Source organism: Pinus tabuliformis, chromosome 3_2, assembly GCF_031772625.1.
Source record: "Pinus tabuliformis cultivar Carrire ecotype Pingquan chromosome 3_2, CPIR1, whole genome shotgun sequence".
NCBI classification, from domain to species: domain Eukaryota; kingdom Viridiplantae; phylum Streptophyta; class Pinopsida; order Pinales; family Pinaceae; genus Pinus; species Pinus tabuliformis.
This window is the reverse complement of record NC_142302.1, coordinates 558,553,403-558,625,491: the sequence shown is the minus strand read 5'-3', so window position 1 is coordinate 558,625,491 and position 72,089 is coordinate 558,553,403.

Below are 72,089 nucleotides of genomic sequence, written 5' to 3'. Positions count from 1 at the left end.
TTTTTGTCATAATATTTTCTAGGACTTTATTTGTTGATTCGACTTGCCCATTTGCTTGTGGATGATATGATGTAGATTTCCTATGTTTGATCTTGTATTTCTCCGTTAGATCTCGTACCAGCTTTGATGTAAACTATGTGCCCTGATCTGTTACAATTTGTCTAGGTACTCCATATCTGACAAAGATTTCTTCAAAAAGAAAGGTGACCACTGTGTCTTCTGTTGCTCTGTTTACTGCTTTTGTTTCTGCCCATTTGGTTACATAGTCTGTACATACTAAGATGTACCTCTTCCCATTTGATGGTGGATTGATAGGTCCAACAAAGTCAAGTGCCCACTGCTCAAATGGTTCTATGAGAACCTGTGGCTTCAGTGGCATTTCATCCAATGTTATTGGTCGTCCTGTTCTCTGGCAGCGGTCACATTGCTTGACATATTTCTTAGAATCTCTGAAGATGGATGGCCAGTAATAGCCCAGTTGCAGCACCTTATACGCTGTTCGTTTATCTGCAAAATGGCCACCACATGGTTCATCGTGAAATGCTCTTAAAATGTCTAATATTTCATCTTCTCGTACACATTTTCTAATTATCAAGTCTGAACCAGTATAAAATAAATCACCATTGACCCATGTATATCTAGAGCTTGCTCTAAAAATTTTGTATTTTTGCTTTTTAGTGAATTGAGCTGGAAACCTTCCAGATGATAAATAGTTTGCAATATCTGCAAACCATGGTGTTTTGACTGTGATGGCAAACAGATGTTCATCTGGAAAGTTATTTGCAACTGGATTTGGATCGTGGGGTGAGTGTATGCGGGACAGAAAGTTAGCCACTTGATTTATTTTGCCTGGCCGATCTTGTATTGTGATATTAAATTCTTGCAATAACAGTAACCATCTTGTTATTCGTCCATGGGTGATGGGTTTATTCATCAAGTATTTGATTGCTGAATGATCAGTATGAATGAAAACTTGATATCCTATTATATAGTGCCGGAATTTATTTACTGCATGTATAACGGCTAACATTTCTTTTTCTGTGACTGTGTAGTTCATTTCTGCAGGTGTTAGATTTTTGCTTATAAAGTATATTGCATAAGTGAACAAGTTCTCTTTCTGTCCAAGAGAGGCACCTATCGCGGTATCGGATGCATCAGTTGATATATGAAATGGTAAAGACCAGTTTGGCCCACGAAGAATGGGGGCAACTGACAATTTCTCTTTCAGAATTTGAAATGCATTTTGACAATCATTTGTCCAGTGAAATTCAATATCTTTTGCTAATAGTTTGAACAGAGGTTGGGCTATTTTACTAAAGTTTTCAATGAATCGTCTATAATAGCCTGCATATCCTAAGAAACTTCTTACCTCTTTCTGTGTTGTAGGAGGCATTAAGTTCACTAGGACTTGGATTTTTGCTGGATCCACCTTTATTCCTGAAGCAGAAATGTGGTGTCCCAGAACTATTCCTTCTGTCAACATCATATAGCATTTCTCATTGCTTAATGACAAATTTGTTTCAATGCATCGTTTCAAAACTTTCTCAAGGTTGTTTAAGCAATCATTGTATGTGTTTCCGTAAACTGTGAAGTCATCCATATAGACCTCTACACATTCATGAATTAGATCAGCAAATATTGCAAGTACTGCTCGTTGGAAAGTTGCAGGTGCATTGCATAGACCAAATGGCAAAACATTATATGCATAGGTTCCCCATGGGCAAGTAAATTTTGTCTTGTCTTGGTCTTCTTTTGCTATTCTTATCTGGTTGTATCCGCTAAACCCATATAAGAAGGAGAAAAATTTCTTCCCAGCTAATGAGTCTAACACTTGGTCAATGAATGGTAGAGGAAAATGATCTTTTAGTGTAGCTTTGTTTAATTCCCGATAGTCCACACATACCCTCCACTTTCCATTTTTCTTTGGTACAATAACCAGTGGAGAAACCCATTGACTATCTGAAATAGGATAGATGAATCCAACTTTTAACAATTTTTGCAGTTCTTCTTTCACTATTTCCTTCATCATGGGATTCATTCGTCTTTGAGGTTGTCTTACAGATTTAAGTTGATCATATGTATATATGTGGTGGATACATGTGCTAGGATGGATTCCTTGCATATCAGTATAATCCCAGGCAAAAGCTTTTGAATATTTCTGTAATAGTGCAATTACCTCTTGCTCTTGTGCTGATTGCAATTCATTTCCAATGTTTAGATGTTTTCCAGGATGAACCTCAATTGTTTTGATCGTTGGCTTGGAGATTGTGTTTACAAGAAAGATGTCTATAAAAGATTTCTGCAAGGTTTGAATTGTACATGTTTCCTGAAAACATTGATTCAAAAGGTTACTTGCAGCTGCATATTGAGCTTTCCTAAGCTGCTCTGAAATACTTGGTTCTGAAATGAAAAGATCCATTAAGTCCTCATTCCCTTCTTCTTCTCTAAAATCAAAGAATTGATTTATACTTAAAACTGATTTTGTTTGTTGTTATTCTTGAGTTTCAAGTACTGATTCTAAAGAAGTTGATTGTGCAGGTGAATAAAGAGTGATATGTTTCCTTTCATCTCCATGTGAAATAATCATGCTTCCAGATCTGCATCCTATGAAGGCATCAGTGGTAGCTAACCATGGTCTGCCTAAGATTAGAGGATGTCCTCCCAAGTTTGTCTTTGGTTGCAAGATCAGGAAGTCAACAGGATACTCCCATGAATCCAAGGAGACTATGATATCTTCTAATATTCCTTCAGGAACAACTTTAGATCTATCTGCTAGTTCCAAGATTGTAGAAGTTGATCTAATGTTGTTTAAATGCAAAGTTTTCATTGTCTCCATTGTCATTACGTTTATAGCTGCTCCCAAGTCTATTAATGTATTTGGTACTGAGAAATTATTTATTGATATGGTAACCATTGGGATACTAGGATCAATATATTTTTCTACTATAGTTTGTGTAGACATGAGGCTTGCTAATTTACCAATGACTTGGATTGTGGTAGGATCCTTTTTCTTTTTCTCTGATTTCCGAATGCACAATTCCTTTATTGTTTTAGCATATATTGGTATTTCTTTAATTGCCTTCAACAAAGGAATTTTTACATAAGCATTTTTTAACTCGTCTAAGATATCAAATTCAGGAAGGATTGTTTTGTTTTGTTGTTCCACTAACCTTTCAGGATAAGGTGGTGTTTGTGTTGTAATATTTGTTCCTTTCTGATTTTGTATCTCAGTTTGTGATGTTTCAGGTGATTCTCCTTGTTCAGTTGGTTCTTCTATGATTGGAGGAGAATCCTTTTTAAGCACTTTTCCAGACCTTAGATGGACATCATTAAGAGGAAGAATCGAATATGTAGGAAAACATGCTGCTTCCTCCACAGTGTATGCAGATTTGTCCACCTTATTATTTGGATTGGCCATTGGTTGGGCTGGTAGTTGAGTTGGTCTGGGTTGATTTGTGGGTAGCTGTAACTGTTGTGTCTGGGTCAACAACGATGGTGAATTCTACTGTGGAAATGGGATGGATTGCGGATATGCAAAATGTTGTTGTTGAAAGGGTATGGATTGTGGATATTGTGGATATGCAAATGGTTGTTGGTTTTGTTGCTGGTATTGTTGTTGATACTGTTGAGGTTGCTGGTTTCCATAACCATATCCTCTCCAACCTTGTGTAGGTTGTTGTGAATATTGTTGTGGAGGCCAAGCTTGCCATGGCATTGGAGGGGTCCAAGGATTGTGAGGTGGATAGGGATAATTTTGTTGAGGGAATTGTTGCTGATTTGGTTGAGGCATCCTAGGTTGCCATGGTCTTCGTGGTGCTACATAATAGAAACCTTCTATCCTTGGCACTTCTTCCATTGAGTTCATTTGTAATTCTTTCAATTTTACACAATTCTCTGTGAAATGATTTCCTGTACAAAGACCACAAACCTGAATACTATCCAAAGGACATTCTCTCAAAGGATGTTTCTTTTTACATTTGGAACAAAAGATTGCTAGAGCTTGTTCTTGTTCTTCTTTCTTCTTGTTTGCCTTTAGCACATCTACTTGTGTCCCTAATGTACTCAAGAGATCTGTTTTGAAATTTTCCAATAAACTTCCTATTTCAACTCTTGTTATCCCTCCTGCAGCTGACTTTGCTGCTTTTGAACTTACTTCCCTTCTTCTGGTTTTTGATCTTCCTCTAGAATATTTTTGACATAACTCAACAATTTCATCGAATGGTAGGTTTGAAATGTCTCCTTTACCCATCACATTCAAAATGTCAAGGTATTCATCCCTTACACCTTTGAGAAAGATCGTGCGAACGGTTTCTTGATTTAGAGAATGTTGTTTAGATTTCTGTAGATTATATGCGAATCTTTCCAAATATTCTTCTAAACTTTCATCTTCTTGTTGTGTCATTCTGAAAAAATCTTCCTTTGAATCTCTAGATCTACAATAAGCTTGATATTTCTTAAGGAAGACAGATCGCATATCATCTCAAGAGGCTATTGTTTGTTCTCCTAAACCCATAAACCATTTCAAAGCTGCTGCTTTTAATGTTGCAGGGAAAAGACAAAGTTTATGAACGTCATCAGTATATCTGTATGTTCTACATAGAATATCAAATTCAAACATAAATGCATCAGGATCTTCTGTAGACATTCCATAAAAGTTTGGCAATACAGAAAGTGGAATATTTTTCATTTTTACTTCTTCTCCCAATATTGCACTTGTATCTACTATTGGAAAACCAAAAGTAGTTTCTTGATCAATTCCATCTTCTTGTCTTTTCCGGTCGTTTTCTAGCTTCCTATCATTTTCTTGTTTTGCCTCTTCTTCTCTCTTTCTTCTCCATTCTCTTTGTTGTATTTCATATTCAACCTTTTTTTGTTCAGGAGTGAGAATAACGGATCCATGTCCCTCTTCTGCCATTGATTGATTTATTTCAATTTCAAGTGGAATTTCAAGTTGTTGGAAGATAGGAGGATTTATGGATGGAAAGACAGGTTGTTTTCCTTTTTCTTTTTGTTTTCCGGAAGTGGAGAATTGTTTTTGTTTTGCTTCCCAAGCTAACAAAGTTTGCCTTTCAATTAAGGTTAATCTTTGGCCAGTTCTTTGTTTTTCTACCAACTCCTCAATTATTGGATTACCAGTAACTGGGGTGTGTGATGATCCTATTTCTACTTGTGGGGGGTTTTTGATAAATCTACCTTGAGGATCTCTATATCTAGGCATAAAGAAACATAACTAAAATGGAATGTAACTAATGTTTAAACATCAACTCTTTAGCTGGAACGAGATGGAACGCTGGAGTATAGACAAGACTTGTATTGTCAATAGAGGGACCTGACATAACAAATCATTGCCAAGGGACTTGAAAGACCTGCCAATGTCAACACAACATGTGCATATTTTGTAAGCAGTAAAAGGGACCTGAAACAACGAATCATTACAGAGGGACCTGATTATCAATTCAAGAATAAGAACATGAAGAACAAGGAGCAGCAATAATGTCTACATTTGGATCCATCTACAACATCTGATCAATTGATTTCATCTCACTTGTACAGCCATCATCCAGGGGAGTATATGTAGTCATTTTGTGCTTTAAAAATTCAAATTTTTCTTAGAAATTTTTAGTTTTTGTTAAGTTGAAATTAATACCTGGGGATATTCATTATCATTTATATCCTCTATTCATATAACCCTTATACATCATAACCCTATTCCCTTTCATTTCCATACATATTCCCTATTTTCATTAACCCTATTACCCCTAAGTATTTTTCTTTAAGAGCTTAGAAAGACCAAACTGGGACAACTTTCAACCTGCACATACAACTCAAAGCATTAGTGGTGGTGATAATTTTAAATATGACCCCAATGGTCATTTTAAAATTATAAAGCTATGTTATACAAGTCAAACAAACCCCATGCGCTATATGGAAATCAAAAGTTATTATATATCATACCAACATATACCATAGTTCAAAAATGTGAATGCGCTAAAGTCATATCACCCAACGCGCATATGATATAAGGTTTAAGGTATGCACAACATATGGTATATAATATAGTTATGAGACAACTGCGTGGTATGATATATAACAATGGTATGATATGAGAAGGGTTATATAACAATGCGTATGGTATGATATGGTGGACGACTGCATACAAACCAACATTGCAACATTAACAACCGCATGCAAACCAACATTGAAACATTACGGAGGGTGGTTGAAATATCATTGCATGCAACTCATTGCAACACAAGCAATGGTTATATATCATTGCAAGCGCATGACGGTGGGCATAATGGTAAAACAACCGTAATAAATAAAACAAACCACCACCGGCCAGCACAAAGGTACGATCTTAACACGGTGGCACGATAACTTATGGTCATTGGATAGTATACTGTGCAGGGGGTCATGCGTATGAGAACAATGATTCGGCCATCCTCATGACACAGTCGGGTGACTGGTCAAACAGGACGGCCATGTAAACCACGCATTGCAAACACCAATGGACACAAAGTGTAGTACAGCCCCTGAAACGGTCATGAACCGACTAAGCTCATCGCTGTTTAAACAATAATCCTGTGTTGTTCAAACAATAATCCTCATCGCCGAATAGCTCAGAGAAATGGTGTTTGAAGCCGTAGCCTGGTGAAAAGAAGAGTGAACTAAGTTGGGTGAATTTAAAGAAGAAAATCGTCCCGTGTTTAACGTTCAGAGATAGCAAAGTTTTGGGGATTTGATCAGGTAAGGCATTGTTTAAAGCTCGGCATACAGTGAATCACGGTTATGAACTATCAGTTATTAATGATAACGATTGCTCTGCCTTGCCACCAGTCAATTGCGTAGTTGAACAAAGATTTGGAGCGCCAGATATTCCTCAAAGCGCTCGTTGATCTAAGGTAAGCCGAAACTATAGCCTCCAACCCGTTGATTTGCTGCGTGAATCTTGGTATGAACCCTTAGTGGATCACGCTTCACTTAAATGCGAATGCAGTGCATGGTTAACACGTTAGGATTTGGCATTATTATGAGGAATTGTTATGGTGTGCCGTGTTAACAATGAAATCTATGAACAGAGGAGGCACAAAACTTAAATTGTTATGGCGGTGAATGGTAATGTGAAGTGCTGTAGAATGCGCACCGCGTTTTGTTGTTGTCACACCTTGTTTGATTGTGCGCCATTTTAAACATGAAACGACATGCGTCCATGCCCTTGCTGCGCACTGTTGTTTTCATTTGCACCAAAACAGAGGATTGAAATGCTTGAGGATTGAAACGAATAATGCCATGTGAAATTTCTGATTGCCAAAACAAAAAAAAAAGGATTGATTGCCGAGCCATTTAAAATCTAATTTAAATGCACTGTCATTTGTTTTTATTTGTGTTTTGGGGCCGAGAATTTTAAGTTTTTATGACATAGCCGAGAGCAGTTTTTGCAAATATTTTTGATGAGGCCGAGAGCATGTTGGAAATTTTTTTATTTTATGATAAGACCGAGTGCCATATAAACACTCCTTAAGTTTCTTGGTCGAACACACACATAGTAAAATAATGATTTGAATTTTGGCAATGAAATAAGGCGATGAGCATACATGAACAATGTTTATATATGTATTTTTGTTTTCAAAAACAGAGAGCATCATATTGACAGGGGTATACAGGCATTTGTTTGCATTGAACAGGGAATTAAAACAGTGCTGTTGCTGAGAGCAGAGTCAAACAGAGGTTAACAAAGTTAGAATTAAGTTGATTGAAAGGAGGAAGGTAAGGTTCTTTGCCTTCAACAATTTCATTTTGAAATCAAACAAATAATTATATCTTTTTTTCAAAATGAAATTAGTAACAGTAGAGGAATTCATTCATTGGTTTACAGAAGCAATGTCAGTCAGAGTAGAGCCAAAATTCCAGATAGAGAGTTGGGGGAAGGAAACTATAGAAAAACTTTACCAGACAGGGATGATAAGTTTCCTACAAAAATTTGATGGCCACTCTGAACAAATAACCAGGGATTTTATAAATAATTTCAGTCAAGACCAGAGACGAGTGGGAGATGTCATTATTCCTGTAACCCAGGAATATCTTTCCCAAGCTTTAGATCTACCCATGATAGGTGAGAAGTATTACAAAGGCCTGCACTTCAAGGAGAAAGCTTGGACTTTCTTTCTTGAGAAGAACCGGAAAGGGACATTTGATAGAACAAAAGGGATACCCAGGGAATGGTTTAATGAACCATGGGGTGAGTTGGTTTTGGTTATCCAAAAGTTTTTGACCTGTGATAGAGGGTATAGCGTGGCTCACTTGTATCATGTCAGACTTCTGCAGCATATTAAAGGGGAGGATAGGATTAACTTGCCTTATTTCCTATATAGGAGTCTTTTGAGAATGATTGAAACAGTCAAACATGAACACAGGCCTAAAGCAGGACAGATATACCACCAAGGATTAATCAAAATCCTAGTTGAGTATCAGGTGAGATCACAGGGCATAGTGTGGCGAGAATTCATGTCTAAAAATCAATTCATTGAACAGGTTAATGAGGTACAGGATAAAACAGAGTAGGAAAACAGAGGATTGATGAACTCACCATTGTATCTTAGAACAAGAGCCAAACAACAGAACAACATGGCCATGCAAGAAAATGAAACATCTGTTATGTCTATTCCTAGACGATTTAGGAATAAGAGTCCCATTGATTTAGACAAGGAAGTAGAAACATATTCCCCAAGACAGCAAGTAGAGAATGATATTGCACAAGAGGTATTTGAGAAGGATTCTTCATATGATGATGCAGCAGCAGCATCACTAATGAAAACAACACAATATTTTGAGAGAGAAATCAATTTGGGAAGAATCAGGGATTTAACTGACCAATTGGAAATTAGCAAAATCTTGGAGAAACAATTAAAAGAAGAAAACAAGGAAAATAAGAAAGATAATGCTAAATTGGTTAAGGCAAATGAAAAATTAAATGAAGAATTGGGGAGGCTGAAAAGGAAAAATGATCTACTTTCTAAGCAAGCATTCAAATGGCTAAAGGAAAAGAACATGTGGCAGGCAAAATATGAAAAACAAAAGGTCAAGGCAGCTTTGTTTAGGGAGAGACATGATACAGGTCTGGATTGTTTGGCCAGGGCAGCACAACAGGAAGCATCTACAGGTACAAAATCTACTACAGAAAGACAAAGTTCAAAGAGGAGCAAGCAAGCATGGGGACATGCTTGATGATAAGCAAGGGAGAGATGTTGGGCCTTAGTTTTGGTCTTATTTTTGCTCAAAGAAACTTACTTATCCATCTATTTTCCATCCATTTTCCCTTCATTTATCCCATTTTGATGTATATTTGATATCCATTCAGGTATTTAATTTTAATTTTTCAATTTCTAAAATTTTTATGAAAATTTGGTTTTTAGTGCAAAATTGGCAGATTCAGAAATTCCCGTAATAGCTCTATGGTTGATATGGTTGCAGGACACTTAGGCACGAATGGAATGCATGGATGGACAGCTTGGGAACTAGGACTAAGCCAGCAATGCTTAGTTCGAACAGAACAAGCTTTATTAGGCCCATTTGGTGCTAGTCAACCATGACTAGTCATGCAAAAATCCCATAGAAATAGGGCAGTTTTGAGATTTCATAGGAATGGTCATCTTTCTTGGGATGGGGATAATGAATTCGACTTATATAGGTGGATGAGAGTAGATGGGTTTGTTTGAGTGAATATAGATCATTTTGTTCATGAGACTTCTTATTTAAAGCCAAAACTTTGATGGCTTATGTATTGATTTTGTGATATACTTTTATGTTGTGACATCTTTGGATTAAGGAGTTAATTTGAAGACTTGTGTTATTATTATTTTTCTGTTCAATGCTATGGATGTGTGACTGAATTTATGCTTTTGATATCACCTCTCAAAGTGTGCAAGGCAAGGGTGGAGGGCCCCCATTCCAAGCTAAGTACACTTCCTTGTTAACTAGTTTCATTTCCTTGTAATCTGGTTGATTGTAGCACTAATTTTTCAAAGCTTTATTTCAGTTTGCTTTATGGTTTATGCATAGTGATTGATTTCATTAGTTAAAAGCTTATTCATCACTTTATTGAGTTGGAAAAATAGGTGTTCAAGTTGGGCATCCCTTCTGCTAAAATGATGAATCAAAACTAGTTCTCTTGTTTGCATGCAAGTAGTTTTTTTCATTGAGATTTGGATATTGAGATGAATGAATTATGATGGAATATCTTATGTGTCTCTTAAGTTAAGAGCTTCTTTCATTAGTAATTTATCCATCTTAAGCTTTTGGTTTCAATCTCTGATTCATTAAGTGATAATTGAGGCGAAGGTGGACTTCTTGAGGTCAAGAACCCTTTCAATATTTTTCTCTTTTTAAGCTGATTGAATTAGAGTTATAGAATGTATTACTTTTAGCTTTTGAATAACTTATCTTTCAAGGTTTGATTATATCTTATCTTCACATATAGTGAACTTGCCTCAAAGCATAAACAACCCGGATTGATAAGAAATAATTGTGTTAATTTAGGTCCACAAATTAGCTCAACACTTATGTTGTCCTACAAAAACATATGTTAGAGACAATACTCAAAATTTAAATGTAAGCACTAATCATACATACCTTGTTGTAGGAGACTTACCCTTGACTATTGATGTGTGGTCCTTACTGTAGTGTTCCTTGAATTCATGATTTTTCTTGCCTTCTAGGAGCTTGATATTGAATCTATTTTATCTATGTAATTTTGGATGTCCAGGGCCTAAAATTGTGTTATGTGGTAGCCATCTAAGTCCTCTTTCCAACCCCATAGGTCTGAACAAGATTTGATTCTTCAAGAAAGAGTTATGCCCAATTGCCCACGATGACCTGATTATAGATTTGTTTAGTAGAGTGAACTTGTATGGAGTTACACGTGTCACTGTTGCGACCTTTGGCCCTAAAAATGATAATCAAAAAACTAAAGTCTCTCCTCTTTCTGTCAATATTTCCGAAATTTCAATCCAATGCTCATAGAGAAAGTGATGACGATTTTCGCAACGTCACCTGTTTGACATGGAATTTAGGAGCCTGCAAAAACCCTAACTTCCTCAAATTATATCTCCTAAAATATAGCGAACCAAGATCTAAAATTTGGTCATGATGTTAATAAATCTTTTGGCTAAAACGGGTTTTAATTTCAGCTTTTGAAGCTTTGCAGAAAACAAGTTATAGCAAAAATTCCATGATGATCTGTTTGAAGCCACAAAATCCCTACTAGAGGAGGGTATGAGGGTCACTATTTATATGAATGTATTGAGTTGAGAGGGTCTTCAACAAGTGAACATTGGATGGATTTTAGGAGAAACTTTTTAATTATTAATTATTGACTATTCAATTACCACAACCAATTATGAGTGCCATTCCACAACCCCCTAGGGTTTTAGCCCACTAACTGGGGTTACTAACTTCAAACATGAATATCTCTAAAACCATGAAGAATTACGTGGCATGCCATATATCAATGGAAACATCTTCACAAGTAGAATCCATTTAGAATATCCTTGACTCAGGATATAATAAGTTGTCAAGTCAAAATTCCCATGCAAGATCGGGATAGCCCCTGGTGTTGCTTGGGTTGACATCAATGACAACCAGTGATCAACAATCTCCCCCTTTGGCATTGATGCCAACACAAGTACTCCCCTTACGATCATGACACCTCTTCCTACTACCTTCTCTCCCCCTTTGTCATCAATGCCAAAGGGTAACTCCCTCTGACAAACTTCAACCTACGGACCTATACAGACCTCCACTCTCCCTTTCTACTTAGTTAGATAAGAGAAAGATTCTAATGAGAGCTTGGGAGAATCCCAAGATTTTGGCGAAGATACTCAAATGCTTCATGAGGTAATGGTTTCGTAAGGATGTCAGAAATTTGTTCCTTTATACCAACATATTCACGCTTGATATTCTTTTCGGTGACCTTCTCTTTAATGAAATGATATTTGATCGAAATGAGCTTTGTTTTGGAATGCATCACGGGATTTTTGGAGATACTAATGGCACTGGTGTTATCATAGAATATGGGAATAAGCTCATCAAACTTAACTTGAAGATATTGCAAGGTTTGCTTCATCGAGAGAACTTGAGTACAACAAGTTGTTTCCACGATGTATTATTCTTCCACTATTGATAATGAGATTGAAGACTTCTTTTTACTTTACCATGAGACAAAGAAACCACCTAGGTAGAACACTGCTCCACTGGTACTCTTATGATCATCACACTTCCTGCCCAATCTACATCTGTATAAGCTTGGATGACCAGATCATTTCCTTTGGGATACCAGAGACCATGTTCCGTTGTGCCCTTAAGATATCGAAGAATTCCTTTGATGAAAATGATATGAAATTCTTTTGGTGCTGATTGGAATTGTGCTACTTGTCGAACTACCTGCATCACATCTAGCCGGGAGGATGTCACATATAGGAGACTACCAATCATGGATCTATACAACCTTTGGTCCACATCCTTTGATGAGTCTTCTAAGCTTAACTTGCAACCTGTTACCATGGGGGTAAGGGCTGGCTTGCAATATTCCATATGGAATTTCTTGAGCATTTTCTTGATGTACTTGATTTGATATATGAATATTCCTTTATCCTGTTGAGATATCTCATTAATCATTAGATTGTCTTGATCCACTTTCACATAGAGATTTCTTGTTAGCACTTCCTTTCTTGAATTTGCAATAATTCAACTATTCTTCTCCCCCTGAACATGTAATGAAACCGCCATCTTGTCCAAACTACCTGTTTGTCAATCATAGACTTGTGCCATACACTGTTGCATAGACTCCTCATCTTCAAATTTGTAGGAGTTGATAAGCTGAATTTCTCATAATAGTGTGTCATTTAATGGACCATCTTGACTCAAGTCATTAACTGAAGCAGCTGCAGATTCCTCACAATTTGTTACGAATCGTGAAAGCATGATTGTTGGGACCTTATTTCTTTCTTGCTTTTCTTGGTCATCTTGTACTTGTTCATCATGTACCCGTTTTCCTTTCCAAACCTTCTTATTCTCGTCGTCAAGATTTTCATTCATGGTTGATTCCATCTTGTACCTGTAGTTACAAGCTATGTGTCCATAGTTGTGACATTTGTAACATTCGATGTTATTCATAAAAGATTCTATTTGGTGTCTATCTCGTGATCCTGCAGATTTGCTTCTAGGGTTTTGCTGATAATAGTTGTACCTGTCTGGAACTTCAAAATCCCTAGCCATATGTCCAAAATAGTTACATTTGTAAAATTCGACATCATCTCTCAAATGATCAAATTTGTTGATATTATGCTGAATTCTGGAATATCCATTTCTAAGGGATCTCCTGGAATTATATTCATTCCAAACATACATGCGACACTTTGCAGCTCTATGTCCAAACCTTCCATATGAATAAAAATGACCATAAAAGATAGGTTGGTACTTGGGAGGAAATCTTCTTCGAGGAATTGTCTTCCAAGGTTCTTCCTGCGAGTCTTGATCTCTTGATTTAGTGGATAGATCTATCTTCCTAGTAGGTTTTGCATATCCATCTTATTTAATTGTCATAAAAAGGTCTCAACTTATTTTCGAATTTTTCTTTGTAACCAAGACTAGTCTTGTCGCTATATGATCGTTGGTTGCTGATGAGTTCGTCCAAAGTCTTTGAATTGTTAGCGTAGTTTTGAAAAGATTTTCCATTTTTTACTTCCTTTCGTAGAGAAGCTATTTCAGCTTCCAATGCTTCCCTCTCCTTGTTGATTTCCTTTACCTCTTTCCTGAGTGATTCTTCAATTCATTTGTATTCTTCAACCTTGATTTTAAGATTGAGGACCTGTTCCCTTTCTGTCTTCAATTTGTCTTCAAGAGTGTTAACATGCTTCTTTTCATCCTTGAGCTTTTTGATAACCCTAATTGCTTCATCTTGAAATTCGACTTTAGTCATTTCTTCTTCTTTGTCTCCTTCTTCGTCAGGTGCCTCTTGTTTATTGTGCTTGGCCATAAATAATACTCTTCCATTGAATTCTTCTTTGTTATCACTGTCTTCTTTGGATGAGGAACTATCTTCTTTGGAGAAGAAACTTTTCTTAAACGATTTCTTCTTTTCTTGCTTGTTGAACTTATTAGGACTTTTCTTCCCTTTCATAACACCCTCATTTTTGTGAGGATATTTGGCTGCAAAATGCCCAACCTCACCACAATCAAAACATATGAATGGAAGTTTACCTTTGAATTTTCCTGTACCTGGTCTCATTTTCCACGTGAGGCAGGAAAATTCTTTATTTGAGAATTCTTCTTCATCTTCTTCCTTTTCCTCATCCTTATAATTGCAAGTTTTTGCTTTCGGAGTCTGCTTGCCCTTACTATTCTTATTGGATGTGACAAATGTTGTTTCTAAGTGAGATGTGCCATCCTCTTCTTCAATCCTCATTTCATATGGCATAAGAATTCCATGCAATTCATCTATGTTGAGATTGGTCATATTCAATCTATCTTCCAAGACAGATACCTTAGGGTTAAATCTTACTGGCAAGGTTCTGAGGATCTTTCGGACAACAATTTTTGTTTCAATAGGTTCTCCCAAACCTTCCAATGTATTTGTTGTTTCATCAACATGCTGAAAGTATGCAGCAATATCTTCATCTTCCCTCATTTTGAGTTGCTCAAATTTTGCCCTGAAAATTTGAAGCTTTGCTTCTTTCACCTTTGAGTCACCTGCATATATATTTTCAAGCTTGCCCCATACCTCTTTAGTAGTTTTGCAACTCAATACCTTAAGATAAACATATTCGATAAGCCCACTAATAATAAGAACTTTATCCTTTGCATCATATACCATATTTTTCTCACCTTGTTCACCCTGGGTTGGTGTGAAGCCTTTGTCAACAATTTCCCATACTTCATATCCTTGCACCAACAAATGAACCTGCATTCTTCCACTCCAAAGTGAATAGTTATTTCCATTGAAAAAAGGAACTCTATTCCTAGTATATTCCATGATCTCCTTCTAGTTGTTAGACTGCTATTGAAGGAACCAATCTCTGATACCAATTGTTGGAAATACTGAGAGGGGGGGTGAATTAATATTCCTTAGAAATTAGAACTTTTCAAGCTTTTCAGAGCATTAGTTAATATTCAACTATTATTAATGTTTATGCAATAATAATAGTAAATAAAAGAACATGGTAGCCATAATAATTTTAGGTGGAAAACCCCCTCTAGGCCAAAAACCACCAAATGCTTTTCTAATAAATTGTTTAATCTTCAGCCCCAACTGAAACAAAAGCAACAACTTCCTAGTATTCTAGAAAAGCGTTCTTCTCCAGCTCCCACTAGAAGGACGCCCCAATGCCTTGGTTTCTTTAGTAATCAACTAAATGGATTACCCAACACCCTAGCGAGCCACAACTCGCCCTAGCACCACCCTACCACCCTGAAGTGTTCACAGGCCCCAACCTATAGGTGACTTCATACACCTACCTAGCACCTCCCTGCCACCCTATAATGACTGAAATAAGACAAGACTGTGGATTCCCAAACCAAGGACAACAATCCACAATACAATAAGATGTACAATGATTTTTGTGTACTTGACCAAATACCCAATCACTCTATGACTTGTAACTCAACCATGACATCATCCCAACAGTGACTCCTATACCTCCCAACACCGCCTCTTCGACTCTAGGTAGAATGACTCTTTTACAATCTTTACAATGATGACTCTTTTACAAATGACTCTTCTACAATGATGACTCTTTTATAAATGACTCTTTTACAACTTTATAATGATGACTCTTGGTTTTAACAATACTTCATGATATCTGAATGGTTGTCATGTCTTCAAGGATGTCCTGTTGTAATGCTTCCTTTGATTTGATACTTATGCTCTTGAATTCTTGCTTGATGTTGTAATTGAATCTTCTTCGACCTGCATGAAAAATTTGTTTGGCGAAACCAATCCAAAAACAAAACAAAATACCCTTCAACTTACCTTTGCCTGCAAAACACATGTAAGTGCATAATAATGAATAAATACAAATTAAAATTACAATACGTACCTGAAGTGTGCTTGTCACTTTTGTTGTTGACTTGTTGCAACAATAGACAAAGACTCCCACTCTTGATATAGGTTTGGACTCTATGCAAGACTATATTCAAAACTGACCTAAAGATATATACAATAAAAACTGATGACAGACCCTAGACTTGTGATGGATCAAGTTCTAAGTACAACAACAAAGACCATTCTATCAACTATGACATGACAAGTAACATGAACTTACAACACCATATAGATTTAGCAAACTTGGTGTAGCATCAAGAATATGTAGCATCAAATGTGTAGTATCAAGAATAGGACATCCAAAAAACTAATTGTGACATATAGAGACATACAAATATAACCGAGACACTATATATACTTACATTGTCCTGTAAAAACATATGTCAGAGATGATACTCAAAATTTAAATGTAAACACTAAGCATACATACCTTGTTGTAGGAGACTTACCCTTGAATGTTGATGTGTGGTCCTTATTGTAGTGATCCTTGAATGCATGTTTTTTCTTGCCTTCTAGGAGCTCGATATTGAATCTATTGTATCTATGTAATTTCCAATCTCCAAGGTCTGAAATTTCGTTTGTGGTAGCCCTCTAAGTCCTCTTTCCAACCCCACAAGTCTGATTAAGATTGGATTCTTCAAGAAAGAGTTATGCTCAATCTCCCATGATAACCTCATTATAGACTAGTTCAATAGAGATAACTTGCATGAAGTGCCATGTGTCACTATTGTGACCTTTTGCCCTGAAAATGATACCCAACAAACTATAATCTATCCTCTTTCTGTCACTATTTACGAAATTTGAATCCAATGCTCAGAGAGAGTTATGATGATTTTCCAAACGTCACTTGTTGGACATGGAATTCGGGAGCCTGCAAAAGCCATAACTTCTGTTGATCAGTGGTTGTCATTGATGTCAACCCAAGAAACACCAGGGGCTACCCTGATCTTGCAAGGGAATTTTGACTTGACAACTCATATTATTTTGCGTCAAAGATCTTCTCGGTGGATTCTACTCAATGATATGTTTCCGTTGATAGATAGTATGCCTCCCAGTTCTTCACGGTTTGAGAGTTATTTGCGTTTGAAGTCGGAAACCCCCATTAGTGGGCTAAAACCCGAGGGGTTGAGACATCACCTTATCCACCAATGGTTGTCAATATATGACAGGGTTTCTCACTATAATCTCACCTCGTATAAGTTGAATAACTTGAAAATCCAAAGATATTAAATCAATCATTGACTTAATATACTCATGTGTCACCTACAATCACACCAAAAAGGGTTAGTGTACAAATTCCTTAGAGCTTAAACAAACAATTTATCAATAACTATTAAATTAAATTAATTTTATTATAAAAAATAAAAAAATAAAAAAATATAGAAAATTAAAATGTGTCCCTCTCCAAAACACTATAAGGCATTCTAAAAATAGTCAACATGTAATTCGGTTGCTTAAGACTTAAGATGATATATCATTTAGTTAAATATATATATATATATATATATATATATATATATATATATATATATATATATATATATATATATATATATATATATATATATATATATATATATATATATATATATATATATATATATATTTTTAACTCCAATGACATCCTTACTTAAGGTTTGACGTATTAATTTAATAGTGTTTTATTAGGAAATTGTGTTCCAATTTTTAAGGCCTCCAACGTTTATTATTGGAGCCCCTTCTATGTTCTTCAACGGTCATCCTAGATGTATAAAAAGGTGACCCTGCCTCACCTATTTTGGCATGTACTTTAATGGATGATTAAGTAATAATGCTCTGAATTTTCATCACACTTGAGGAGCTGTAACACAAGTATCAACAGAGGTGTAAGGACATCAACCTTATGAAAATGACACAGAAGTGAGGGCTTATTACATTATTTTTTCTGATTATTTTCGGTCATCCCTGAGGAAGTAATGCAGATCATTAGTAAGGGACAGGGTTTGATCTCTTTTGAAAATTTAATTTTGCTAGAGACTCATTTGAGTGCAGGACATCAGCCTTATGAAAATGACACAGAAGTAAGGGCTTATTACATTATTTTTTTGGGATCTGGTGATTCGTTGGATATGTTGTTCTGAAGTTTGATGGGTAAGGCCACAGGCTTTTTTTAGCCATAATCCTTTCAAAAGGGTATTTCTCATTTGCGGCTACAAGAGAGAAGCTTCATTAAGGTAGTGAGGTAGCATAAGCGTCTCATTTGCTGCCACAAGAGACACATTTTCTTAAGGTAGTCTCAGTGACAAAGATTAGCAAGGTCCTTTTTATACAGTCCACATGATCATCAAAAACCTTACCCTACAGTGAAGCAGTCAAATAAAAGAAAAGGAGAACTACATCACTAAACAGTGGCACTAAAAGAAAAGGAGAACTACAACACTAAACAGTGGCACGAGTACAGGACAATTTCATTTACAAATTGTTTCATCGTCAAGGATAGCAAAAGAGCAGTAAGGGTTGTGTGTTCAAGCATCAAGACTTCAAGGTGACAAAGACAACATTGCAGTACATTCTTCCTGCATCAAGGTAAGTCAAGGAAGAGGACAAAAAGGTGCTTGGGACATTAGCAAAACATCAAAGACAATAGTCTTTTGAAGCATTTTAAGCCTTGCAATTTAAAAGTATATCTACAATGCATTCAAAAGATCACTACAGCTAGCAAGGACCATACATCAACAAGGGTAAGTCTACTACAGCAAGGTATGTCCATTCAGTGTTTATATTTTGAATTTCTCTCTGACAAATGTTTTGCAAGATAGTGTAAGTATTTTTTTTGTGTATTGGTTTGGGTCTTGTTTGTTAACGCATGTGCAGGAAGGAGGACACTAGGACAACTTGGACACATATTGGAAGAACATGCAGTACCAAGATACCATCACGTGAAGCAAGCACAATAGTGCATCAACAGCTACAAGTGATTCAAGAAGCAGTGTCAAGCATAAGGTCTTATAAAAAGTCATTATTGTAAAGGATCATAATTGTAAAAGATTCATCATTGAAAGAGTCATTATTGTAATAGAGCAATATGCCTATAGTTGAAAAGGCATTGTTGGGAGGTATAGGAGTCTCTGTTGGGATGATGTCATGGTTGGGTTGCAGGTCATAGTGTGATTGGGTGTTCAGTCAAAATCATTATAAATCATATTGTATCATGGATCATTGTCCCTAGTATGGGAATCCACACTCTTGTCTCATTTCAGTCAGTATAGGGTGGAATAGAGGTCCTAGGAAGGTGCATGAAGTCACCTACAGGTTGGAGCCTATGAACACTTCAGGGTGGTAGGTTGGTCTAGGGTGTTGGGGCATCCATTCAGTTGACTACTGAAGAAACCAGGACATTGGGGCATCCTTCCAATGGGAACTAGAGAAGAATGCTTTTCTATAATTCTAGGAAGTTGTAACTTTCATTTCAATTGGGGCTGGAGATTAAAGAATTATTAGAAAAGCGTTCGGTGATTTTTGACCCAAAGGGGGTTTTCCACCTAAAATTATTGTGCTTACTGTGTTCTTTTGTTTACTATTGTTTACTGTTTAAACATTAATAATAATTCAAGATTAACTAATTCTATGAAAGATTTAAAAAGTGCTAATTGCTAAGGAATATTGATTCACTCCCCCTCTCAGTGTTTCCAACAACTTCCTCATATCATATCTCCGAAAATATAGCAAACCAAGATCTGAAATTCGGTCACGAGGTTCATCAAGATTTCATCTCAAATGGGTTTTAATTTCAGCTTCTGAAGATTCTTAGAAAAAATAAATAAATAAATAAATTATAGGAAGGAAAATCCCTACTAGAGGAGGATATGAGGGTCACTATTTATATGAATGTCTTGAGTTGAGAGGGTCCTCAACAAGTGAACGTTGGAGGGATTTTAGGAGAAAAAGAAAAACATTATTAATTATTGATTATTCAATGACCACAACCAATTATGAGTGCCATGCCACAACCTAAAAGGGTTTTAGCCCACTAACTAGGGTTACTAACTTCAAACACGAATATCTCTCAAATCGTGAATAATTACATGGCGTGCCATATATCAACGAAAAACATCGCGATGAGTAGAATCCATCTAGAGATCCTTGACTCAGAATAGAGTAAGTTGTCAAGTCAAAATTCCCATGCAAGATTGTGGTAGACCCTGGTGCTGCTTGGGTTGACATCAATGACAATCACTAATCAACACAATCCATGACGTAAATAATAAGGACAGTGGAGGAAGTGATAGGCCAAAAGTTGTCATCCATAAAAAATTTATGGGGTTGGTCATTGACATCTCTATATTTTGGTTGCAAGAGAAGATCTCACGGACTAGATTACATCCTTTTCTAACCTCTTCTCACATAATCATCCATGTGTGGGCATCATATTTTCCCACCTCCCACCGACAACATCCTCCATGTGTTTGGATCTTCATTCACTTGGGATTTTCTAATGAGTAGTCATACTGACAGGCATATGTATATTGATACGATGATATGTTGGTTTCACTAGCTTTATGAAGCATTATCACATGCATGTTAAGGTAGGATGCATTGCACACTGATTTTTGCATTAGAAGCAACATCATATCATTTTTCTCATGGTAGATAGATGCATATTTGCATATTTTATTTTCTGTTGATTTTATGGCCTCACATATTAGGATGTGCGATAATGAGACGCCGCGAAAGCATACTACCTTATGTTGTTCCACCTATTATATGTGCAGATGACAGGTCTAAGGTAACCAAGAGATTGTTGGAGTTCTTGTGACCTCTCATTCGAGTAGCTTCGCCCACTTCTTCGAGAGATCGTGACCTAGTTGCAACCAGATGTTACCCACCATTTTGTGGGTAATATCCCTACAAGAAATTTTTCTCCAAGATGGTCCTTAATCGACAACCAACAGCCCCTTACAGCACCAGCTAGCTCATTATGCCATTTTCTCCGCTACCTGAGCCAGCCATGTGATTCCTCGCCCATCTGCCATGATCATATGTTTGAAGGTGGGCCTCCCAAATCTAAAGGTATGCCTTGTCATTTGGAAATTGAGTATTGTAGTTCGCTTATCATAGACAATTCTGGGCATGGATTAATGGGGGAATTCGACAGAAAGAATGGTTTAGGTGTGTGCTTTTGTCCCCTAAACCCCTTTTAGGAATTAACCTTGGATTCTAGTTATGTGGAATCTCTTTTACTGACCATCTAGTTCCAGAGATGGTATTTCATGGGAAACCCCGATTTTGGTTACCTGGTCCCACTCCTTCATCTGCTTATATTACCCACTTTACATTCATTTTTACCCCATTCATCATTTCTCCCACCTGCGTCCACATTCCTCCACTGGGTCCACATAGGGTTGGCATGCCCCTTACCCTTACCCATGCTGAAAAGTGTGCAACAAGAAATTCTAAATTTAGAATGTGCTAAAAATAGACCTGCTAAAAATTTCATGTATAAAAATAGAAGTTTGGCCAGTGAGGTCATTAGCCACATTGGGTGAGAGGTGAAACTGCTAAAAATAGAAAGTTCTAAAAATAGCATTTTTGGGTCCCTTCCTATTTATAGCAGTCCCTAGTCTATCTATAGGAAGTAAAATTAATTCTGGTCTTAACAGCAATTTAAAATATTAATTAATTAATCTCCATTAGTTAATTAATTATGAAAAATTAAACTTGAAGTCTTTGTGAGATCATGCGATTATTTTCTCCCTTGATTTAGGAATTTATCGCTTAATTAAAGGAGATAAGGTTCAGTTCTATAATGAGAGAATCAGTTGACTTAGTTCTAACTAGTCAAGTCCAGTTAGATTAGTTTAATATGTTGTTAAAATAATAAAATATAGTTTGTTAATGCTTGCATGCATGTGACAACTATTATTTTAGATAACTGACGATTCACTCATGGATAACTGTTGCATGTCAGTTCTGTCAGAGACCAAGTTGAGATCAGATGTGGGACAATGTACTATCAGATGCTTAACTATTTCTAGTAAGTAGTTTTTGCATGGTTGAGGAACTAGTGTTCTCAAGGAATATGTAATTGGACCATTGGTTGTTTTTGGTATGTTGGAATTAATAGCATATGCTTTTGCTATTATTTCCTAAGCAAACTACGCAAGGACCATAGGAAAAGCCTACATAAACAGGTTTTGGTTGGTTCATGAGACATATCTTCATAATTCATTGAGAACTAAATAGCTTGAGAGCTAATTCTTCTTATATTTTGAAGAGGATTTCCACTTTATTGATAATACATGGTTGGAGTTTTATGTTGGTGGTTTCACCTGGATATATGTTGTGTTATGTGTGATTATTTCTCCTGATCAGTTATGCATGTTTCTACTTGATGTTGCTCATGAATTCGATTATTCTTCTGCTTAATGTTTTGTAGAAGTAGAACAAGTATTATGCTTTAGGACATTGCATATATCGGTTTGTTCTACAGGTGAAATTTCTACATGGTATCAGAGCACAGGTGATCAAGCAAGAAGAGTATACTAGCAGGAGGAATTCATAGTTTCTTATTCTTGATATAGATCTCAAGTTCTTATCACATCTATTTCATCGACAACGTTCAATGGTTTGAGGCTTGAGTATGCCCTTGATGGCAACTCAAACTATATAGCTTGGAAGGATCATATGGAGGCAGTTTTGGAAGATGATGGACTTAAGGATTTCATTGATAAAGAAGTCCCTAAGCCTACTGACAAGACTAAGCTAGTGGAATGGGGTAAGTGTGTGGCTAGAGCTAGGAGAATTCTCTTGGAGGGTGTTCGAGATCACATAGTCTCAAGCCTCCATGGGAAGGAGTCTCCGTTTGCAATGTGGAAAACATTGAAAGATTTATATTAGAATAGCAGTGATCAAAGGAAGTTGGCACTAAAGGACAAGCTTCGAAAGATCAAGTGTGAGAAGGGTGACTCTATTTCTACATTCTTGAACAAGCTCACCACCTACAGAGATGAGCTTGCAAGCGTAGGAGTCATTACAGCTGATGAGGATATGGTGAGTCTAGCACTCCTTGGCCTTCCTACGAGCTAGAATAGCTAATAGGACTCAGTGAATGGAAGGGAAAACTGCTAGATTGGGAACGACTATGGTCAGATTTGATGTAGGAGGAGATCAAACAGAGCACCATGGATGGAGATTCTTCATCAAAACATGATGACGAAGAGAACTTGGCTTTAGCTTCTAAAGCTAAGAAAGGGAAAGGGAAGGAATCCCATTCCAAGTCTTCTCAAGGAGGGAAGAAGTTTGACAAGTCGAAGGTGAGATTCTTTCATTATCATGAGTTGGGTCATTATGCTAATAATTTCCCAAAGAGAAAGTCAAAGAAGAAAGGTTCCTCCAAGGAATCTGATGGTGATGCACTAGCTTCACAGTTTGAGATGGAGTTATCGCTTATTTCATGCATGGTTTCATCCAGCATGGGATGTGTTTGGTATTTGGACAGTGGAGCTTCTTTCCACATGTCAGGTGACAAGAATCTTTTCAGCACTTTGGAGGAGAAGGATCTCCAGATACGGATCGAGATGGTGATGACGGAAAGTATTGTGTCTCGGGTAGAGGTACGGTTATGTTTTAGAGGGAGCATGGTTCTCCCCTCACTCTTTCTAATGTTATGTATGTACTAGGGCTGAAAAAGAATCTTGTGTCTATTGCTATGCTTGAGGATAAAGGCTATGATGTAGTATTTAGTTTGGGAAAGGTTTTCCTAAGGCATATCAACACTGGACAGACCAAACAGATTGGGATTCGAATTAAGAATCTCTACAACTTACAGGTAGAAGATTGTGTTGCTCTCAGTTCCAAGGCAGAAGTGGGGCATGGCCAAGATATTGGTGAGTTATGGCATAGGATACTGGGCCACTTGCATCATAGGGCCTTGAATATCATGCAGCAAATTTATACCAGATTACCCAAGTTCAAACTGGAGCAGACAAGAACATGCATAGGTCGTACTCTAGGTAAGTATGCGAAGGATTCCTTTCATGATCGGGATGGTAGAGCAGGAGCAGTTCTGGATTGAGTTCATTTAGATGTATGTGGGCCCTTCTCTATAGCCTACAGATGTATGTTGGATCTACTTCATGCAAAAGAAGGATCAAACCTTCTTGAAGTTTTGTGAGTTCAAACCTTTGGTAGAGAAAGAATCAGGGAGGAAGATAAAGGCCTTGTGGAGTGATAACAATGGAGAGTATGTTTCCTAGTAGTTTAAAGACTTATGTGCTTTAGAAGGAATTAAACGGGAACTCATGGCACCTCATAACCCATAACGGAATGGGGTGGCCGAAAGGAAGAATAGATCTATTGTGGGAGCAACTTGAGCGATGTTGCATGACCAAAGCCTACCACTTCATCTGTGGGCTGAGGCATGCAATACAACAGTGTATCTTCAGAATAGAAGTCCTCATCGTATTTTGGGGATGAAGACACCTATAGAGGCTTTTTCAGGGAAGCGGCTAGATGTAAGTCACTTTCATATCTTTGGATCACCAGTTTACTGTCATGTGACCAAAGATGCTCAGAAGAAGCTAGACCCAACAGTTGAGTTGGGAATACTTGTGGGGTATACGGATACACCTCACAACTATCGGGTGTTTCTGCTTGCCAGTCAAAGGACATTAGTGCGCATGGATATAAAGTTTGATGAGCAGTGAGCCATGCGAGAGTCACTTGAGAGGGAGCTCAAGTTGCATGGTGATGATGAGGAACTATTAGTTCCTAAGGAGGAGGAGCCTCCTGATGATGCGGAGCAGCCGCATGCAGAGATTCCAGTGGTGGAGATCACCACTACTGGAGAGTCTTCCAGAGAGGGGTTGTTATAGACATTTTTGGGCCCTACAACCCCAAGCATGAAATGTCCATAAATCAAGGGCTTCTAAGTCCCTAAAAGTGTTGTTCTAACCCCTAAAGGAACAAGGTCAACAGATTACAGCTTCTCCCAGAAGTTCTCCATGAGAAACTGCTCAGAATTGGTTAAAACAGGATCATTGCAGCTGCTCCACTGGCTAAGTGCGTTGCATCTCACCCAAATACACTGTGAGGGTGCGTTGCATTTCAAAAGTCCCTTCTGTGGGGTGCGATGGGCGATAAATGAAAAATGGCAGTGTCATTCCGCGAGGTGGAGAGGCAATGGAAGCTTCCAGAATCTTCTCCTGTGACACTTGCCTCACTGAATTCGACCAAGGATGAGTAAGAGGCCATCAGTCTCCAAGTAGAAGCAAGAACTATCAAAGAGAAGACACTAATCAAATCACAAGCTGACTCATCCCTCTTACAGATATCTATATATGGATCCCTCATCCCAGAGATCCAGAGGCTGGAATTTGGCATATTGTAAGGAATTGTTGTTGGTCTCTTGAGACAAACATCAGATTGTTGGGTGATCTAAGCTTTGTTTGAGGTGAAGCAGCTATTTCATTATTAGACACTTACACTCATTATTAGCAATTATGGCCGCGTGGGTCATTCATTTCTCTCTATATACAAGATCTAATTTACATTGATCTATGGAACCACCACATCTTTTATATAAGGAACCACATTGCTGGCTTTTACCACTAGCTACCGATAATGAACGCCCAGGAAAGAGGTGATTCTTGGACCTGAAATAAGGCGCTTCGTACATAATGAACAAAAGAAATCCTGCCCAATCTAGACCATTAATCAATCGTCTTCCAAAGCTGCTTGGGCTTCTTTGCTGGGAGGTTGATGCTAGGTCAGAACAACAGGTTGTAACTCCTCTTGGCTCTTTTCTTGTTTATCAATAAAAGCTATTTGAGTTTTCCTCCATGCTTTTGTGTCATTGATGCTTTTTACATTTGTATGGTCAATTTACATCTGATCCTAAATTGTTTATGATTATAGATCCATGTCTTTGTATAGTGCTATGCTTCTGTGATCTTACAGGCACTTTGTGAAGCTGGGCGTGCAAGGGAGCAGGTAGCTGAGGACTATCAAAGAAGAGAGGGATCAAATCAGGAGATTAGCACAAGACAGAGGTTGGTCTTTCTGTTCCTCTCTATCTATAATTCATAAAGGAAAAACAAAAGTAGCTTTTTTCTATTTGTTTCTAAGGCAATGTCACACCTTAGTGGGATAGAGCAGTTCTATATAGACACTTTTCCCTGTAACAAAATGGCGACTCCACTGGGGAGCTAATTAGTTTGTTTGTTTATCATTATTTGTTGTTTGTTTCATAAACTTACAAGTAGCATTCGAACTACATTTTCCATAACAAATGCAAAGTAGACAACTGCTACTTCAATCCATCTACTGGATCTGTTTATGATTTAAACAACTGATTCACAAACTATCTGATTGCCCTTTTGATAGCTCTTAGATCCTCCTTAGATCTACCCCTATATTGTTAAACGGGTGTTAGCAAAAGGAGCCTACGAGTTAATGGACTATGACGGAATTCCACTGGCACAACCTTGTAACGGGTTGTACCTCAAGCGTTACTATGCGTAATGGTAACCTATATGCTTTTGTTACGTTTTTTTTTTTCGCTAAAGTGTTTATTTTGGTCAAGTAATCCATTTTTTACATTTGTTGCAGATGTCAAACCTATTGGAGTCATGTGTTGGGTATGCCGACGGAGCGAGTAGTAGTTCGCGGAACCTATCTTCCGCAGCCTGGGCTATTTTTGATCCAAGCGGCGAGTTAGTAAGTTTCAGAGGGGTATGTATTGGTCGATCAACAAATAACATCGCTGAATATAGCGCGTTGATAGAACTTCTCTCTGATGCCATCACACATGGTATACGCCGACTAATTGTCAGGCTAGACTCACAACTCGTAATACTACAACTCACTGGTATCTATTCCGTCCGAAATCCAGCTATTTATCGCATGTTCCTAAGGGTTAAGATTTTGGAAAGACAATTTTATTTTATTCAATATCAACATATTTCCATAAACTTAAACACATTAACTGACTCATTGGCAAATTATGTGTTAGATAGACATTTGCAACATTTATAAAAAGAAACATACCATCAATGTTTGCATTTGGATCATGTAACTTAACCAAATAAAACTCTGAAAATAAAAAATATATATAACTGTTTATGGTTTGCACATAATGTTCTGTAACCAAGACAAAATCGGTCAAGTGACCAAAAAACTCAAAATGCTAGGGGGCACCCTAGTCTAATGATGCTTGTGATAGCAAGTCACAGCCTGTGCGATCATGCGTAAAAGACGAGTCCATCGTCTTGGCACACCAGTAGTATGCCAATGTAACCTCAAAGGTAGCTCGTCAGTCCTCACATTTGGAATACCAAGAGTGAGGCCCTCAACCTACTCCTGTAATGCTATGAGAGTCTCGGCCACATCGAGGTCATGAAGGATAGCCCTTCCGACAGCCTCTCCTGCTGGGGCGGTAGCTGGTACTCTCAGGCGAACTACTGGACGAACAGGACCAACATCTGCATGTACACATGAGTTTGATTAAAGTCTTGATAGAATAAAGCACAAGGACATTATAAATGAAAAACGATAAACAAGAATATGGTCAAAGATTTTACCAATGGTGCCCCATTGTTCGCCATCCGGCAATACTAAATCTGGATCAACCCGGAAGTCCATGCCAGCATATGGATACTCAGAATAAACCATCTCCTGACGATCAAACCACCTGAAGAAGGTATCAGAAAATGAAATCTGAGACTGACCAGCATGCCTAGACATATGGTCAACCCATCTCTGCATACGTGGTTCAGTAGGTGAAGGTAAATCGAGTGCAATATACTACGGCTACATCAGTGGTATCTTCTCCAAGGCAAAGGCGGTCAAAATAGAACCATACCCAAAGTTCTTCAACCTCCCGCTCTTTATCTTGGTCAACTGTTCTTTCATCACAAGAAGTACTGCGTCACACCAGTTGAACACCTTCGGTTGGAGGCATTCCAAGGCATACTGCATATAAGATCGGTTGGCTACATGAAGAGCCGCACCACCGGCCATCCTACCAAAAGTAAACAGAATAGTCCTGAGGGACCTGTCTGTGACATCAAGGATGATGATCGTGTCGTTTTTACTCGGCTGAGATCCTTATCTGCACTGGCGAACGTAATCTCTCACAGAGTCGCCTCCTTGGGCCGAACCTGATAAAGAGATGGGGGCACCCTGCCTCGACAAGCCAGTCAAGAAATAGATGTCTACTACAGTCAAGGGGATAGATTTGCCCCTGATCTGGAAAACCTGGTTGGTAGGATCCCAAGCATCGAGCAAATACTGTAGTAAGTTGATCTGTTGTCTCATGCTAGAAATGCAGAAAAAGTTCAGCAAGCCACAGTTCCGCAGTGCGTTTACTGTAACCGGATCATGTAGGGCAAGCATGTCCTCTTCTTCATGCTCGCGTTCTCGCCATGTAATGGTCATCTTACTCCAAAGATCTCTGAAAAACAAACAAGAGAAGAGTTAGATCCTGATTTTGGTAAGAAACAGGCAAAATTTCCATCAAAAAATTGTGCACAGAATTCCTTCTCTGCACCCATCGCACCTACAGTAGTGCTCTGGGTGTGTTTCATGTCAGATAGCCTTTAGACAGGCCAACATTCAACGCACCTTTCGATACACAGAGGGTGCGCTGAAGGCAGAATGAGTTTTTCAAACCCCAGGGGCTCAGAAAAACTAGGAATCAAGCTCAAAATGCAAAATGGAAACCATGAAATGAAAGAGCTCAGGTTTAGCTCCTACCTGGTCCAGACGGCGCCGAGAATCGTCCACAGAATCTCCCGAAATCAGCTGATGAAAATCAAAGGGGGAAAGCACCTCCAAAGCTCCAACAAACCAAAGTTCAAATGAAATGGTAAAATGAGAGGTAAAAACACTTTTTCATTACTTTTTACGTAGTTCAAAGTAAAATATTAGTGTTCTAACTCGTTTTCAAACATATATTGTTCATTTCTGACTAATTTGATGAAGCATTTGAAAATACAGTACAATCTTTGAAAGAACAAAGCTATTTATGGTAAAATCAAAATGGGACCATTCAATCGAGCAGTTTTAGCACATAGTTCAAGCTCGTTAAAAAATAAACATAAGCCATGAGCAAATGTTTCCCCCCACGTTTAAGCTCGTTAAAAAATGAACAATCCCTAGTAAATAACCATCGTGAATGTAGTACTTCAGCCATTAAAGCCTTGGTCGTGTTTGCACCGTCACCTCCACTTTTTCATTGGCCGATCATTCCTCCCCATTTGATTGTTTACCCATTTTGAGGAACAGCTGCGAAGAGTGATTTCACTAGCCATCCTTGTAACACTGCCGTGATTGGAAAATTCCAAACCTTACCTGGAATCAGCTGCTACCCATTTTATCACTCGTTCCTCAAAAGAGGAGTCTCCTTTAAGCTCTTTTCAACTGACTCGTAAAATATGAAAAGATTGCCGAGCCATTGGCCTCTCCAGCTCGTTAAAGGGATAGGGAGTGCTATCCCTCCTCTAGATTTTAATCTTTTTGGACCTGAGGGATTATTACACAAAAAGATCGAGCACTTGTTTTGTTCGGCTCGTTAAAAGTATCGAAAATTCATCCCTTCTGTATTGTTTTATACTTTTTCGGACTTAAGGGATTAGATGACGAAAAAAGAATTTTGGAGTTACCTTTATGTTCCTTTTCAGACTCTCTAAAATTGAAAAGGACCGAGTTATCTTTATCGTTAAACTCGTTAAAAATATTAATAGCGACAAACTTGTCTATAGACGAGAACGAGTTTCACTGTCGCTAGGCTCGTTAAAACATAGCGATGGGTTTTCCCGAAGGGAAAATTATAGAACAAGCATATGTTATCCTCCTCAAGATTGACAAAAATAAAGAGGTACTAGTTAGCAATGACTGGGGAAGATTGGGAAGAAAACTTGAAGAAACTTTGTTGGTAGCAAGTCGCTCTTGAACATGACACTTCCACTCCGTATCTGAGTCAGGTTGGGTTGTTTCATTCACCGGTCACATCACAATGGTCACGCCATACCATCCACATTTGGGGTTAATGCTACCAATCCATCACATCAATGTCACCGATATGTTCAAGAGAAGTCATTCAGTGAATTCACCTGTGTCTCACCCACTACCATACATTATACTCCATTCTTTCATGACTGCCACCCTGAACCTTATACCACCAGATCATTTTCACCTCCATTAAAATCATTTGCTCAGTTCCGTGTCATTGATGTGGGATTCATTAAGGCCCTCCTGTGACAGATCACTTCTTGTTGACATCATCTCATTATCCAAGAAGTTGATCATGTAACACCCCATTCAGTACTTTGAAGCTTGCATGCCTCAATAGGCAAGTTTCTCACTTCCGGCGACAGGTTTACATCAATGGCCTTCGACCGAAAGATTTTGCGTGGTGTTCAACGCCAAGTCCTTTATTCACACCATGTGAATTGTGCTGCAGTACCTTGAGGGTCATTATCATTATCAGTGATTCCTCTTGCGCTTGTTAACAGTTTACATCATTGACTGGTAATCAAGCGATGTCTTTCCATGTTCGACTTCAGAACATTTCTCACATGGATTGACTTGTACTTCGAGTGAATATCGGACGAGATTGAAGACCCCGGATCTAGTTTCATCCATCTGGGCTGCGATATATATTCAGGGAAATAAAGACATTAAATGTACATCATTGCTGCACAAATAATCATCCACTCAAAAGGATGATGGCTCTATCAGAATCATCAGTCTACACTCAGACGATTGTCTGTCCTATGTACATGAAAATGAATTTATAAAGCTGAGCATGGGAATGCCCGCCTTAGCCAGATCATGAAAATATTATGAAGATAATGTATTGTATTGTATCTTATTACAGGTCTCCTCCCAGCTTTGAAAGAACTTCAGATCCTCGCAATAAAGCATTTCACCCGACATCAAAAGATTAACGGCCTCATGCTTTAGGGGGCAACTGTTATAGACATTTTTGGGCCCTACAACCCCAAGCATGAAATGTCCATAAACCAAGGGCTCCTAAGTTCCTAAAAGTTTTGTTCTAACCCCTAAAGGAACAAGGTCAACAGATTACAGCTTCTCCCAGAAGTTCTCCATGAGAAACTGCTCAGAATTGGTCAAAACAGGATCATTGCAGCTGCTCCACTGGCTAAGTGCGTTGCATCTCACCCAAATACACTGTGAGGGTGCGTTGCATTTCAAAAGTCCCTTCTGTGGGGTGCAATGGGTGAGAAATGACAAATGGCAGTGTCATTCCGCGAGGTGGAGAGGCAATGGAAGCTTCCAAAATCTTCTCCTGTGACACTTGCCTCACTGAATTCGACCAAGGATGAGTAAGAGGCCATCAGTCTCCAAGTGGAAGCAAGAACTATCAGAGAGAAGACACTAATCAAATCACAAGCTGACTCATCCCCCTTACAGATATCTATATATGGATCCCTCATCCCAGAGATCCAGAGGCTGGAATTTGGCATATTGTAAGGAATTGTTGTTGGTTTCTTGAGACAAACATCAGATTGTTGGGTGATCTAAGCTTTGTTTGAGGTGAAGAGGGGCTTCTTTGCTGGGAGGTTGATGCTGGGTCAGAACAACTGGTTGTAACTCCTCTTGGCTCTTTTCTTGTTTATCAATAAAAGCTATTTGAGTTTTCCTCCATGCTTTTGTGTCATTGATGCTTGTTACATTTGTATGGTCAATTTACATCTGATCCTAGATTGTTTATGATTATAGATCCATGTCTTTGTATAGTGCTATGCTTCTGTGATCTTACAGGCACTTTGTGAAGCTGGGCGTGCAAGGGAGCAGGTAGCTGAGGACTATCAAAGAAGAGAGGGATCAAATCAGGAGATTAGCGCAAGACAGAGGTTGGTCTTTCTGTTCCTCTCTATCTATAATTCATAAAGGAAAAACAAAAGTAGCTTTTCTCTATTTGTTTCTAAGGCAGCTGTCACACTTTAGTGGGATAGAGCAGTTCTATATAGACACTTTTCCCTGTAACAGGGGTGGAAACGCTCTCAAGAAGCTAATAGATTGATGTAGGATGCGAGAGAGAATGTGGGGCAGCCATCCTCTCATCACAGACAGAGGATATCTCCCGATAGATACACTGGCTACATGGCCCTAGTTGGGGAGTGTGTAGCAACCGAGCCTTCTTCTTTTGAGGAGGCAGTGCAACAGCCAGTTTGGATGGATGTGATGGTAGAGGAGTATGATTCTATCATGAGGAATAGTGTATGGGATGTTGTTCCTAGACCGGGGGACAAGTTAGTGGTTACTTCCCGATGACTTTACAAGGTAAAGTAGGCAGCTGATGGCAGTGTTGAGAAACATAAGGCAAGATTTGTTGCCCGTGGTTTCTCACGGGTTGAGGGGATTGACTATTATGAGACCTTTGCTCCTGTTGCAAGGTACTCATCGATCAGATCGATTCTAGCATGATCAACACATATGGGTTGGAAGATCCATTAGATGGATGTGAAGACAACTTTTCTCAATGGGGAGATTGAGGAAGAGGTATATATTGAGCAGCCCGAAGGATTTGAGACCTTCGATCATGAGTCACATGTGTGTCAGCTCAAGTGAGCATTGTATGGGATGAAGCAAGCACCCCGTGCTTGGTATACCAAGATTGACAGCTATTTCACCGGGTTGGGCTTCACCAAGAGTGAAGCAGATGCGAACCTCTACCACATCATTGTAGATGGTGAGCTAATGATTATTGTACTTTATGTCGATGATCTGATTTTAACAGGTGATGATGAGTTGATCAAGTCTTGCAAGAAGGATCTTGCAAGAGAGTTTGAGATGAAGGACATGGGCCTCATGCACTACTTTCTAGGCATGGAGGTGTAGCAGAGAGATGGGGAAGTATTTGTTTCTCGAGGCAAGTATGCCAATGAGATACTGAGGCAAAGAGCACAATATGATTGTGTGTCTCAGATTCACTATTGTTGAATGTATCAGGGAAAGCTACAACAAAGGTTTTGTGGGACAAGTTAGGGACTTTGTACCAATCTAAGTCTCTGGTGAATAAACTGTTCCTACGAAAAAAACTGTATAACCTGAGGATGAAATATGGAGACTCGGTGATAGAACATCTAAATGCATTTAATATTGTGGTAAGACAGTTATTATTTGTTGATATTAAAATTTTATATGAAGATAAGTGCATCAGTTTGTTGTGTTCTCTACTCGATTTGTGGGATAGTCTGGTTATTGCAATAGGTAGCAATGAAACTACCTTGCATTTTGTTGAAATAATCTCATCCTTGTTGATGAAGGAGATGAGACGGAAAAATGTGGAGAGCCAAAATGGTGATGCCTTGTCTGTACGAGGACAGTCCTTGTGCAAGGTAGCACTGTTATTGATGGGTGCAATAGTTCTGTGGCTCCTGAAAGTGGAGCAGAAAATTTAGTGGTCTCTGGAGAGAAGACCATGCTGTGGAATCAAAGACTTGGACATATTGGAGAGAAGGGCCTTCGAATATTTCATGGTAAAGGTATAGTATAAGGTATGAGTAATAGCTCTCTAGATTTTTGATTTCTGTGAAAATTGTGTATATGGGAAGAAAAATTGGGTGAGGTTCTCCTCTGGTGGTAAGAGGGCGAAACAGATATTAAAACTTGTACACAGTGATGTGTTTGGACCTATGAAGGTTATATCACTGGGTAAGTCTATGTACTATGTATCATTTACAAATGACTTCTCAAGGAATACATGGATATATTTCCTTAAGAAGAAATCTAAAGTCTTTGACAGGTTTAAAGAATTTAAGGCTATGGTGGAAAAATAGATAGAGAAGAGGATAAAGGTGTTGAGGACAAATAACGGTGGAGAGTTTTGCAGTAATGAATTTGAAGAATTTTGTAAGAAGTGTGGTATAACATGACAGAAGACTAATCCATACACACTTGAGCAAAATGGAGTTGCAGAAAGAATGAACAAGACATTGATGGAAAGGGCAAGAAGCATGCTCACTAGTGACGGGTTAGGACAGGAATTCTAGGCAGAGGCAGTGGAGACATCATGTTACCTGGTGTTATCACTCAGGTTGTTCCCTTTGACTCCCAAGGGAATACAGCAGAGGTAACCAAAAACCAATCTTTGGACTGCAGGTTCTAGCCCACCTGCAATCAGAGAGGGCTCTCTCTTTATGATTTAACTTTTTTGATGATGATTTTAGGCTAGTTATTGAGTTCAAGGGGTTTTGTTTGAGTTTGGTGGGATGGATGAGGCTTCCAAGTACAGAGGTAAGTATAGTGTGAGAGTTTCAAACCATTGGGCATGGAGTCAAGGATTAGGACTGCTGGTGCGTTTTCTTGGTCACAAGAAGAATATGGAGCAAGCTAGCTGCACATGAAACAATGATTCAAGCTTAAAAGGATGGAATGAGGGCTAAGGAATGAGAAGCAATTAAGAATTTCTCATTCAGCTTAACAGAAGGAAGGCGAATGAGCTCTATCTAGGAGCAATCAAGAATCCCTAGGTAACTGTCAAACATGAGTGAATTAGGGGAAATATGAGCCAAAGGGAATTCATATTCATTACCAATTCAGATTAAAACATAAAGAAATAGCAGAAATTGAGCATAGAGTGCAGCCAAGCAAGTTCTAAGCTAATCTTTCTTTCTCCTATTTAGATGGTGATATATGTATGATATAAACACATATGAATTTAAAACAGAGATAAGAAACACTTATTGAGTCATGTTGCAGCACAAGAATTCCATATTCATTCTTCAAAACATTAATAACACAGTAGACAATCCGTCCTCCAAGCTTTTAGCAGTCTTTGATTAAAGAAAACATATCAGATATATAGAGCGAGTCTCTCTTGGAGTGCATTAACCAACCAACCCCAAATACCTTCTGTGGGGAGGTATATATACAAAAAATAAGATACAAAAATATCTAGATGCTGAGTTAATAGCTCATAACTTCTTCGCCCACTCTCAGGGGATAGTAGCTGAAAGAGTAAATGTTTTAGTAAACGTGAATGTGACAGTTGTTCATTATGTCAGAGAAAATTGACTTTTGAGTCCAATTGAGTCGGCTGGGCTGCGCTTTAAAAATCTGCGGTCTTTTGGGCTTGCCATCCATCTCTTTGCTTTGTCACTGTTCCCACCTGCTCTACCTGTTCCTTAACTGCTATGTCTGGTGCTTTCGTGACTCATTTGGCTGACTCATAGCTGACCGAGATTTTAAATAACAAAAAAGGGGCAAAAACTAAGATTACCTGGGCACAATGGCTAGCATTGCTTGCCACCAATCCTCGGGAGGTAACTGATGCTTTTGTATTTTGATGAGTGTTTCATCAGCCTCTGTATACCTATAATAATTGGGTGGCATCCCAAACAAATGATTAATTTCATGTTCAATAAAAAATAAGTTTTCCAACTTATCATAGAGATTCTGCCCAGAAGGTGGCCCTGGCTCTGCTGTAGAGCCCGAGGATGGAGTAAGTTGATTTGTGACATAGTTGTTCACTCTGGTAACATATTGCTCATGTGTTAACAACCTCCCAGTACTGGTCAGCAAGCTGGGCAAACCTTTGCTTTGTAATGCTGCAAGTTTCCACTTAAAATCATCTATGTCCTTCTGCATCTCTTGACACTTTCTTTCCAATGTCTGTAAAAAACCTCTCAGGGTCAGCACCTTCTTTGCTGTGAGTATGGCCTCCATCCTATTCATAATTTGCATTGCTGCCAGCTCTTCCTTAGTTTGATGGCTCAAAAAACTAATCATTATGTTGGCCTGTTCAGGCATGGTTCCCAATGCTGCCCTGGCTCTCTGATTTTCAAACTGAGCTAGGCCAATTAGATCTATCTGTTCATGTATGGCCTAAATTGACCGCCACTGGTCAGTGATTGATTGATTAATCTTGGCCCACAGAATCCTCTTTATTTCAGCTAGTGTCTTGTCCAAATTTAGCCCTTCCTCCAAGGTCTTTATTTTTTCCTTGAGGGCCATAATTTCCCTTGTCTACTCAGCCACTGTCATTTTAGACTTATCATATTTTCCTTCTAGGTTGGCCAACTTTTCCTTGGCCTCTTTTATCTCTGTTGCCTAAAGCTCTAGCTCCTTGACAGCTTTTGTCAATTCATCCATGTTCATGCTAGACTCAGGAGCTTTTGTTATTGCCGTTGTAGCATCTGTAGCTGTTGTAGTTGCTGGAGTAATTGGAGGGGTCACTGTTGCTTGTGTAGGACGAACAGTAACAACAGTTGGAACCGTTTGAGGTGGCTGGGAGGTCGACTCTCCCTGCTTGCTTTGTAGTGCTTTCTCCAATTCTCCCTCCATCTCAATTATTCCCTGGTTCATTTGCATTAACAGGTCCATTGAATCCTCGACTTCTTTCTCTCGAACCAGTTCTCCTGTTTGTGGGTGCATAGTCAAGTTGAGCTTCATTTGCTTTTTCAGATCAGCAATATCGTCCTCCTTTTTCTTCATCAGGGCCTTGATGGCTTTGGGGTTCTTAGGATCATGCCCTAGGTCCACAATAATGTCCTCCAATGTTTTAATTCTGTTGTCTTTGGCTGTGGAGGAAATTCTTTCCAAATCAAGCTGAATATTTGTATTCTTTAAAGATTCCTTCAACTCATGAGCCAGCGTGGCCTTATCTGCCAGGGTGGCATAGACCATTTCCCCTGTTTGCTTATGTAACTCTATTTGATCCATGGGGTGAATGTCCTTGGCTAGGACCTCTAATCTTGTCTTGACATAGTCTGCAGCTGACTATGGCTGCTGAACCTTGGGCTTGAAGTGGGCGAGAATCATCCTTTCTTCTTTGATGTCATATGCTGCCATCAATCTTTCCTACTTGGCAAGTGTTGCCTTAATAAATTGGTCATACAATTGTACTCTTAATAGCTCATTTTGAGCATTAATTTCTTTAAAGGTAGCTTTGATGCTAGCTGGCTTCTTACTTTGCTGTGTAGAGGAAGAAACCTCCATGCCATGCTGTCTGTCTTGCTCTTGTTGGAAAGAGCTTGTAGCTATTTGTTGACTTCCTTCTCTGTCTCTTCTTGGACTTCCAAGGATTTCCTCACTGACTTCCTCCTCAATTGGAGAGTCAACCTTTTTCCTCTTGGCTTCGGGCTGTTGTGTAGACCCACTAGCAGGTGTGGAGTCTTCTCGGTCTCATTTTCTGCCTCTTTCCTCATGGGCAGGAGTCTGTAAAATAGGCACTTGTGGTGCCTCTGTTTGCTGTGGAGGAGCCTGTCCTTGAGATTGCTCCATTGAAGTGGCAGGCTGTTCTGTGACCATTCCTTGTTCTGTATCCACTGGCTCTTTTCCTTTAGCTATACATGTTGCTGATGTAGATGCTCCTTGCGCAGCTTGTGAAGCTGCAGCAGTGGATGTGCCTTCTCCAACTTGGTGCGACAGTTTGAAAGTTACCTGGTCAGCAGAATCCAAGTCAAGAGTTTTTTCTAAATCTTTGACATTTCTTTCCATAATTGCTTCTTGGGTGAATTCCTCAACTAATGTGTCTTTCAGCCACTCATCTTGGTTGGCATATTGTTCAATTTGTGGTAATTTACAATGGTCATAGGCCATTAGCCTGTATTTAACTCTTCTGGCACTGATAAAACCCTCCGGGTCATATGGGACCCACCAGAAACTCCTCTTTAACTTGTATTTGTCCCTCAGTATTTGATCGGCATCTTGCCAACCATCTTTCTTGTTCATAATGAAGGGGCCTAGATGGTCTTTGAATTTTAGATGAGCTTTCTTCTTGGCACTATGAAAATGAGTAAGGTCAGCATTGATGAGCTGCCTATAGTACTCCAATGCAAACAGTCTCATTGGTACATATCTTGGGAGCCTGTAAGGACAGAGCTCACAGCCATAGATCCTAATGACAGTGTGATTTTGGTAGAGATACCAATCACCTATTTTGTAACTCTTAGACAGCTGCAAGGTCTTCTGTATGTCATATGACAATCTAGGAGGAGGGGACCTTTTTAGAAGACAAGAGACTGGGTATACAAACTGGTCAATGAACTCATAGTAGGAAAATGGAGAGTTTTGAACCTCATGGAAAACTGATGACCAAAAGATGACAGACCTTCTTTCCCCCTTAGAATCCAGCTTTTTAATGGGGCATTAGAAGCATTCAGACTGGTAATACATGAAAAAATGATAGATATATGATGAATATTTAAAGACTCCCTCCCTATCCAGCTTCACTAGCTAATCATGTATTTTGTTGGCTATGAACTTGGCATAATTGTACTTGACAGCAGGGGGCTATCCTGGGCTGTATGCAGACAGCAGGACCAAAACTGTGTCATCAATGTGCCCACTTGTTTTAAAACCCAACATAGAGGAAATCATATATATAAGCAGCTTGCCCACCTCATTGAAATTGTGATATAAGAAAGGGGGTGGGCTTGTTGGCTGGCAGTCTGCCCTCATGAATGTCTTAGTAATTCTTGCAATTTCAGAGCTGGAAAGCTTGGCGCCTTCATCCAGCAAATAGTTCATGGAGAAAGGAACCAATAGCTGAGTCTGTTTGAAATCGAGCATCTGGTTGATGGAGTCAGGAGTAATATGAAAAAGTATGCTCCCAGATGGAGACTTGACAGCTCTCTGATTAGGTTCATAGTTCTCAGCACATAAATGGATGACCTCAGGAAAAACATTAACAGATGGAAGGAAATAATAAGGCAAATTGGACTCCCATATGCCATAGATGTCACATTTGTTTATAAAGCTGTCTCTTAGTTGGCAGAAGGTCTTCAAGTGATTTCTGTCCCCAACTAGATCTTGAATGAGGTAATCCTTATCAGCCAGAGGCATGGCTTCAAGTTCTTTGTTTGGTGGATTCATAGGAGTGACACTGAGAGCTCTTGGAGTGGCCATTATAAAAAAATTTGATGTTATATTTGGAAAGAAGTTTCATAGCAGTAACAGGTTACTGACAACTGACTCTAAGGATTTGCAAAGGAGTTGCAAAATGAATTCAAGTGAGGGAATGGCCTTCAATATCTGTAATTATGATGAAAAATAAAACTTTGCAGATTTTGGATAAGGTTTTGGTTCCTTTGGCAAATTATTTGGATAAGAGACCGGGAGGGCAAATTTTTGCAAGGGAATTGGGGAGTATTACAGTGAAATTGCAGAGGTTTATGAGTTGAATGCAGTAAAAGAGAACAATGCCGAACTGTTATGAAATTTTTTTGCCGGGAATCGATCTCGAAAATGAGTTTCCAAAGGTAAATTTTCCAACAGGTGCCGGTTGGCAAGGTTTTTTTCTGAGGTAGCAGCTTAGCAGTGGATTTAGGCAGAATTTAGGTAGGGAAAAGTCCTTAATTTGGGAATTTGCAGGCTTGAAAACATGAAAAATGGAGAAAAATGGGAAGAACAGGGGCGAAGGAGCAACGCAGGGCAAATACCTGGTTAAACTGGTGCCGAGGGCAGCTGGACTAGTCTAATGGCGACTGGTGAAGACGGATTCGGAGGTGGTTCCAGCTCAATTGGTTGAATTTTGAATTTTGGAGGCAAACGAGCACAAACGGCAGCAGCAGCTCTCCACCATGTCCAATGAAAATGACTCACAAATGGTTGAAAAATGTGTGTTTTTATAAAAATTTGACATATTCGAGCTTTTGGCGCTTTTCTGCGATGACGTCAACATGACATCATCGGCTAGTCCCGGGTACAGACAGGTGACGTGGACACTGACTAGGATGAAGACATGGCGGTCACACGGCGGCGGGACAGGGAGACAAGCGGATGAGCTGGTAGTGACGTGGAACAATGGCAGGGATGCGGGGGTGACGTCACGAGGACGTGGCAGTGACATCACAGGCGGGGGAGCGGTATCCGGTTTTCCCTGCACCGCCTTTCGAAACCGGTGGTATTGGGGAAGGGGCCTCCGAACACGCCGGGAGGCCGACACGTGGCGGGGGTACGGTAGGGAAACCGCCCATCCCCCGGATGTTAACCCTCGGCATATCGGGACAGGAAAAGACCCGCCCACCATAGATCTTGGATGGGCCAGATCTAACAGCTGACGGGACGGATAAGGCAGCGGATGGTTAGGGATGGGGCCCGTGCATATTTTATTATGTGTTTTTATACGGCGGGGGGGGACTTTAATAATGTGGGTTTTTATGGGTTTTATACAGCACAGGTATGATTTGAACCGATTTATCACCAAATATGAATGTGGATTGACATAGAAAATGGTTCATGGGGGGGGAACAAATGGCTATCAATTCAACCAGAGGTTTAACTGATTCCAATGGGCAAGCGTGGAAGGGTTAAATGTGAGTCCTAGATGGACTTAATATTTCCCCAAACTTTTGGAATATATGGCTATAGTGCCAAGGGGTGGGGATATTATTATTTTTGGGATTTTATATAGTTTTATTAACAATAGGGATGGGAAAGTTTAGTTAGGGAGCTATATAATAGGATTAGAAGTTAATATGAGTTTGTGAGGTGAAGGAGTAGGGGAGAGGCTAAGTTTATATACTGAAACTTAGTCATAGTAAGTGAATGGAATGTAGAAGAGTGATTTTTTTACACAAGAAATGTGGCTTCTTTTCATTAGAGAAAGTCAAAGCTTGACTTAGTATTTCACAAAAATGAAGTGATAATAGGGCTGGTTGGGCAGATCCCAAGGTCCTCAAGGGGGTGTTAGTAAGAAATTTCGAGGGGGAGGTGAAAGGGAGTTAGACATGCTACCAGAATTCTGCCATTAGACAACTGCTTTGACCTTTCTGTGTTTGATGAGATAAGCCCTGATTAATAATACAGAATGTGATCCAAACTTTGCTTCTGCAACCTCAAACTACCTACCCAACCTAATACACCTAACATTTTTTCTTCCTTTTGAATGGGTGCACTTAGACTTGCAAACCCTGATTGTCCTCTTTTCTTTTGGCTGCCCTCCTATCTGAATCAACCCTTATCTCTTCCAAGGACCCAGGTTAAGCAGTTGGGTTCCTTCATTTCTCTACCTAGCTACTCATCTGCCAAGATTAAACAGTTTGGACAAACATTTATTCTCTATCTCTAAAACAAGTAATTTAAACCTAAGGAAGCCAAGATTAAGATGTTTGGCCTTCCCTTAATCGAGAAATCTTACAAAAATGGAACTTTTGCAGCATGGAAAAGATGAACATTTTTTGTACTTCCACTATTAATCATGAAATATGAAACCTATTGCAATAGGAGGCTAACAATGGCTCCACTTGGGGATGGTTTTTCCTTATGAAAAGTCAAGAACAACAGGTCAGATTTCCTTGACCTTCAACTGTTGCTGTACTCCGAAAACTTCCCTTCGCTGGCTGCTTTATTTATATACATGATAGCAGACTTGAAGAGCTTAGGGCCTTCACTTCGGGCTTCAACTGCAGCAGGCTTGCCATCCAAAACAAAAAAACAAAATCCTACCTACTTACACTAATCAGCCTTCTGTTTGCTGGTTAGGTAAAATGAAACAGCCAGTGCAACCACCTAAGCAATTGTAGAAGGAAACGAACTGCTTGACTGACAGTTGGTGAAATCAGAAACCTTATTCGGTCATGTGCCCCCATAATCAAAATTGTGACATATAAATACCACTGCTGATATACTTGGCCCTCATAGAGAAAACATGTTAAATATTTTGAGCTGAGAAGATCCTCCATGTAATGTGCTACAGGATCCACGAAAGCATTATGTGGGATAGCTTCTTCTGGGCCTTCTTGGTCTGATGGAACAGCTATATCCTCAGTAACAAGCCCTGCAACCAATACTTCAGCCTTTGTCTTGAAAGCAAGATTATCCTCAATCAGTAAGTCAAAAGGTAGTACACTTTCCTCATGACTCGGAGAAGGAAGATTTTGGAGGAATTCTTTAGGATTGCGAAAATCACATGACTGAATTTGAGAATGCACAAGTTCGATTTCATTTTCATGCTCTTCAACAATTAAACCAAGAAAATACATTTTGATTTGAGGCTATTGTATTGCTTTGACCTTTAACAACACCAATCTCAAAAAATCTTCATCAAGCTCATATTCGAATAACAGCTTCCTGAATTCATCTAAAGCTCGAGCTACTGCAAGATCTTCCACACACCCGGTCATCCTGTCTGACTACTAGTTCTTTGAATATGAACTATTTGGTTGTAGAATTGTTTGGAAAGCTTGAAGCTCTAGATCCTATTTCTCTTTCGGGTTCGCTCCTCCAGTGGAGTCTTGTTTGAAAAGATGATGTGGAGTCGCCAGGTGGATGATTTATCTTTTGGTGTGCCTGATCCCTATCCACCATCACAGATCAGATCTAAACATGAAAAAGTTGGATTTTCCTGAAAATTTCCCCAGTGGAGTCGCCATTATGTTATCACTCAAGTTGTTCCCTTTGAATCCCAAGGGAATACGGCCGAGGTAACCAAAAACCAATCTTTGGACTGCAGGTTCTAGCCCACCTGCAATTAGAGAGGGCTCTCTCTTTATGATTTAACTTTGTTGATGATGATTTTAGGCTAGTTATTGAGTTCAAGGGGTTTTGTTTGAGTTTGGTGGGATGGATGGGGCTTCCAAGTACAGAGGTAAGTATAGTGTGAGAGTTTCAAACCATTGGGCATGGAGTCAAGGATTAGGACTGCTGGTGCGTTTTCTTGGTCACAAGAAGAATATGGAGCAAGCTAGCTGCACATGAAACAATGATTCAAGCTTAAAAGGATGGAATGAGGGCTAAGGAATGAGAAGCAATTAAGAATTTCTCATTCAGCTTAACAGAGGGAAGGCGAATGAGCTCTATCTAGGAGCAATCAAGAATCCCTAGATAACTGTCAAACATGAGTGAATTATGGGGAATATGAGCCAAAGGGAATTCATATTCATTACGAATTCAAATTAAAACATAAAGAAACAACAGAGAGCATAGAGTGCAGCCAAGCAAGTTCTAAGCTAATCTTTCTTTCTCCTATTTAGATGGTGATATATGTATGATATAAACATATATGAGTTTAAAACAGAGATAAGAAACACTTATTGAGTCATGTTGCAGCACAAGAATTCCATATTCATTCTTCAAAACATTAATAACACAGTAGACAGTCCGTCCTCCAAGCTTTTAGCAGTCTTTGATTAAAGAAAACATATCAGATATACAGAGCGAGTCTCTCTTGGAGTGCATTAACCAACCAACCCCAAATACGTTCTGTGGGGAGGTATATATACAAAAAATAAGATACAAAAATATCTAGATGCTGAGTTAATAGCTCATAACTTCTTCGCCCACTCTCAGGGGATAGTAGCTGAAAGAGTAAATGCTTTAGTAAACGTGAATGTAACAGTTGTTCATTATGTCAGAGAAAATTGACTTTTGAGTCCAATTGAGTCGGCTGGGCTGCGCTTTAAAAATCTGCGGTCTTTTGGGCTTGAAGTCCATCTCTTTGCTTCGTCACTGTTCCCACCTGCTCTACCTGTTCCTTAACCGCTTTGTCCGGTGCTTTCGTGACTCATTTGGCTGACTCATAGCTGACCGAGATTTTAAATAACAAAAAAGGGGAAAAAACTGAGATTACCTGGGCACAATAGCTAGCATTGCTTGCCACCAATCCTCAGGAGGTAACTGATGCTTTTGTATTTTGATGAGTGTTTCATCGGCCTTTGTATACCTATAATAATTGGGTGGCATCCCAAACAAATGATTAATTTCATGTTCAATAAAAAATAAGTTTTCCAACTTATCATAGATATTCTACCCAGAAGGTGGCCCTGGCTCTGCTGTAGAGCCTAAGGATGGAGTAAGTTGATTTGTGACATAGTTGTTCACTCTGGTAACATATTGCTCACGTGTTAACAGCCTCCCAGTACTAGTTAGCAAGCTGGGCAAACCTTTGCTTTGTAATGCTGCAAGTTTCCACTTAAAATCATCTATGTCCTTCTGCATCTCTTGACACTTTCTTTCTAGTGTCTGTACAAAACCTCTTAGGGTCAGCACCTTCTTTGCTGTGAGTATGGCCTCTGTCCTATTCATAATTTTCATTGCTGCCAGCTCTTCCTTAGTTTGATGGCTCAAAAAATTAATCATTCTATTGGCCTGTTCAGGCATGGTTCCCAATGCTACCCTGGCTCTTTGATTTTCAAACTGAGCTAGGCCAATTAGATCTATCGGTTCATGTATGACCTGAATTGACCGCCACTGGTCAGTGATTGATTAATTAATCTTGGCCCACAGAATCCTCTTTATTTCGGCTAGTTTCTTGTCCAAAGTTAACCCTTCCTCCAAGGTCTTTATTTTGTCTTTCAGGGCCTTAATTTCCCTTGTCTGCTCAGCCACTGTCATTTTAGACTTATCATATTTTCCTTCTAGGTTGGCCAACTTTTCCTTGGCCTCTTTTATCTCTGTTACCTGAAGTTCTAGCTCCTTGACAGCTTTTGTCAATTCATCCATGTTCATGCTAGACTCAGGAGTTGTTGTTGTTGCCGCTGTAGCATCTGTAGCTGTTATAGTTATTGGAGTAATTGGAGGGGTCACTGCTGCTTGTGTAGGAGGAACAGTAACAACAGTTGGAACCGTTTGAGGTGGCTGGGAGGTCGACTCTCCCTGCTTGCTTTGTAGTTATTTATCCAATTCTCCCTCCATCTCAATTATTCTCTGGTTCATTTGCATTAACAGGTCCATTGAATCCTTGGCTTGTTTCTCTCGAACCAGTTCTCCTGTTTGTGGGTGCATAGTCGAGGTGAGCTTCATTTTCTTTTTCAGAGCAGCAATATCGTCCTCCTTTTTCTTCATCAGGGCCTTGATGGCTTTGGGGTTCTTAGGATCATGCCCTAGGTCCACAATAATGTCGTCCAATGTTTTAATTCTGTTGTCTTTGGTTGTGGAGGACATTCTTTCCAAATCAAGCTGAATATTTGTATTCTTTAAAGATTCTTTCAACTCATGAGCCAGCGTGGCCTTATCTGCCAAGGTGGTATAGACCATTTCCCCTGTTTGCTTATGTAACTCTATTTGATCCATGGGGTGAATGTCCTTGGCCAGGACCTCTAATCTTGTCTTGACATAGTTTGCAGCTGACTGTGGCTGCTGAACCTTGGGCTTGAAGTGGGCGAGAATCATCCTTTCTTCTTTGATGTCATATGCTACCATCAATCTTTCCTACTTGGCAGGTGTTGCCTTAAGAAATTGGTCATACAATTGTACTCTTAATAGCTCATTTTGAGCCTTAATTTCTTTAAAGGTGGCTTTGATGCTAGCTGGCTTCTTACTTTGCTGTGTAGAGGAAGACACCTCCATGCCATGCTGTCTGTCTTGCTCTTGTTGGAAAGAGCTTGTAGCTGTTTGTTGACTTCCTTCTCTGTCTCTCCTTGGACTTCCAAGGATTTCCTCACTGACTTCCTCCTCAATTGGAGAGTCAACCTTTTGCCTCTTGGCTTCGGGCTGTTGTGTAGACCCACTAGCAGGTGTGGAGTCTTTTCATTTTCGTTTTCTGCGTCTTTCCTCATGGGCAGGAGTCTATAAAACAGGCACTTGTGGTGCCTCTGTTTGCTGTGGAGGAGCCTGTCCTTGAGATTGCTCCATTGAAGTGGCAGGCTGTTCTGTGACCATTCCTTGTTTTGTATCCATTGGATCTCTTCCTTTAGCTGTACCTGTTGCTGATGTAGATGCTCCTTGGGTAGCTTGTGATGCTTCAGTAGTGGATGTGCCTTCTCCGACTTGGTGCGGCAGTTTGAAAGTTACCTGGTCAGCAGAATCCAAGTCAAGAGTTTTTTCTAAATCTTTGACATTTCTTTCCATAATTTCTTCTTGGGTGAATTCCTCAACTAATGTGTCTTGCAGCCACTCATCTTGGTTGGCATATTGTTCAATTTGTGGTAATTTACAATGGTCATAGGCCATCAGCCTGTATTTAACTCTTATGGCACTGATAAAACCCTCCGGGTCATAAGGGACCCACCAGAAACTCCTCTTTAACTTGTATTTGTCCCTCAGTATTTGATCGACATCTTGCCAACCTTCTTTCTTGTTCATAATGAAGGGGCCTAGATGGTCTTTGAATTTTAGATGAGCTTTCTTCTTGGCACTATGAAAATGAGTAAGGTCAGCATTGATGAGCTGCCTATAGTACTCCAATGCAAACAGTCTCATTGGTACATATCTTGGGAGCCTGTAAGGACAGAGCTCACAGCCATAGATCCTAATGACAGTGTGATTTTGGTAGAGATACCAATCACCTATGTTGTAACTCTTATACAGCTTCAAGGTCTTCTGTATGTCATATGACAATCTAGGAGGAGGGGACCTTTTTAGAAGACAAGAGACTGGGTATAAAAACTGGTCAATGAACTCACAATAGGAAAATGGAGAGTTTTGAACCTCATGGAAAACTGATGACCAAAAGATGACAGACCTTCTTTCCCCCTTAGAATCCAGCTTTTTAATGGGGCATTGGAAGCATTCAGACTGGTAATACATGAACAAATGATAGATATATGATGAATATTTAAAGACTCCCTCCCTATCCAGCTTCACTAGCTGATCATGTATTTTGTTGGCTATGAACTTGGCATAATTGTACTTGACAGCAGGGGGCTGTCCTGGGCTGTATGCAGACAGCAGGACCAACACTGTTTCATCAATGTGCTCACTTGTTTTAAAACCCAGCACAGAGGAAATCATATCTATAAGCAGCTTGCCCACCTCATTGAAATTGTGATATAAGAAAGGGGGTGGGCCTGTTGACTGGTAGTCTGCCCTCATGAATGTCTTGGTAATTCTTGCAATTTCAGAGCTGGAAAGCTTGGCGCCTTCATCCAGCAAATAGTTCATGGAGAAAGGAACCAATAGCTGAGTCTGTTTGAAATCGAGCATCTGGTTGATGGAGTAATATGAAAAAGTATGCTCCTAGATGGAGACTTGACAGCTCTCTGATTAGGTTCATAGTTCTCAGCACATAAATGGATGACCTCAGGAAAAACATTAACAGATGGAAGGAAATAATAAGGCAAATTGAACTCCCATATGCCATAGATGTCACATTTGTTTATAAAGCTGTCTCTTAGTTGGCAGAAGGTCTTCAGGTGATTTCTGTCCCCAACTAGATCTTGAGTGAGGTAATCCTTATCAGCCAGAGGTATGGCTTCAAGTTCTTTGTTTGGTGGATTCATAGGAGTGACACTGAGAGCTGTTGGAGTGGCCATTATAAAACTTTTTGATGTTATATTTGGAAAGAAGTTTCATAGCAGTAACAGGTTACTAACAACTGACTCTGAGGATTTGCAAAGGAGTTGCAAAATGAATTCAAGTGAGGGAATAGCCTTCAATATCTGTAATTATGATGAAAAAGAAAACTTTGCAGATTTCAGATAAGGCTTTGGTTGCTTTGGCAAATTCTTTGGATAAGAGACTGGGAGGGCAAATTTTTGCAAGGGAACGGGGAGTATTATAGTGAAATTGCAGAGGTTTATGAGTGGAATGCGGTAAAAGAGAACAATGCCGAACTGTTATGAAATTTTTTTGCCGGGAATCGAGCTCGAAAATGAGTTTCCAAAGGTAAATTCGCCAACATGCGCCGATTGGCAAGGTTTTTTTCTGAGGTAGGGGCTTAGCAGTGGATTTAGGCAGAATTTAGGTAGGGCAGAGTCCTTAATTTGGGAATTTGCAGGCTTGAAAACATGAAAAATGGAGAAAAATGGGAAGAACAGGGGCGAAGGAGCAACGCAGGGAAAATACCTGGTTAAACTGGTGCCGAGGACAGTTGGACTGGTCCAATGGCGACTGGTGAAGATGGATTCGGAGGTGGTACCAGCTCAATTGGTCGAATTTTGAATTTTGGAGGCAAACGGGCGCAAACAGCAGCAGCAGCTCTCCACCATGTCCAATGAAAATGACTCACAAATGGTTGAAAAACGCGTGTTTTTATAAAAATTTGACATATTCGCACTTTTGGCGCTTTTCTGCGATGATGTCAGCATGACATCATCGGCGGGTCCCGGGTACGGACAGGTGACGTGGACGCTGACTAGAATGAAGACGTGGCGGTGACACGGTGGCGGGACAGGGAGACAAGTGGATCAGCTGGTAGTGACGTGGAACAGTGGCAGGGATGCAGGGGTGACGTCATGAGGACGTGGCAGTGACATCACAGGCGGGGGAGTGATATCCAGTTTTCCCGGTGTTAGCGCTTGAAATTTCACCTCAGGCTGAGAAAGGTAAACCTCAAGGCTACATCAAACCATTCAGCCTCGTAGCTAGCCCTACGGGGCAGGAGAAGGCTCTCTCCGGTCAATCTCGGTAGATTTTCAATAGGATGAGATGACCAACAAGGTAACACTGATATTAGGCTAGTAAACTGATTAAAAAGGTTGATTTGGGGTTTTTTGGGTTTTTGGTGGCAATTTGAGGAATTGCAATTTTGGGTGCGGGGATTGGACACAGTTTCTGCAGGGGGTTCCTTGGGGCAAGGTAGGAACCTGTATTGATGTCTTTAGCTGAAGTGGATGATTAGGAAGAAAGATTAGAAGGCTAAAGAGAGCAAACAATGGATTTGAATTCTCTTTAGACAGTAGAAAACATAGAAATTAAACAAATTTAAAAGTAGAGCATGGCAAGCATGAATTCTAACTTTATCACTTCATTTGTTTAATATGCAGCAGTATAGAAAGGAAATGAATCACATAACAAAGCTTACGATAACATGAAGAAACACACCATCAACACATGAGTCCACAAGAATCCCAAAGATGACTGCAAAACCCTGGTCTTCCTTAGCCAAAAATTGCAGAGATACAAGCGATAATACAATGATAGCATCTCCCTCAAGAGTCCAACCTTCCAACCCTTGAAAATGATTAAGAAAATACATAATATAGGCAAGCCAACCTCTTCCCTTGCCTCTAGGGTTCGAGCTCACTATCCTAGGAGCTGTTTGAACCACTTCTAAACTAAGCACTACAAAATAGGCAGTCAAAACAACTTGCCTCTATAAACTTGGAAACCAGTTCATACATTCAATTTTTACCCTTTACATGAGAGAATCTTCTAGAAGAGTTAAACAAGAGTAAAAGTATCCAAAAAGTGTCACAATTACATCCAAGAGGACCACCATCCACCTCAAAAAGTCAAACTGGAGCCAAACTGCGTTTTCTGGGCTGAACTGGTCAAATCTGGCAAAGTTTCCTCAACGGGTCGCGCACATTTCCTCAACGGGTCGCGCACTTTGGAGCTCTGTTTGGAGGCCTTCCCGGTATCATAATTGGGTGCAGGATAGCTCGTTGGAAAGGTCTCTAAGTCTACTTTCCAACCCAACTAGAATTTTTGGATTTGGAGGTCATTTTCCTAGTCAAAAGTCAATTCTCCCAAGACTGCTTCTGCAACTCAAAAAAGGGGCAGAAAGTCAAATTTTGCCTGTATTTTGACCTTCTGGAGGCCCAAATCCCCATAAAAACTCAAGTCCATCCATGGGCATATGTAATTTTGCATGAAAAATCTAAAAATGCTGAGTTTTTGCAAAACGGAGCTACGATGACAAAGGGTCTCACCGGGGGTGAGACCCGTTGAGAAGCCAAAACCTGTAAATTTCCCAAAAATACCAAAATTACCCAAAATTCTCCAAATTTTTTTGGATTTGTGCTGTAGATGATGCTAGTGAGTGCCATGATCCTTGAGGGATGCCTCGGCCAAGATACGGAGTGGATTTGGCCTTTTTCTCCGTTTTAGTGCCTCGGTCAACCTCCTTTGAAAAACTTTCATTTTAGCCTTGCAGACATGCATCCTTGCCCAATAGTGATTTTTCATGTTTCTCAGTAGCTTCTTCTCTTGGTTGGCTTTAGCCAACAGCCTCTCTAAATGTGCATTGACCTGGATAAGCATGGACTCTCGTTCCGCAAGCAATAGGTCACCGGCCTCCTTCTTTTCAAAATTCGGTCTCCTCGAATCCTCCATAGCTCATCAAGGACTTTCTCATATCTCCCCAACATTTGGAATCCCTGTAGCCTGTGCAATCACCTCGGGTGTCAAAGTGAAACCCACCCCGGCAAGGTTGACATGTCCTTCATGCAAGTGCAAGACAAAGAGGTGGGCCAACTCTCGGTGGTGTTGAATCTGAGAGATCCTCTCACAAAACTCATAACAGGACATGTACTGAAAGCAAGAAACTACCAAAGGACAAGCTTGTAGACCTGCCAAAGAAGTAGGCTCCTCTCTCCTGTGATGGCCACCTTTTCCACCTCTATGTGGCCTCCTCTGTACCTGAACCTCTGAAGATGATGAATGGTCATCACTCTGCTCATATGTTTCAGTGTCTGACATGTTTGAGGAGCATAATGGACAAAATGTACTGCTGTTTCTGCCTTTAAATGCTGATTTCTTTGCTGTTTCAAGGGGACAAGGGAACATGAAGGGAATGTTAGGGGAGGGACATTTTTACAAGGAGAATGGGAATACATGTATATAACAGGGAATATAGGGAAGACATTTGCAAAAATTACTGTATATACATTATCAAATTCATGTGTTTACATGGGCATATGGAGAAGTAGGATTAGGGTTTGAGTTTTTAGTGCTTAGGGAGAGGGGTAGGGTTTATATTTATTTTGCAATTTAGTAGGGGAAAATGCATGAAAATACAAGGGAAGTGAAAAGGGGAAATAGGGAAACAATTACAAGGGAAAAACATGACACAGCAATAACCCTAGCACATTTTAACAATCAAACATTGCAGCCATATGGAGTCTCTTTTCTTGCACAATTTGATCTTCAAAACAAATTCATGATGTCTTATAAACATGACCAACAACCATTTCCAAGTTGGGAGACCCTACCTCAAGCGATTTGATGATTTGGAGGGTGATTGAGCAAGTTTAAAATAAGTTTGTAGGGAGACAGCTCAACGGGTCGCGCAGGCCGCCCAACGGGTCGCACCCCTCCCAACGGGTCGCGCACGTTGATTTTCTACACTGCAGAAGAGCTCTGGACGGGTCGCGCACCACCCAACAGGTCGCGCACCTGGCTCAACGGGTCGCGTTTTGCAGGAGGCTTTTGGAGGCCTTCCCGGTGTCGGAATCGGGTTCACGATAGCTCGTTGGAAAGGTCTTTGAGTCTACTTTCTAACGCAACTATAATTTTTCAATTTGGAGTTGATTTGACCTGTCAAAAATCAAATCTCCCGAGACTGGTCAAAACTTGCCAAATGAGGCTGCCTCAAAGAAGAGTGCTGTTGCAGTCAATTTTTGAATGCCTTCCTCAACCCCAAATTGAGCTCATGATAGCTCATTGGAAAAATATTTGTGTCTAGGTATCATTTTACCCATCAAGAAAATCATTTGGCCCACCAAGATAGGAGAAAACTTGATTTTCCCAAGGTCACTTCAGAGGTGTCTTTGATTCTCCCGAGGCAACGGTATTCTTGAAATTTCTCTCAAACAATGACACCTGTCAAAAAAGTGAAGGAGGTTTTTCTTATTTGGAATGTTCTAGACAAAAACCTCTCTCAATTTCCCAAAATTCATCTTTTATTTCTCTGAAACATCATTTGAGTGAAACTTGTCCCGATGTGTGAAACAAGGAATTTTGCCAAAATGAAGCAAAATGAAGGGGATAGGGGGCTTCTAAATTCTTGGGAAAATTTTTGGAAGTAGGGAGGGATGTTAGGAAGTAGGGGAAAGTGGAATCGTGGAGATTGAGTGAGGGGAAGGGGTCCAAAAGGGCAAAACACAGGCCCAACCTAGAAAATTGCCAGGTTGTAGCTAGAAACTAGGGTTTGTGAAAAAATGAGGAATTTGGCGGATCTAAGGGATGGGGAGTGTTTGATAAGGTACTTTAAGGATAGGGGAAGGTGTATGAACATCAGGAAACAAGTTTTGCCAGTGATTTGACCATCCAAGAGAAATTGCCTTCAAAACCCTAGGAGAGGGAAATGACCTTGCCTAGGCACAACTGAAGCATGAATAAGGTGTAAAATGACTCATTAGACACTGACATGACAATCAAAACCCTCTGAATGATGATAGGCTCAGCTGAATGATGACATGGACTGATATTTGGGCAAACCCTGGACCTAATGCCTAGTGACCAAATTTTGCTTGAAGACTCACTGAAATGACAAAATTTGACCTTGACACTTCAAAATCACTTTGTAAGAGCACATTTGATCACTGGAGGAAGGTTGGAAAGATTGACACTAACATTGGCTCCAATGGGGATGGTAGCTCCTTGGAGGTGCCAAGAACCTTAGACCTCTGGGAGAGCAGACCAGTGCCTTTCAATCATTGGGCAATGGAGTCAAAAACTCAAGCTGAAATGCATGACTAAAAACTGATGAGTTGACAACACAAATTGACTCTCACTCAACTAAAAACTTACTCGATACTTAAACACAACCGAAAAACTGAAAATGATGCTCAAAGGGGAGCTTATTCATCACAACCTACTCTAACAGTTTCATACATCACCTGATCAAGTGAAATGAAACAACCAATGTAACCAAGCAAGTATCCGATCTGCTGTTCGAATTCTCCACAAGTCCTCGCTTATGACCAACAAGAGAGAACTAATAAAATGCAACTCCCATGACAACTTAGAAACAGATCCGTTGAATGATATGAATTCTCTATCCGCCTCCAAAAACACTGCATAAGGATCTTGAAGTTCATGTACATTGGGACCTAGCTCATCCAATGGATTACTTCTCTTCTCCTCATACCATGAATGCACACTTTGATCTGAGCCTTGTGACGAGACCTCTGCTGAAAATGAGAAAGAAACTGACTACTGGATCAAATTTGTATTAGCACATGTTTCAAGCTCACATGTAGTCAATGGAGAAAGACTTTGACTGCAAACCTCATCCAAAACATCAGCTATTGGATCATGAAAAACTTGAAAAGACTGCTGTAATGTATCCATTGAAAATGTATGACATCCTTCTAGCTGTTCATCTTGTTCTTGAGAGATTTTATGAGAATTCTGCCTTATAAACTGAAATGCTTCAAAACAAAAGGGTATAGAATCTTCCTGTATCATCAAATCATGTATTTCGGCTGCCACAACTTCATCTGTAATCTGCCTTTCAATTTCATTTGGTAGCTGCAAATCTGATGCTACAGGCTGCTCAAGAATTTTGTCATCTGTCTCATCCTCAACATTTACACTGAGAGATTGCTGATTTGTTATAGGTTGTTCATTTGAATACTTACTATGCAATCTACCCTTTAAAAACTGAAATGATTCAAAACAGAATGGTACGGAGTCACCTTCTTGTATCATTTGATCAAATATGTCAACTTCCATGCTTTCATCTGCAACTTGAAAACCAACGGCATTTGGGGGCTGCAAATCTGAATATGAGAAGTCTGGAACAAGGTTTTTATTGCCTCTAAGATGGTCTAGATCAAGACTTGTTGACAGCTGATTTCTAATTTCATGGAAGTTGTCTTTAATGAACTGACATGAATCAAAACAAAAAGGTAAAGATCCTTCACTTACTTCAAAATTTGCTGCACTTTCCTCGTCACTGTCATAGCTGATATGTGATGGCTGAACATTGTATTCAAGCTGCTGAAAATGAAATTCTTCCTCCCACAAACTAGCTACTTGTTTGATTGCAAGATTAGCTTCTGTTTGGAGAACATAATCATCATCATACTGATCAAAATGAGGCAAATCATCACTATAAAACACATCATCAAGCATGCAGGTCATATCAACAGTTCTTTCTTCTTCACAATGATCTATAAAACAATCACTGTGACAACTGGGATCAGAAACAAAATGTTTTGGGTCAGCAACTTGTTCTTCTTCAATCAGCGAGCCATGGGCTTGAACATCAAAAGCATTTCTTGCGTTGATCTTGTCCATCATCTTTTCCACTGCACTTACCAAAATGTCAAGCTTTACCTCTAGAGATGTCGATTTTTCCGGATCTATGTTTTTCATCTCTTCTTCTTTCAACCTTGCCCTTCGGATCAGCAGATGAGCTTCTACACTTACTGCACTGTTTTGCATCTCGTGAAGTGTTGCAATATCCCTTTCTCTTAGCTAAAACTCCATCTCCGGATCAAAGGCGCCCGGGTAGTGCAAGAGAGAAAATCTAGTAGTAGGCCTTATATCAACTGGCATTGAATAATAAACTTGGTTAAATCTGGCTGAAAACTATTGTACTGTCTCCCCTGACAATCTTTTCAGCTGGTTATACTCTTCTACAATCAAGAAAAGGTTCTGCCCGATCATCCACCTGTCGAGAAAAACTTTGACAAACTGCTGGAAATCTGAGATGCTTGCATCAGGCAGGGCTTTGAACCAACTCTTCACTTTGGCTTGCAAAGAAAGAGCAAAAAGCCTTATACTAACATCTTCTTCATCAACTTCAAAAAGATCTAGAAAATTCTCAAAATTCTGCACATGTTGCTCAGCGTTGATATTCTTACATTCACCATCAAACATCGGCAAGTATAGATCATAGTTTTTGGGGAAAGCATGAAGAACAGAAGGTAAAACAAGAGGTTTATATCGATCTGGAATTTTACAAGGTATAGGGGTATGTACAACAGGTATAGAATTAGTTTTGGTCACTTGAGGTTCATCAACTTGAAGATGGTCATCACAAAATTCGGAAAAAGGATCTTGATCAAGCTCAAAGGCATGCAAATCTTTGGTATTCACAATCTTCAAAGGGAAAGAATCAACTGCAGGCCTAGGATCTCTTCTCAAACATAGTATACTTTGCAAAGAAGTTTTGACATTCTTGGGAAAAGAGAAGAAATAATTTATGACAAAGAACAAAATGTCTTGGATGAAATTCCAACTTGAGTACCTGATCTTGCCATATTCTCCTTTCATGTTTCTGCTGGTCGGGATCATCCTCCAGTGGAGTCTTTGGATCTGATCTCAAAACTGATTTAGAGTCGCCAAGTGAATGATTTCAGCCTTTCAAGTGTCTGATCATTGTCCACCATCAACAATCAGATCTGAACTTGATACATGTACTGGGGTAAAATGCAAATGAAGTGCTGTATTCACAAGCTCACGGAGATTGACTGAAGCAGCGTTTATCTACTAACGCTGATGTAAAACAAGAGCGTTTTCGAAGGCTACGTGGTGTAACTTCAGGCTCCGTCTAAGACTTGTGAAACAAACACATCAATCCACAAACAAGTTTGTTCTCCCCAGTATGGTCGCCAGTATGTTAGCGCTTGAAATTTCACCTCAGGCTGAGAAAGGTAAACCTCAAGGCTACATCAAACCATTCAGCCTCGTAGCTAGCCCTACGGGGCAGGAGAAGGCTCTCTCCGGTCAATCTCGGTAGATTTTCAATAGGATGAGATGACCAACAAGGTAACACTGATATTAGGCTAGTAAACTGATTAAAAAGGTTGATTTGGGGTTTTTTGGGTTTTTGGTGGCAATTTGAGGAATTGCAATTTTGGGTGCGGGGATTGGACACAGTTTCTGCAGGGGGTTCCTTGGGGCAAGGTAGGAACCTGTATTGATGTCTTTAGCTGAAGTGGATGATTAGGAAGAAAGATAAGAAGGCTAAAGAGAGCAAACAATGGATTTGAATTCTCTTTAGACAGCAGAAAACATAGAAATTAAACAAATTTAAAAGTAGAGCATGGCAAGCATGAATTCTAACTTTATCACTTCATTTGTTTAATATGCAGCAGTATAGAAAGGAAATGAATCACATAACAAAGCTTACAATAACATGAAGAAACACACCATCAACACATGAGTCCACAAGAATCCCAAAGATGACTGCAAAACCCTGGTCTTCCTTAGCCAAAAATTGCAGAGATACAAGTGATAATACAATGATAGCTTCTCCCTCAAGAGTCCAACCTTCCAACCCTTGAAAATGATTAAGAAAATACATAATATAGGCAAGCCAACCTCTTCCCTTGCCTCTAGGGGTCGAGCTCACTATCCTAGGAGCTGTTTGAACCACTTCTAAACTAAGCACTACAAAATAGGCAGTCAAAACAACTTGCCTCTATAAACTTGGAAACCAGTTCATACATTCAATTTTTACCCTTTACATGAGAGAATCTTCTAGAAGAGTTAAACAAGAGTAAAAGTATCCAAAAAGTGTCACAATTACATCCAAGAGGACCACCATCCACCTCAAAAAGTCAAACTGGAGCCAAACTGCGTTTTCTGGGCTGAACTGGTCAAATCTGGCAAAGTTTCCTCAACGGGTCGCGCACTTTGGAGCTCTATTTGGAGGCCTTCCCGATATCATAATTGGGTGCAGGATAGCTCGTTGGAAAGGTCTCGGAGTCTAATTTCCAACCCAATTGGAATTTTTGGATTTGGAGGTCATTTTCCTAGTCAAAAGTCAATTCTCCCAAGACTGCTTCTGCAACTCAAAAAAGGGGCAGAAAGTCAAATTTTGCCTGTATTTTGACCTTCTGGAGGCCCAAATCCCCATAAAAACTCAAGTCCATCCATGGGCATATGTAATTTTGCATGAAAAATCTAAAAATGCTGAGTTTTTGCAAAACGGAGCTACGATGACAAAGGGTCTCACCGGGGGTGAGACCCGTTGAGAAGCCAAAACCTGTAAATTTCCCAAAAATACCAAAATTGCCCAAAATTCTCCAAAATTTTTGGGATTTGTGCTGTAGATGATGATAGTGAGTGCCATGATCCTTGAGGGATGCCTCAGCCAAGATACGGAGTGGATTTGGCCTTTTTCTCCGTTTTAGTGCCTCGGTCAACCTCCTTTGAAAAACTTTCATTTTAGCCTTGCAAACATGCATCCTTGCCCAATAGTGATTTTTCATGTTTCTCAGCAGCTTCTTCTCTTGGTTGGATTTAGCCAACAGCCTCTCTAAATGTGCATTGACCTGGATAAGCATGGACTCTCGTTCCGCAAGCAATAGGTCACCGGGCCTCCTTCTTTTCAAAATTCGGTCTCCTCGAATCCTCCATAGCTCATCAAGGACTTTCTCATATCTCCCCAACATTTGGAATCCCTGTAGCCTGTGCAATCACCTCGGGTGTCAAAGTGAAACCCACCCCGGCAAGGTTGACATGTCCTTCATGCAAGTGCAAGACAAAGAGGCGGGCCAACTCTCGGTGGTGTTGAATCCGAGAGATCCTCTCACAAAACTCATAACAGGACATGTACTGAAAGCAAGAAACTGCCAAAGGACAAGCCTGTAGACCTGCCAAAGAAGTAGGCTCCTCTCTCCTGTGATGGCCACCTTTTCCACCTCTATGTGGCCTCCTATGAAGATGATGAATGGTCATCACTCTGCTCATATGTTTCAGTGTCTGACATGTTTGAGGAGCAGAATGGACAAAATGTACTGCTGTTTCTGCCTTTAAATGCTGATTTCTTTGCTGTTTCAAGGGGACAAGGGAACATGAAGGGAATGTTAGGGGAGGGACATTTTTACAAGGAGAATGGGAATACATGTATATAACAGGGAATATAGGGAAAACATTTGCAAAAATTACTGTATATACATTATCAAATTCATGTGTTTACATGGGCATATGGAGAAGTAGGATTAGGGTTTGAGTTTTTAGTGCTTAGGGAGAGGGTAGGGTTTATATTTATTTTACAATTTAGTAGGGGAAAATGCATGAAAATACAAGGGAAGTGAAAAGGGGAAATAGGGAAACAATTACAAGGGAAAAACATGACACAGCAATAACCCTAGCACATTTTAACAATCAAACATTGCAGCCATATGGAGTCTCTTTTCTTGCACAATTTGATCTTCAAAACAAATTCATGATGTCTTATAAACATGACCAGCAACCATTTCCAAGTTGGGAGACCCTACCTCAAGCGATTTGATGATTTGGAGGGTGATTGAGCAAGTTTAAAATAAGTTTGCAGGGAGACAGCTCAATGGATCGCGCAGGCCGCCCAACGGGTCGTGCCCCTCCCAACGGGTCGCGCATGTTGATTTTCTACACTGCAGAAGAGCTCTGGACGGGTCGCGCACCACCCAACAGGTCGCGCACCTGGCTCAACGGGTCACGTTTTGCAGGAGGCTTTTGGAGGCCTTCCCGATGTTGGAATCAGGTGAACGATAGCTCGTTGGAAAGGTATTTGAGTCTACTTTCCAACCCAACTAGAATTTTTCAATTTGGAGTTGATTTGACCTGTCAAAAATCAAATCTCCCAAGACTGGTCAAAACGTGCCAAATGAGGCTGCCTCAAAGAAGAGTGCTGTTGCAGTCAATTTTTGAATGCCTTCCTCAACCCCAAATTGAGCTCATGATAGCTCATTGGAAATATCTTTGTGTCTAGTTATCATTTTACCCATCAAGAAAATAATTTGGCCCACCAAGCTAGGAGAAAACTTGATTTTCCCAAGGTCACTTCAGAGGTGTCTTTGATTCTCCTGAGGCAACGGTATTCTTGACATTTCTCTCAAAAAAATGACACCTGTGAAAAAATTGAAGGAGGTTTTTCTTATTTGGCATGTTTTGGACAAAAACCTCTCTCAGTTTCCCAAAATTCATCTTTTATTTCTCTGAAACATCATTTGAGTGAAACTTGTCCCGATGTGTGAAACAAGGAATTTTGCCGAAATGAAGCGAAATGAAGGGGATAGGGGGCTTCTAAATTCTTCGGAAAATTTTGGAAGTAGGGAGGGATGTTAGGAAGTAGGGGAAAGTAGAATCGTGGAGATCGAGTGAGGGGAAGGGGTCCAAAAGGTCAAAACACAGGCCCAACCTAGAAAATTGCCAGGTTGTAGCTAGAAACTAGGGTTTGTGAAAAAATGAGGAATTTGGCGGATCTAAGGGATGGGGAGTGTTTGATAAGGTACTTTAAGGATAGGGGAAGGTGTATGAACATCAGGAAACAAGTTTTGCCGGTGATTTGACCATCCAAGAGAAATTGCCTTCAAAACCCTAGGAGAGGGAAATGACCTTGCCTAGGCACAACTGAAGCATGAATAAGGTGTAAAATGACTCATTAGACACTGACATGACAATGACAACCCTATGAATGATGATAGGCTCAGCTGAATGATGACATGGACTGACATTTGGGCAAACCCTAGACCTAATGCCTAGCGACCAAATTTTGCTTGAAGACTCACTGAAATGACAAAATTTGACCTTGACACTTCAAAATCACTTTGTAAGAGCACATTTGATCACTGGAGGAAGGCTGGAAAGACTGACACTAACACCCGGCACCGCCTTTCGGCACTGGCAGTATTGGGGAAGAGGCCTCTGAACACGTCGGGAGGCCGACACATGGCAGGGGTACGGCAGGGAAACCGCCTATCCCCCGGACGTTAACCCTCGGCATATCGGGACAGGAAAAGACCCGCCCACCGTAGATCTTGGATGGGCCATATCTAACGGCTGACGGGACGGATAAGGCGGCGGATGGTTAGGGACGGGGCCCGCGCATATTTTATTATGTGTTTTTATATGGCGGGGGGGGGGGACTTTAATAATGTGGGTTTTTATGGGTTTTATACAACACGGGTATGATTTGAACAGATTTATCACCAAATATGAATGTGGATTGACATAGAAAATGGTTCATGGGGGGGGAAACAAATGGCTATCAATTCAACCAGAGGCTTAACTGATTCCAAGGGGCAAACACGGAAGGATTAAATGTGAGTCCCATATGGACTTAATATTTCCCCAAACTTTTGGAATATATGGCTATAGTGCTAAGGGGTGGGGATATTATTATTTTTGGGATTTTATATAGTTTTATTAACAATAGGGATGGGAAAGTTTAGTTAGGGAGCTATATAATAGGATTAGAAGTTAATATGAGTTTGTGAGGTGAAGGAGTAGGGGAGAGGCTAAGTTTATATACTGAAACTTAGTCATAGTACGTGAATAGAATGTAGAAGAGTGATTTTTTTACACAAGAAATTTGGCTTCTTTTCATTAGAGAAAGTCAAAGCTTGACTTAGTATTTCACAAAAATGAAGTGATAATAGGGTTGGTTGGGCAGATCCCAAGGTCCTCAAGGGGGTGTTAGTAAGAAATTTCGAGGGGGAGGTGAAAGGGAGTTAGACATGCTACCAGAATTCTGCCATTAGACAACTGCTTTGACCTTTCTGTGTTTGATGAGATAAGCCCTGATTAATAATACAGAATGTGATCCAGGCTTTGCTTCTGCAACCTCAAACTACCTACCCAACCTAATACACCTAACATTTTTTCTTCCTTTTGAATGGGTGCACTTAGACTTGCAAACCTTGATTGTCCTCTTTTCTTTTGGCTGCCCTCCTATCTAAATCAACCCTTATCTCTTCCAAGGACCCAGGTTAAGCAGTTGGGTTCCTTCATTTCTCTACCTAGCTACTCATCTGCCAAGATTAAACAGTTTAGACAGACATTTATTCTCTATCTCTAAAACAAGTAATTTAAACCTAAGGAAGCCAAGATTAAGATGTTTGGCCTTCCCTTAATCGAGAAATCTTACAAAAATGGAACTTTTGCAGCATGGAAAAGATGAACATTTTTAGCACTTCCACTGTTAATCATGAAATATGAAACCTATTGCAATAGGAGGCTAACACCTGGTTAACATATCACCTTCGTCAGCGTTGGAGGATAAGACTCCACAAGAGGTATGGATTGGTAAGAAACCCTCTCTTTCACATCTGAGGGTATTTGGATGTGATGCATATGTACATGTTCCAAAGGAGAAACGAACCAAGTTGGATAGTAAATCTGAAAAGTGCATCTTTATTGGGTATAAGGATGGTTAAAGGGTTATAAGCTTTGGAACCCAATAACATGGAAGGTTGTGTACAGTCGAGATGTGGTGTTCAGAGAGGTAAAATATGTTATTAAACATGAAGTCCAACCAAAGAAACCTGAGAAGATAGAGTTTGAGCTTAAGGAGGAAGAATCAAAGTCTACAGCAGAGGAGGAATCAGAAGATGAAGAGCCAAAAACTACGGGTGTGATAAGATCAGTTTGAGAAAGAAGGCAGCCAGAAAGGTATAGTCCATCTGCTTTCTGTTCAAATTTTTCTTTATCTATTATTGATGATGGTCCTAGAACTGTGAAGGAATTAGTAGATTCAGAGGATGGAAAACTCTGGAAAGAGGCCACGGTTGATGAAATGGCATCTTTGCACAAAAATGAGGCTTGGGATCTGGTGGAGTTGTCGGCTGGAAGGAAACCCATTGGCAGCAAATGGGTGTTCAAGAAGAAGACAAATGCAGAAGGAAAGGTGGAGAAATACAAAACTCAGTTGGTAGCAAAAGTTTATTCCCAGGTGTCGGGAATTGATTTTGGTGATATGTTTTCTCTTGTTGCCAAGGTAACTTCTATTAGATTACTTTTATTTGTTACTACTGCTTTTGATTTTGAGGTAGAATAGATGGTTGTGAAGACAACATTTCTTCACGGGGATCTGGAAGAGGAGATCCACTTGAAGCAACCTGAAGGCTTTATGATGAAGGGTAAGAAAGAATTTGTATGCAAGTTAAAGAAGTCTCTGTATGGGTTAAAACAATCACCAAGGATGTGGTATCAAAAATTTGATACATTTATACGGGGACTTGGCTTCACCAGAAGCAAAGCAAATCACTATGTGCATTTTAAATTAATTGGTGACCGTGTTATTTATATAGTCTTGTATGTTGATGATATGTTGCTAGTTGGAAATGACAAACAAATTATCCAGGATTTGAAGACCCAATTGTCCTCCAAATTCAACATGAAATATCTTGGTGCTACAAACTATATTTTGGGCATAGAAATTAAACGAGATCGGGTGAAGAGGAAGCTTTGGTTAAACCAGAGGAAGTATGTCGAGACAATATTGCAGAGGTTTGATATGCAGGATAGTAAACCGGTGAAGGTTCCTATTCCTGTAGGTGTAAAGTTATCTGCTAAACAGTGTCCCAAGACACAAGAAGAGAAAGAGGACATGTCCCGTGTTCCATATGCAAGTGTAGTCGGTAGCCTGATGTATGTGATGGTCTGTACTAGAACAGACATTGCACATGAAGTGGGAGTATTGAGAAGGTTTATGTCAAAACCAAGGAAGGAGCATTGGATAGTAGTGAAGCGGGTTTTCAGGCATTTGCATGGAACTAGTGATTATGGTTTGTGCTACCGAGGAAGACCGGGATTGGACAGAGTGTTGGATATTCATGGCTTTGTTGATAGAGACTGGGCTAGAGATCTAGATCAAAGAAGATCTACAAGTGGGTATGTGTTTAACCTATTTGGAGGTGCAGTCAGTTGGATGAGTAAGAAACAATTTGTAGTGGCACTATCAACTATAGAGGCAGAATACATGGCATCCACTCATGCAAGCAAGGAAGAAGTTTGGTTGCAGAGATTCTGTTCAAGTATGGGGTTAGTACAGGGAGCTATAAGGATAGACTGTGACAGCTAAAGTGCAATTTTCTTAGAAAACAACTCTACATATCATTCAAAGACAAAGTACATTGATGTTCAATATCACTTTGTGAGGGATATGTTAGAAGAAAAAAAGGTGTTGCTGGTAAAGGTGGAAACTTTGAAGAATACTGCAGCTGCATTAACAAAATCTGTGAGCTTTGAGAAGTTCTCTTGGTGTAGAGAAACTGTTATCACCCCAAGAAACTCACCTAGGTTGTATATCAATGATGCTCGGGAACATTACAAACTCAACAAAAATGTTGGATAAATGGTGGATGAATGAAAGAAATGCTGCATATTCAAGCCAGATAACCACTTCTACTATGATTAACCCCAGACATGGGTGAACACCCCCAAACTACAAGGCTTTTAACCACCAACTACTCACAGTTTGAGAATAAGTTGATAATGGAGAAGATTGACTACACCAGCAGATGCACAGGACCCTGTGATGGCCAACTGCAACCAGTAAGGAGGTCTGTAAATCTATTGTCTAATACACAGACAGGGTGACAACTCTTTGGTATTAGAACAACAAAAACCTGCATACAAATTCAATGATACAGCTAAATTCTAGCACAGAGGTGGGATGACAGCCCCTCTGATGCTAAACATTCATAGCACATGAACAAATGCAAAACAGGCACAGCCTGGAACATAGAAGAAGTGAAAAATGAGAAATTGACAGCAAAAGAAGCTTGTATTAGTTGGAAATGAAGACCAGAAGCTACAGGTCTCACAGTAGTTACAGTCTCCAGATGTTGAAGCTTACAAAAAGATTACATTTATCTAACACTCATCAACCTATTACATCGTTTTTCTGAGTATATATAGAGTTTATTTACAAAATATCTCTGTTAGGCTATGCATGGAGGTGTCTTAATGGATCACCAACCACATTTACAGTTTGATGTGGGTCCTCTACTACTATCTGAACACTTTAATGAACAAAATGGCTCCGTTTGTACTCTGGTGTACTTCCTGAACAGGTAGAATGTTTCATGAAATAAATGTCCATAATTGCTGAATGAATTCATCTGCTCGAGGCAGTACCTTCTTGTCCTTGACCATGCTGCTCTTGAATGCAGGTAGCTGGAGAATTAATGCACTGAAAATCGGAAAATATCTTGCTTCTTCACACGGGCAAAATAGGGCTCAAAACACAGCAAAACGCATTAAAAATGGACAAGGAGCCACGGAAGAATGATGGTCGTTAGATGATTCAGATGGACGACCAAGATCGGGTCGCACAGGCCATCAGAAGACATATGCAGATGGAAGAGTTTGGGCCGTCGGATCAAGCAAATTAATGGTGGAGATTTGATTTGTGAAGGCTATCGAGAAGTATGTGAACAAATGAATGATCGACGTTGGATCGTGGCGGGAATGATCCAACGGCTAACGAGAGACGGAGTTGACAACTAGTTAATGGGCGGGGGGCCAGGTACGGTGATGAGAAGTGGTTTTCCTGCACCACCTTTGGGCAAAGGGCAATTTACGTACAAGGGCATGCGATCCAACAGTTTCACGACACATGGCTGGCGGAATACCACTTCCTTGCGGGTTATATAATGTGCAGATTGACGGAGAGGGGTTTGCATACAACGTTGGATCAACAGGCGGAGGATCAGGCAATAAACATTAAGCGCACATGTCAGGGGTTAATGTGACATGTAAAGCTGTGGGCCCGAGGTTTTATAATTTTATTATATATGTGCGCGGGGTTAAACGATATAAGGTTTATACATAGTTTTGAAAGGCTTATGAGGGTTTTATTAGAATTATAAACAAAAACGCCGAAAGGTCGTTTCAAAGGTTTATGCGGGGTTTTGAAACCAAAATAGGATAAAGGGGGTTTTAAGGGGATGAGGGGGATTCTAGGGGAAAGAGTAAATGTAGGAAGACAAGGTGGTGTGAGCTATAAGGATAAAGGGAAAATGAAGGAGAAAACAAGGAAAACTGCAACCAACCTTTTTTGCAACCAAGATCAGCACTGCCCAACCTATCATTGACTCTCAACTGTTAAAATATTGTAGCAGAGCTAACACTGGCTCCTTCTAGGGATGAGATCCTCCCTGTGAGGTCTCAAGAACTTGCAGACCATTGCCTTTCCAGCGGAAAACGAATTAATCAAAATTCTTAGTGTTCCATTGGGCCTGGAGTCTACTTGCCTGCACAAAATTGATAAAAACAAAATATTTACAACTTTTAAGGCCAAAGACATTAAACCACATAAACTTTCAAAAATCTCCCATTAACTGGGCCATCAAAAACTGCTTCACCTCCCATACTTTTCAGTATGAAGGTGTTGTTCCCTTGAACCTGTGAAATGATGAAAGGCCCTGTCCAGAAAGCATCAAATTTCCCATAATTGCCCTTCTTCTCCTTCAGTGCATCCCATTTTAAGACCAAGTCACCAATATGAAAATTGTCTGCTTTTGCCTTTTTGTCAAAGGATTCCTTAATCTTTCTCTGATGTGCTGCAACCTTTTTTACCAATTGTTCTCTAATCTGATGCAACTCTGTTAAATCAGTGATTCTCTTTGCCATGTCTTCTTCCTCATCTTGCTCTTCTTGAAGGAATTTTGCCATAGGGAGAGTCAGTTGAATTGGGAATATAGCCTCAGTGCCATACACCAACTTGAATGGAGAACTCCCTGTGGATTTCTTAATGGTCACTCTGTCAGCCCATAGTGCATACTTGAGCTTTGAATCCCAATTCTTCTTATTGTCCTCTAACAGTTTTTTAATTATCCTGATCAGACTCTTATTAGAGGATTCTGCTAGACCATTTCCTTGTGGATAATAATAGGTGGAATGAACCAATTTGATTCCCACTGAATCACACATATCCACCAACTCTTTGGCCCTGAAGGCTGCTACATTATCTGTAACTAATTTCCGTGGACAACCAAATCTGCTGAAAATATTTTCTGTTAAAAACTTCATGACCACATTATGATCAACCTTCCTTGTAGGGACTGCTTCAATCCACTTGGTGAAATAATCAGTGGCTACTAATATCCACCTATGCTGGCCACTGGAAAGTGGATTGATTTCTCCTATGAAATCCAAGCCCCACTGCTGAAAAGGTCCCTTTGCAATTATTGATTTCAGGGGCAGTGACTTCAACTGCTATTTTCCTTCAAATCTTTGGCACCTGTCATAAGATTTAACAAAAGAAAATACATCAGAAAATAAATTGGGCCAGTAGTACCCAGCTCTGAGAATTTTATGGGCTGTGGTCTTCAAATAATGGTGCCCTCCACACATGTTGGAATGAAACTGCTGCATGACTTCTTTTGACTGTTCTTTGTTCAGACACCTTAAAAATATTCCAATTGGATCCCTCCAGTAGAGCAAATTTTCCATAATGCAATACTTTGCTGCTCTAAGATTTAAAGTTTTGGCTTGACTTGTACTTAATCCTGAAGGGATTTCTAGCTTCAACAAGAAATTAATTATTTCAGAATACCAACCACACGAAGCTAGATTCTCGGCCATAGACTGTTTTCTCTCTGTTTCAGCTATTTTTTCCTCTTCTTCTATCTGATCATTTTCTGTAATTATGCACAGGAAGTCAACATCTAGAGACCTGTAATTTTCTTCAGCTAATACCTTGGCAAGACCCTGACCTCTGACCAGCTTGGTGGGCTTCAGATCTATATTAAGTTCTATCATTTTAGCAATCCATTTTTCCCTCCTTCCATCAGCATTAGGTTGTGTTAGGACATCTTTTATTGCAACAGAGGGAACATGTGCAATTATTTTTGAATGCAAGATATAAACTCTGAAAGCCTTTAAGGATTTAATAAGTGCATATGCCTGCTTCTCTACAATATCATACCTCAGTTCAGCATCCCTCAAATTCTTGCTGAAGAATGCCACTGGATGCTCTGAACCTTCTTCATCTTGCTGCAACAAAACAGCTGCAATGGTATCTTCAGAGGCAAATGAGAAAATATGGAACTCCTTGTTGTAATCTGGAATTTTTAAAGTGGGAGCCTCCATGATAGCCTTTTTAATGGACTTAAAAGATTTTCTTGTTGTATCAATCCATTTTACCTCAGCTCCTTTCTTCAACATGGAAGTAATATGCCTTGCTAGTTCAACAAAATTTGGAATAAACCTCCTGACAAAATTAATTTTGCCCAGAAAGGATTGGATATCTTTCTTTGATCTGGGGATAGACAACGACTGTATTGCTTTGACTCTTTCTGGATCTATCTGAACACCTGCAGCAGACACAACATGTCCTAACAACTTGCCTTCATTCAAAGCAAATTGTGATTTTTTGGGATGACTGATATTCCAAATCTCCAGCACTTTAGGAATACTCTTCTCAAATGCTGCAAATGATTTTGATGGCTGTTGGAGTAAACTATTATATCATCAAGGTAGATAAGCACAAATTTGTCCTTCTCTCCCACAAATGCTATATCCATAGCTCTCTGAAAGGTGGCTCCAGCATTCATCAATCCAAATGGCATTTTGGCATACATAAAAGTGCCCCAAAGAGTGGTGAAAGCATTCTTTTCTTGATCATCTGGGTGCACAGCGATTTGATTAAAGCCTGAAAAGCCATCCAAAAATGACACCACTTTAGCTCCTGAGACCCTTTGCAACAAATGCTCCATCTTTGGTAAAGGATAGTTGTCTTTATTGGAGCATTTGTTCAAATTTCTGAAATCAACACACAGTCTGATTTCTCCACTCTTCTTCCTCACCACCACCAAATTGGCTACCCATTTTGAATACTTGAGAGGAACAATGATTTTGGCAGCCAACAACTTTTTAATTTCTTTTTCAATCAGTGGAAGAAGCATGGGATTTATTGGTCTCAGATTCTATTTGAATGGTATAGTGTCTTTTTCCAGAGGGATTTTATGCTGAATTATGCTCTTGTCATATGTTTTCAGATCACTATATTCCTAGGCAAACACATGAACGAATTGCCTCATTAAATTGAAATATTCATCACTTTTATCAACAGACAAATGAGTGGACAAATTCACATACTTAGGCTGACTTGGACTTCCTATATCATGCTTACAGACGGCAGATTGGTCTTCTTTTTGGGCAGCCTTGTAAGGCACATCATTTTGGTCAAACAATCTTTCAAGAGGAATTAGGCTCTTAGGAATATGGTTACTAGGAAGCTGGACAATGCTGTCTTTACCAATTTTATTTCTAAGTTGGGACTGGGGATTTTCTAACAAGGCATCATTCTCTTGGTCAATTTGCATCTTTGAAAATTCATCAATGACCTGAAGGAACCTATTAAACTCATTATCATCTTCAAAAACTTTCCAATGGTGGACATTGTCAAGCAAGGATGGTTTGTACTTCATTTGAACTTCATACACTAGTCTGGGAGGCATGGGAGATATAAATAGACTAGTAGACATAGTAAGGGAATCAACAAGCTGATTTTAGGCTCTAGGAATTTATGAAATACAGAAAAAATCAAAAGAATCTCTGACTCTCCATACCTCATCTCTGTACCCTTTCAGCCTCGGGTGTTTTGCTTGAAACGTTTTATTTACTTGATGTATAATTAAATCAGCATCTCCAAATACCTTCAAATTCTTGATTCCTCTGTCCTTTGCTGCGTCAAGGCCCAACAATAGTGCTTCATATTCTACTATGTTGTTTGTCACTTGAAACACCAGCTTAAATGACAGCTGAATGCTTTCTTTCTTTGGAGAGAATAACACCACCCCTGCTCCTGCAGTCTCCCTGGAACATGCTCCATCAAAGAACATCTCCCAAACCTGACCTGCTTGCTCTTCCTCGGCCTGAACTATTGGTTTCCTGATCTGCATTGCGGCCTTCTGAGATTCTTCTATTTGGAGAATGCATGCTCCAAAGTCAGTGTCCATTGAATATATGGGATGATTTGTAGGATTCTTCTCATCACTAATAATATATGCCAACTGTGCTTCTCTATATAACCTCCTGCTTTCTCCTCCAAACACTAGGACAATTGCATAAGATAAATCATTCTGTAATGTCCCACCCAATCTCTTAATCCAACCTCTGGACAGCAGCATGCCAAACTTGGGAGGTACATCTGCTACCACAATATCCATCATCATACTCTTCATGGGCAGCTGAGTTAAGGTAATGGCCAGATCTTTAATCAATCCAAAACATTTCACCTTCCTTGAATCAAAAGAAAATAAATCATGATATGGTCTAGTGATATCAAGGCCCAACTCTTCCATGACAGCTTTAGGCATTAAATTGTGGCTGGCCCCTGTGTCTAGCAGGCAATTGTGGAGGATTTTGTCATGAATGGTCAATGAGACATAAAAATATAGAGAATTATTATCAGCAAGTTCAATCATAGGGCTGAGCACAATGGCAGGCTTGTCATCTTGCAAATTGACAGAGTCAGTGGAGGTTTGCTTGGTTTCTAGCTCAAGGGCTTCAAGGATAGGCTTCCTAAATACTTCACTCTTCACCAACTCAACCAGAGGCACAGATATTTTCAATTTTTGAACTTTTGAATCAAGGCTGAAAGAAGAAGAAGATTTATCAGAAATTTTTACTTCTTGAACTGGAGCTTTGAGGATGACTGGATCAACTGCTGGTCTTCTTTGTTTGATATTCTATGGTTCTTTTTGGACAACAACTTTTAATGCAACATTTTCTTTGACATTCTTTGCATTTGACCTTAGATTATATCCCTGCTGCTGCTCACCAGATTATAGAACAACTCCTCTGTCCCATTCTTGACTATCTTGTTCTTGCAGCAATGATTGTTCATACTCAGCCAATGTCAAAAATGCAGCACTGCCTTTGTCTTCCATACAACGAATTTCATGCTCATCCTCTTCAAATTGTTCTTCCTCTATGACTACATTTTGGAAAGGAGCTTTAACCTTATGATCTTCTTTTGATTCTTGACCCCTTTGCATAATCTGTAACTGCTCATTTTCTCTTCTGAATGGGTTCTAATTTCTTGGAGCAAATGTGTTTTGCTGCCTTGTTTTCCCTGAGTTCTGTTCCACTTTCAGCTTAGAAATTTCAGCAGCCAATGACTCTATCATCTTGGTCATTTTATCCAATTTAGGCTCTGAAGATGATGCAAAAGAAGTAGAAGCCTGATTTCTCTGTCTTCTCCTGTCAGCTTGACTTTTCAGCTTTTCTGCAGCCATGATATTAGATTCTACTTCTAAGGTTGCATCCTGCATGTCTGCCAGTGTAGCACATCTTCTTTCTCTCAATAACAGGCAGAAATCAGAGTCAAAAGCATTGGCATAAGTGAGTTTGGCAGAGGTAGGAGTAGGCTTCACCTCAGCTGGAATCTTACTATACATTCGATTGAATCTTTTATTAAAATCAGGTATTGATTCACCATTTTCCCTTTTCAGATTACCAAACTCGGTATGATAATACAACAAATCCTTTTTATCTCCCCATTGCTTCAAAAATGCATCATCTAATGCTTCAATATCTGATATTGATCTCTGGGGTAATTCTTTAAACCACTTCCTAGCCTCTCCATCAAGGCTCTGGACAAAAACTCTCATCCATACATCATTTTCACTTATATCCAAATTATCAGCATGACTGTAGAAAGCTTCAAGGTTTTCTTCTACTGTTACTCCCTTTGTACCAGTAAATTTAGGCATCTATTTCTGATATTCTCCCATAGGCATAGGATTTAAAGGCACAGGCAACACCAATGGTCCATATCTGGCAGCTACAATTCTCTCAATCCCCATAGGTGCTTGTTGTCCTACCATGACTGGAATATGTGGAGGAATACTAGCAGATGGAGCAGTAGGAAGTAATGTGATGGATGATATAGATAAAGGGATGTTTTGGACTGAATGGGAAGCTTTCTTTGGATTGAGATTCAAAGGGGAACTAACTGCACAAGGGGCTGAACTAATATCTGAAGGTTTTTCCTTATTAACAGTGTTGATTTCTAAATCTTCAAACTGCAAAACTTCAGCAATAACTTTATCTTTCAGAGATGAATTAGATTTCTTAGGCTTACCTGATCCCGATGCTCCTTTTTGTGAAGCTTTCTTCGATTTACCAGTCTTCTCAGGTTCAGGCAGTGGTTCAGCTGGTGATTTTTGAGGATTTCTTCGAGTACTTCTCATAAACTGAGCCAGAACTACAGTGTGGAGTCGCCAGACAGATGATTACAACCAATAACTATGTTCAAACCTTGTCTGCCATCAAAGCTTGAAGCTGTGTCATTCTCCCAGGGAATCTGAGCTTCAATTCTCCTCTCCCCGGCAATGGCGCCAATTAATGTTATCACCCCAAAAAACTCACCTAGGTTGTATATCAGTGATGCTCGGGAACATTACAAACTCAACAAAAATGTTGGATAAATAGTAGATGAATGAAAGAAGTGCTGCATATTCAAGCCAGATAACCACTTCTACTATGATTAACCCCAGACATGGGTGAACACCCCCAAACTACAAGGCTTTTAACCACCAACTACTCACAATTTGAGAATAAGTTGATAATGGAGAAGACTGACTACACCAGCAAATGCACAAGACCCTGTGGTGGCCAGCTGCAACTAGTAAGGAGGTCTGTAAATATATTGTCTAATACACAAACAGGGTGACAACTCTCTAGTATTAGAACAACAGAAACCTGCATACAAATTCAATGATACAACTAAATTCTAGCACAGAGGTGGGATGACAACCCCTCTGATGCTAAACATTCACAGCACATGAACAAAAACAAGCACAGCCTAGAACATAGAAGAAGTGAAAAATGAGTAATTGACAGCAAAATAAGCTTGTATTAGTTGGAAATGAAGACCAGAAGCTGCAGGTCTCACAATAGTTATAGTCTCCAGAAGTTGAAGCTTACAACAAGATTACATTTATCTAACACTCATTAACCTATTACATCGTTTTTCTGAGTATATATAGAGTTTATTTACAAAATATCTCTGTTAGGCTATGCGTGGAGGTGTCTTAATGGATCACCAACCACATTTACAGTTTGATGTGGGTCCTCTGCTACTATCTGAACACTTTAATGAACAAAATGGCTCATTTTGTACTCTGGTGTACTTCTTGAACAGGTAGAATGTTTCATGAAATAAATGTCCATAATTGCTGAATGAATTCATCTGCTCGAGGTAGTACCTTCTTGTCCTTGATTGTGTTGCTCTTGAATGCAGGTAGCTGGAGAATTAATGAACTGAAAACCGGAAAATCTCTTGCTTCTTCGCGCGGGCAAAACAGGCTCAAAACACAGCAAAATGCATAAAAAATGGATGAGGAGCCGCAGAAGAACGATGACCGTTAGATGATTCAGATGGACAACCGAGATCAGGTCGCACAGGCCATCAGAAGACATATGTAGATGGAAGAGTTTGGGCCTTCGGATCAAGCAAATTAACGGTGGAGATTTGATTTGCGAAGGCTATCGGGAAGTATGTTAACAGATGAACGATGGCCATTGGATCATGGCGAGAATGATCCAACGGTTGATGAGAGACAGAGTTGACAACCGATTAACGGGCGGGGGGCCGGGTACGGTGACGGGAAGTGGTTTTCCCGCACCGCCTTTGGGCAGAGGGTGGTTTACGTACAAGGGCATGTGATCCAACAGTTTCATGACACATGGCTGGCAGAATACCACTTCCCCGCGGGTTATATAATGTGCAGATTGACAGAGCGGGGTTTGCGTACAACGT